Raw genomic sequence first — 72,089 nt, forward strand, 5'->3', positions numbered from 1 at the left:
ATTTCTGTAATTTACTTCTTCTGCACTTTAAGATTTTGTCAATTTACCCTCTCCCTTTTATTTTCTTGCAATTTTACTTCTGTTAATCAAGTTTCACTCAAATTATCAAATATTCTCTTAACTAAATTCATCACCTAACTAAAGTTGCTCAATCCATCAATCCCTGTGGGATCGAGCTCACTCTGGTGAGTTATTACTACTTGATGTGATCTGGTACACTTGCCGGTGAGTTTGTGTGGAAATTTATTTTTCACCCATCAAGTTTTTGGCACCGTTGCCAGGGATTGATATAGATTGACAATGATTAAGTAGGGTGATAATCTAGATTAAGCATTTTTCTTTAGTTTTGTCAAGCACACTAACTGTTTGAGTTTTTGTTTAAGTTAACATTAACCTCACTCTAGCAGTAGAGTGAATTGCTTTTGGTTTCTGGTTTTGTGTGTGTCTTATGTTAGGAGAAAGAGGAGGTGAATCTACATCTTTTGATTCTGAACCGGAGAGAACATTACTGAGAAGAAGAAGAGAAGCAAGAGTAAAGGAAATTATTGGAGAAGAAGCATCAGAAGAAGAGGATCAAGAGATGGAGGATAACATCCCAAATCACCCTGAGGGTGTGGCTAATAACAATGGCCAGCCTCAAAGGAGAGGTCTAGCTTCCTACACCTTCCCCAATGCAAGAAACTGTGGGAGTAGCATACTCACTCCAAATGTTCATGCAAAAAACTTTGAGTTGAAACCTCAACTCATCACTTTGGTGCAGAACAACTGTTCTTATGGAGGAGGTCCTTTGGAAGATTCAAATCAGCACTTAGCCATCTTTCTAAGGTTATGTGACACAGTTAAGACAAATGGTGTACATCCAGACATCTATAAGTTGCTGCTATTCCTATTTTCATTAAGGGACAAAGCTGCCCAATGGTTGAAGCATTTCCAAAAGAAAGCATCAACAATTGGGAGGATCTAGTGAGCAAATTTCTAGCTAAATTCTACCCACCTCAGAAGATCATAAGATTGAAGACGAAGGTACAAACCTTCACCCAAATAGATGGAGAGTCACTTTATGAGGCCTGGGAGAGATACAAAGCCTTGATCAGAAAGTGTCCACCGGAGATGTTCAATGAATGGGATAAACTCCGAAATTTCTATGAAGGATTGACACTGAGAGCTCAAGAAGCCCTTGATTATTCAGCAGGAGGTTCATTACAACTCATGAAGACAGCTGAAGAAGCTCAGAACCTCATAGACACTGTGGCAAATAACCAATACTTCTATTCTCATCAAAGGTAACGCCAACCAGCTCAAAGGAAGGGTGTATTGGAGCTGGAAGGTGTGGATACCATTTTGGCACAAAACAAGGTGATGCACCAACAGATTCAACAACAAATGGAGATGATGGCCAAGAGGATTGATGGTCTTCAAGTAGCTACAGTGAACACTACAAATCAACCACCAGCTGGGTGGGGGCAAAATGAGGAAAACTATGAAGAGCAGCAGCAAGAGCAAGTTAACTATATGCACAATCAAGGTGCTGGTCAGAATGAATTTCATGGAGATACCTACAACTCATCCTGGAGGAACCACCCCAATTTGAGGTGGGAAGACAACCAAAACCAGCAGCCTTGGCAGAAAAACTCAAACCAGAACAATTCCAAAAACACAACCATCAAAACTATCAAAACACTAACCAAAACCAGTACAGAAAACCACAAAACAATCAACCCCAACCCAACTACTATCTACCCAACAACCCTTCCACTAACCAAAATAACTATCATCCACCCTCAACATCCTATAATCAACCACAACCACCCCAAGAATCTCAAAGGCTCTCCAACTTGGAGATAATGATGGAAAAGATGATCAAGCATCAAGAATTGGCCCATAAGAACCATGAAGCTTTACTACGGAATCTAGAGAGGCAAATTGGCCAATTGTCCAAGCAAATAGTAGCTAAAAGAGCACCCAATGCATTACCAAATGACACCATTCCCAATCCCAAAGAAGGATGCAAAGCAATCCAATTAAGGAGTGGAAGAACCTTGGTAAATGACAAGGAAACTAACAAGAGGCCAGCTGAGAATGATGAGGCTAGCAGCAAGGAAGAAGTGACACTTAAGGAGAAGGACCAAGAAAAGCTCAGGGAGAAAGAAGAACAGCCACAAGCTTTAAAGAAGGGAAAGCAAGTCATGGAGGAGCAATCACAAGAACAGAGGAAGATAGTGAAGACTTACACCCCTCCTTTGCTATACACTCAAAGATTACATAAAGAGCTCAAGGACCAACAATTTCCCAAGTTCTTAGAGGTTTTCAAGAAGCTGGAAATTAATATTCCTCTTGCTGAAGCGTTGGAGCAGATGCCTCTGTATGCAAAATTCCTAAATGAGCTTATCAACAAGAAGAGGAGCTGGAATAAAAAAGAGACGGTAATCTTGACCCAAGAATGCAGTGCTGTCATCCAAAGAGGTCTTCCACCAAAGCTCAAAGATCCAGGAAGCTTCATCCTATCTTGCACTATAGGCAACAAAACATTGGACAAAGCCCTCTGTGATCTAGGAGCCAGCATCAACTTGGTGCCTCTCTCATTAATGAAGCAGTTTGCAATAGAGGAACTCAGGCCAACTAGAATGTCACTTCAAATGGCTGACAGATCGCTCAAAATACCTAATGGAGTTGTGGAGAATTTGTTGGTGAAAGTAGAAAAATTCATATTTTCTGCTGACTTCGTCATTTTAGACATGGAGGAAGAAAGACACAACTCAATCATCTTGGGGAGGCCCTTTCTAGCCATAGCAAGGGCTATAATTGATGTAGAGAAAGGTGAAATGACACTCAGAGTGCATGATAAAAAGATGATCATCAATGTCTTTAAATCCATGCAATACCCCCCTGAGAAAGAAAAGCATATGAGAGTGGAAATGGTGGAAGAAGTAGAGAGGGGGTTACTTGAGAACAACAACCAAGAGGAACAAGAAGTGGAAACAGAAGTGGAACAAGATTTCATAGAAGAGGAAGTAGTAAAAATCTCCTCTGAAGTCAAGACAGAGGAGAAGCCAAAACAAGAGTTAAAGCCTCTTCCCCCTCATCTCAAGTATGTATTTCTTGGAGAAGCAGAGGCCCTGCCAGTGATCATAAATTCTTCCTTGAATATAGAAGAAGAAACAAAGCTGATTGAAGTGTTGAAAGCTCACAAGACAGCCTTGGGTTGGACGATTGATGATATCAAGGGCATAAGCCCTACCATTTGTATGCATAAAATTCTATTGGAGGAAGATTCAAGGCCTATAGTTCAACCCCAAAGAAGGCTTAACCCAACCATGAAGGAGGTGGTTCAAAAAGAAGTGATGAAGCTATGGAATGCTGGAATCATATACCCAATCTCTAACAACTCTTGGGTGAGCCCAGTACAAGTAGTGCCAAAGAAAGGTGGCATGACTGTCATCTTCAATGAGAAGAATGAACTCATTCTCATAGGGACAGTGACAGGGTGGAGAATGTGCATCGATTATAGAAGATTGAATGATGCTACAAGGAAAGATAATTTTCCTCTCCCATTCATCGACCAGATGCTGGAAAGATTGGCTGGCCATGCATACTATTGCTTCCTGGACGGGTACTCTGGATACAATCAAATAGTGGTGGATCCCAAGGATCAAGAAAAGACTTCCTTCACCTGTCTATTTGGAGTCTTTGCTTACAGAAGGATGCCCTTTGGGCGCAATGCCCCTGCAACTTTTCAAAGGTGTATGCTTTCTATATTTTCTGACATGGTGGAAAAATTTTTAGAAGTCTTCATGGAAGATTTTTCTGTCTTTGGCAATTCATTTAACACTTGCTTGCATCATTTAACTCTTGTTTTGAAAAGATGTCAAGAAACTAATCTGGTATTGAATTGGAAGAAATGCCATTTCATGGTTCCTGAAGGGATAGTTCTTGGGTATAAGGTTTCAAGCAAAGGTATAGAAGTTGACAAAGTGATGAGCGGATAATTTATACGCTTTTTGGCATTGTTTTTAGTATGTTTTTAGTATGATTTAGTTAGTTTTTATTATATTTTTATTAGTTTTTAAATAAAAATCATATTTCTGGACTTCACTGTGAGTTTGTGTGTTTTTCTGTAATTTCAGGTATTTTCTGGCTGAAATTGAGGGAGCTGAGCAAAAATCTGATTCAGGATGAAAAAGAACTGCAGATGCTGTTGGATTCTGACCTCCCTGCACTCGAAATGGATTTTCTGGAGCTACAGAAGTCCAAATGGCACGCTCTCAATTGCGTTGGAAGGTAGACATCCAGGGCTTTCCAGCAATATATAATAGTTCATACTTTTCTCAAGGATAAATGATGTAAACTGGTGTTCAACGCCAGTTCCATGTTGCAGTCTGGCGTCAAACGCCAGAAACAGGTTACAAATTGGAGTTGAACGCCAGAAACAGGTTACAACCTGGCGTTCAACTCCAGAAACAGCCTAGGCACGTGAGAAGCTTAAGTCTCAGCCCCAGCACACACCAAGTGGGCCCTAGAAGTGGATTTCTGCACCAATTATCTTAGTTTATTCATTTTCTGTAAACCTAGGTTACTAGTTTAGTATTTAAACAACTTTTAGAGATTTATTTTGTACCTCATGACATTTTTTAGATCTGAACTTTGTACTCTTTGACGGCATGAGTCTCTAAACTCCATTGTTGGGGGTGAGGAGCTCTGCTGTGTCTCGATGAATTAATGCAATTATTTCTGTTTTCTATTCAAACATGCTTGTTTCTATCTAAGATGTTTATTCGCACTTCAATATGATGGATGTGATGATCCATGACACTCATCATCATCCTCAACCTATGAACGCGTGCCTAAAAACCACCTCCGTTCTACCTTCGATTGAATGAATATCTCTTGGATTCCTTAATCAGAATCTTCGTGGTATAAGCTAGAATCCATTGGCAGCATTCTTGAGAATCCGGAAAGTCTAAACCTTGTCTGTGGTATTCCGAGTAGGATTCAGGGATTGAATGACTGTGACGAGCTTCAAACTCACAAGGGCTGGGCGTAGTGACAAACGCAAAAGGATCAATGGATCCTATTCCAGCATGAGTGGGAACCGACAGATGATTAGCCGTGCGGTGACAGTGCACCTGGACCTTTTTCACTGAGAGGACGGATGGTAGCCATTGACAATGGTGATCCACCAACACACAGCTTGCCATAGGAGGAACCTTGCGTGCGTGAAGAAGAAGACAGGGAGAAAACAGAGATTCAGAAGACAAAGCATCTCCAAAACTCCAACATATTCTCCATTACTGCAGAACAAGTATTTAATTCATGCTCTTTTATTCTTCGCAATTCATACTGATAATTATAATTGATTTCCTAACTAAGATTTACAAGATAACCATAGATTGCTTCAAACCAACAATCTCCGTGGGATCGACCCTTACTCACGTAAGGTATTACTTGGACGACCCAGTGCACTTGCTGGTTAGTTTTGCGAATTTGTGAGAAATAGTAATATTGACATTGAAAGAAGAGGCTAAAACAGTAACTGCTGAACTCAGTCCTGCAGAACAAATTATTGAATTCAATCAGCAATTAGACTTTCTAACAAAACAGTTGGCCGAATTCAAGGAGATACTACAAGACACAAGAATGGCTAATATAAATATGGAGGTACAGTTGAAGCAAACAGAACAACAGTTATCAAAACAAATAACAGAAGAGTGCCAAGCAGTTCAATTAAGAAGTGGGAAAATATTAAATACCTCACTTCAAGGCAGCAGGTAGCCAAGAAAAGAACAAACTGCTATCCAAAATTCCTCTGAGGACAGTAAGAGCCCAGAGAGGAATAATTGTGGTGTTCAAATGCCAGAAACAAGCAAGGATTTGGCATCAAACGCCCAATGAAAGCTCAGTTCTGGCGTTCAAACGCCAGGAACAAGTAAGGAGTTGGCGTCCAACGCCACTCCAGCTTCTAACCCTGGCATTCAAATGCCAGTGAGGGATTAGACACTTACAAGTGCTGATAACAACCCCTCTAAAAAGGCTTCTCCAACCACCTCTGTAGGAAATAAACCTGCAGCAACTAAGGTTGAGGAATATAAAGCCAAGATACCTTATCCTCAAAAACTCTGCCAAGAGGAGCAGGATAAGCAATTTGCTCGCTTTGCAGATTATCTCAGGACTCTTGAAATAAAGATTCCATTTGCAGAGGCACTTTAGCAAATACCTTCTTATTCCAAGTTCATGAAGGAGATCTTGAGTCATAAGAAGGATTGGAGAGAAACTGAAAGAGTTCTCCTCACTGAAGAATGCAGTGCAGTCATTCTGAAAAGCTTTCCAGAAAAGCTTAAAGATCCTGGGAGCTTTCTGATACCATGCATATTAGAGGGTAATTGCACCAAGACAGCTTTATGTGATCTTGGGGCAAGCATCAACTTAATACCTGCATCCACTATCAGAAAGCTTGGTTTAACTGAAGAAGTTAAACCAACCCGGATATGTCTCCAACTTGCTGATGGCTCCATTAAATACCCATCAAGCGTGATTGAGGACATAATTGTCAGGGTTGGGCCATTCGCCTTTCCCACTGACTTTGTAGTGCTGGAAATGGATGAGCACAAGAGTGATACTCTCATTCTAGGAAGACCTTTCCTAGCAACTGGACGAACTCTCATTGATGTCCAAATGGGGGAAGTAACCCTGAGAGTCAATGAGGATGAGTTTAAGTTGAACGCTGTCAAGGCCATGCAGCATCCAGACACACGAAAAGACTGCATGAAAGTTGATCTCATTGACTCTTTGGTAGAGGAGGTCAACATGGCTGAGAGTCTTGAATCAGAGCTGGAAGACATATTTAAAGATGTTCAGCCTGATTTGGAGGGTTCAGAGGAACTGAAAGAGCCTCTGAGATTTTCTCAGGAAGAGGAGAAACCTCCTAAACCCGAGCTCAAGCCATTACCACCATCCCTGAAATATGCATTTCTGGGAGAAGGTGACACTTTTCTAGTGATCATAAGCTCTGTTTTAAACCCACTGGAAGAGGAAGCACTAATTCAAGTGCTAAGGACACACAAGACAGCTCTTGGGTGGTCCATAAGTGACCTTAATTGCATAAGCCCAGCTAGATGCATGCGCAAAATCCTATTGGAGGATGATGCTAAACCAGTGGTTCAACCACAGAGGCGGCTAAATCCAGCCATGAAGGAAGTGGTGCAGAAAGAGGTCACCAAATTACTGGAGGCTGGGATTATTTATCCGATTTCTGATAGCCCCTGGGTGAGCCCTGTTCAAGTTGTTCCCAAGAAGGGAGGCATGACAGTGGTTCATAATGAAAAAAATAAACTGGTTCCTACAAGAACAGTTACAGGGTGGCGCATGTGTATTGACTACAGAAGGCTCAATACAGCCACCAGAAAGGATCATTTTCCTTTACCATTCATAGACCAGATGCTAGAGAGACTAGCAGGTCATGAATATTACTACTTTTTGGATGGCTATTCAGGTTACAACCAAATTGTAGTAGATCCTCAGGACCAAGAGAAAACAACATTCACATGTCCTTCTGGAGTATTTGCTTACAGAAGAATGCCTTTTGGTCTGTGTAATGCACCTGCAACCTTTCAGAGGTGCATGCTCTCTATCTTCTATGATATGGTAGAGAAATTTCTAGAAGTCTTCATGGATGACTTTTCAGTATTTGGAGACTCATTCAGCTCCTGCCTTGACCATTTAGCACTTGTTCTGAAAAGATGCCAAGAGACCAACCTAGTTTTAAACTGGGAAAAATGTCACTTTATGGTGACTGAAGGAATTGTCCTTGGGCATAAAATTTCAAACAAAGGGATAGAGGTGGATCAAGCTAAAGTGGAAGTAATTGAAAAATTACCACCACCTGCTAATGTTAAGGCAATCAAAAGCTTTCTGGGGCATGCAGGATTCTACAGGAGGTTTATAAATGATTTTTCAAAAATTGCAAAACCCCTGAGCAATCTGCTAGCTGCTGACACGCCATTTGTGTTTGACACAGAGTGTCTGCAAGCGTTTGGGACTCTGAAAGCTAAGCTGGTCACAGCACCAGTTATTTCTGCACCAGACTGGACTTTACCATTTGAATTAATGTGTGATGCCAGTGACCACGCCATTGGTGCAGTACTGGGGCAGAGGCGTGACATGCTTCTGCATGTCATTTATTATGCTAGTCGTGTTCTAAATGATGCCCAGAAAAATTACACTACCACAGAAAAAGAATTGCTTGCAGTGGTTTATGCCATTGACAAGTTTAGATCATACTTAGTAGGATCAAAAGTGATTGTGTACACTGACCATGCTGCTCTTAAATATCTACTCACAAAGCAGGATTCAAAACCCAGGCTCATAAGATGGGTGTTGCTTCTGCAAGAGTTTGATATAGAAATAAGAGACAGAAAAGGGACAGAGAACCAAGTGGCTGATCATCTGTCCCGGATAGAACCAGTAGAAGGGGAGTTTCCCCCCTCTATTGAGATCTCTGAGACCTTTCCGGATGAGCATTTGTTTGCCATTCAGGAAACACCATGGTTTGCAGATATTGCAAACTATAAAGCTGCAAGGTTCATACCCAAGGAGTACAGCAGGCAACAAAAGAAAAAATTAATTACTGATGCAAAGTACTACTTGTCGGATGAACCCTATCTCTTTAAGAGATGTGCAGACGGAATAATCCGTAGGTGTGTGCCTAGAGAAGAAGCACAGAGGATCTTATGGCATTGTCATGGATTACAATATGGAGGCCATTTCGGAGGTGAGCGAACAGCCACCAAGGTCCTCCAATGTGGCTTCTACTGGTCTACACTCTATAGGGATTCCCAAGAGTTTGTACGTAACTGTGACAGTTGCCAAAGAGCTGGTAATCTGTCTCATGGTTACGCCATGCCTCAACAGGGAATCTTGGAGATTGAGTTGTTTGATGGATGGGGAATTGACTTCATGGGACCTTTCCCACCATCATACTCAAATACTTATATTCTGGTGGCAGTCGACTATGTATCAAAATGGGTAGAGGCCGTTGCCACACCCACCAATGATACTAAAACAGTGCTGAAGTTCCTCCAGAAACATATCTTCAGTAGGTTTGGTGTCCCTAGAGTACTAATCAGTGATGGGGGCACTCACTTCTGCAACAAATAGATTTACTCTGTCATTGTCCGGTATGGGATTTGCCACAAGGTGGCGACTCCATATCATCCACAGACAAATGGGCAAGCTGAAGTTTCTAACAAAGAACAAAAAAGAATCCTGGAACGGACTGTAAGTACCCGTAGAAAGGATTGGGCAAGAAGCTTGGATGATGCTCTGTGGGCTTACAGAACAGCATTCAAGACTCCTATAGGGACCTCTCCATACCAGCTTGTGTATGGTAAGGCCTGTCATCTGCCCGTGGAACTGGAACATAAGGCCTACTGGGCAACCAGATTCCTAAACTTTGATGCCAAATTAGCTGGAGAAAAAAGATTTCTCCAGCTGAATGAGCTAGAGGAATTCAGATTCACTGCTTTCGAAAATGCCAAGCTTTACAAAGAGAAAGCAAAAAGATGGCATGACAGAAAGTTGTCATCTAGAGTCTTTGAACCAGGACAGAAAGTTCTGTTGTTTAACTCTAGGCTCAGGCTATTCCCCGGGAAACTGAAATCCCGTGGAGGGGACCATATGTGATTATAAGTGTGTCACCATATGGCTATGTGGAGCTTCAAGACATTGATTCTGATAAGAAGTTCATTGTTAATGGAAAAAGAATCAAGCATTATCTTGAAGGCAATGTTGAGCAAGAGTGCTCAAGGCTGAGGCTAGATTAAAAGCTCAGCAAAGTCCAGCTAAAGACAAATAAAGAAGCGCTTATTGGGAGGCAACCCAATGTTATTTAATTATATCTCTTTATTTTTTATTGCTATTTTATGTTTTCCTTAGGTTGATGATCATGTGAAGTCACAAAAATAACTGAAAAATCAAAAACAGAATGAAAAACAGCATTAGAAACAGCACACCCTGGAGGAGGAATAGTCTGGCGTTTAAACGCCAGAAACAAGCATCTGTCTGGCGTTTAACGCCAGAAACAGGCACCAAGCTGGCGTTTAACACCAGAAGCAAGCATCTACCTGGCGTTAAACGCTAGAAACAAGCTACATTTTGGCATTTAACGCCAGAAACAGGCAGCAGTCTGGCGTTAAACGCCAGGATTGCACAGCAAGGGCGTTTTACACGCCTAATTGGAGCAGGGATGTTAAGTCCTTAACCCCACTGGATCTGTGGATCCCACAGGATCCCCACCTCTTCTTCTCTCCTTATTACACCTTTCCATAACACTCTTCCCCAAATTAACCTCCACCAATCACCTCCATTACTCCTCCAAAACCATCATACAACCCACCTACACCCACCCACTCAAATTCAAACCACTCACACCTCTCCATCTCATCTATTTTCTTCTTCTTCTACTACTTTCTTTCTTTTGCTCGAGGACGAGCAAACATTTTAAGTTTGGTGTGGAAAAAGCAGTGCTTTTTTTTTTGTTTTTCCATAACCACTAATGCCTCAAGGGATGCACTTCCCTCCACAAAATTATTAGGAGTAAATCAACACTTTCCTAGGAGAATTAAGTTCCAACATGGGACAACTAAGGGTGGAGCACCAAGAGCACTCCATCATCCTCCATGAAACTAGAGAAGATCAAAGAGCTATTGGGGAGGAGCAACAAAGACAAGGAAGAGACATAGAGGAGCTCAAGAGCACCATTGGTTCTTCAAGAAGAGGAAGACGCCACCCTCACTAAGGTGGACTCATTCCTTAATCTCCTTGTTCTTATTTTTCTATTTTTCATTTACTGTGCTTTTTGTTTATGTTTGTATCTTGTTACATGATCATTAGTGTCTAAGTGTCTATGCCTTAAAGTTATGAATATGAATCCATCACCTTTCTTAAATGAAAAATGTTTTTAATTGAAAAAGAAAAAGAAGTGCATGAATTTTGAATTTTAAAACAGTTTAATTATTTTAATGTGGTGGCAATACCTCTGTCTTTCTGAATGAATGCTTGAACAGTGCATATTTTTGATATTGTTGATTCATGAATGTTAAAATTGTTGGCTCTTGAAGAATGATGAAAAAGGAGAAATATTATTTGATAATCTGAAAAATCATAAAAATAATTCTTGAAGCAAGAAAAAGCAGTGAATACAAAAGCTTGCAAAAAAAATAGCGAAAATGAAAAAAAAGAAGAAGAAAAAGCAAGCAGAAAAAGCCAATAGCCCTTAAAACCAAAAGGCAAGGGTAATAAAAAAGATCCAAGGCTTTGAGCATCAGTGGATAGGAGGGGCTAAAGGAATAAAATCCTGGCCTAACCGGCTAAACCAAGCTGTCCCTAACCATGTGCTTGTGGCGTGAAGGTGTCAAGTGAAAACTTGAGACTGAGCGGTTAAAGTCGAGATCCAAAGCAAAAAGAAGAGTGTGCTTAAGAACCCTGGACACCTCTAATTGGGGACTCTAGCAAAGCTGAGTCACAATCTGAAAAGGTTCACCAAGTCATGTGTCTGTGGCATTTATGTATCCGGTGGTAACACTGGAAAACAAAGTGCTTAGGGCCACGGCCAAGACTCATAAAGTAGCTGTGTTTAAGAATCAACATACTGAACTAGGAAAATCAATAACACTATCTGAATTCTAAGTTCCTATAGATGCCAATCATTCTGAACTTCAAAGGATGAAGTGAGATACTAAAACTGTTCAGAAGCAAAAAGCTAATAGCCCCGCACAGATGTTTTTGGAATTCATTGTATATTCTCTTCTTTTTATCCTATTTGATTTTTAGTTGCTTGGGGACAAGCAACAATTTAAGTTTGGTGTTGTGATGAGCGGATAATTTATACGCTTTTTGGCATTGTTTTTAGTATGTTTTTAGTATGATTTAGTTAGTTTTTATTATATTTTTATTAGTTTTTAAATAAAAATTATATTTCTGGACTTCACTATGAGTTTCTGTGTTTTTCTGTAATTTCAGGTATTTTCTGGCTGAAATTGAGGGAGCTGAGCAAAAATCTGATTCAGGCTGAAAAAGGACTGCAAATGCTGTTGGATTCTGACCTCCCTGCACTCGAAATAGATTTTCTTGAGCTACAGGCGTCCAAATGGCACGCTCTCGATTGCGTTGGAAATTAGACATCCAAGGCTTTCCAGAAATATATAATAGTCCATACTTTGCTCAAGGATAAACAACATAAACTGGTGTTCAACGCCAGTTCTATGTTGCAGTCTGGCGTCAAACGCCAGAAACAGGTTACAAATTGGAGTTGAACGCCAGAAACAGGTTACAACCTGGCGTTCAACTCTAGAAACAGCCTAGGCACGTGAGAAGCTTAAGTCTCAGCCCCAGCACACACCAAGTGGGCCCCAGAAGTGGATTTCTGCACCAATTATCTTAGTTTATTCATTTTCTGTAAACCTAGGTTACTAGTTTAGTATTTAAACAACTTTTAGAGATTTATTTTGTACCTCATGACATTTTTTAGATCTGAACTTTGTACTCTTTAACGGCATAAGTCTCTAAACTCCATTGTTGGGGGTGAGGAGCTCTGCTGTGTCTCGATGAATTAATGCAATTATTTCTTTTTTCTATTCAAACACGCTTGTTTCTATCTAAGATGTTTATTCGCACTTTAAAATGATGGATGTGATGATCCATGACACTCATCATCATCCTCAACCTATGAACGTGTGCCTGACAACCACCTCCGTTCTACCTTCGATTGAATGAATATCTCTTGGATTCCTTAATCAGAATCTTCGTGGTATAAGCTAGAATCCATTGGCAGCATTCTTGAGAATCCGGAAAGTCTAAACCTTGTCTGTGGTATTCCGAGTAGGATTCAGGGATTGAATGACTGTGACGAGCTTCAAACTCACAAGGGCTGGGCATAGTGACAAACGCAAAAGGATCAATGGATCCTATTCCAGCATGAGTGTGAACCGACAGATGATTAGCCGTGCGGTGACAGCGCACCTGGACCTTTTTCACTGAGAGGACGGATGGTAGCCATTGACAACGGTGGTCCACCAACACACAGCTTGCCATAGGAGGAACCTTGCGTGCGTGAAGAAGAAGACAGGGAGAAAATAGAGATTCAGAAGACAAAGCATCTCCAAAACTCCAACATATTCTCCATTACTGCAGAACATGTATTTAATTCATGCTCTTTTATTCTTCGCAATTCATACTGATAATTATAATTGATTTCCTGACTAAGATTTACAAGATAACCATAGATTGCTTCAAACCAACAATCTCCGTGGGATCGACCCTTACTCACGTAAGGTATTACTTGGACGACCCAGTGCACTTGCTGGTTAGTTGTGCGAATTTGTGAGAAATAGTAATATTGACATTGACATACACAATTTCGTGCACCACAAAGCAAAAATAGAAATCATTGAAAAGCTTCCTATACCTGTTAATGTGAAAACAGTAAGAAGTTTCCTTGGACATGCTGGTTTTTACAGGAGATTCATCAAAGATTTTTCAAAAATAGCAAAACCACTAAGCAATTTGCTAGTGATTGATATTCCTTTCATCTTTGATGACAATTGCAAGCATGCCTTTGAAACTTTAAAAAGAAAACCCACTACAGCACCAATCATCACACCCCCAGATTGGGAATTGCCTTTTGAACTTATGTGTGATGCAAGTGACTTTGCAATTGGTGCTGTATTGGGGCAAAAGAAAGACAAGCTGCATCATGTTATATACTATGCTAGCAAGGTGTTGAATGAAGCACATAAAAATTATACCACCACCAAGAAAGAGCTCTTGGCAATTGTATATGCATTTAATAAATTTAGACAATACTTGATTGGTTCAAAGGTAATAGTATATACTGATCATGCTACTCTCAAATATCTCATGTCTAAACAGGATTCGAAGCCCAGGCTTATTAGGTGAGTATTGCTGCTACAAGAATTTGACATTGAAGTGAGAGATAGGAAAGGGAATGAGAACCAAGTGGCAGACCATTTGTCAAGACTATCTCAAGAAACTAACCAAGATACACCACAACCAGTGAATGAAAAATTCCCAGATGAATACCTTCTTCAAATCCAGCAGGCACCTTGGTTTGATGACATTGCAAACTACAAGGTTGGAAGGAAGATTTCCCAAGAATTCACCAAGCAACAAGTGAAGAAACTGCTCAATGAGGCCAAGAAATTCTTATGGGATGAACCATTCTTATTCAGGAGGTGTCCAGATAGAATGATTAGGAAATGTGTTCCTGAGAGTGAGATGAGAGACATACTATAGCATTGTCATGGTTCAGCTTTTGGTGGACATTTTGGGCCAGAAAGAACAGTAGCCAAAGTACTTCAAAGTGGATTTTATTGGCCAACCATACTCAAGGATGCTAGAGAGTTTGTTCATCAATGCAATGAGTGCCAAAGAACTGGAGGATTAACAAGAAGGAATGAGATGCCTCAGAACTACATCTTAGAGGTAGAACTCTTTGATCTTTGGGGCATAGATTTTATGGGCCCTTTTCCACCTTTATATTCTTTCAAATACATACTTGTGGCAGTAGAGTATGTCTCAAAGTGGGTGGAAGCCATAGCAACAACCACATGTGATGCACAAATTGTCCTTCAATTCCTTAAGAAGCACATTTTCACTAGATATGGAGTGCCTAAGGGTCTTGTTAGTGATGGTGGTAGTCATTTTTGCAACAAACAGATGGAGAAACTACTTCACAAATACGGGGTGATGCATAAAGTAGCCACACCATATCATCCATAGACCAATGGCCAAGCAGAGCTTGCAAATAGGGAGTTGCAGAGGATTTTGGAGAAAACAGTGGGGAACACAAGGAAGGGTTGGGCCAGAAAATTAGAAGATGATCTCTGGGCATATAGAACAGCATTCAAAACTCCTATTGGAAAGTCTCTTTTTCAATTATTATATGGCAAGTCTTGTCACCTCCCTGTAGAGCTTGAGCATAAAGCCTTCTGGGCCACTAAACTCCTCAACCTTGATTCTCAAGCAGCAGGAGAGAAGAGGCTATTGCAACTAAATGAGTTGGATGAGTTTAGACTGGAAGCCTATGAAAATGCTAGGATATACAAGGAAAAAGCTAAGAGATGGCATGACAAAAGGATATCAAAGAAGGAGTTCAAACCAGGACAGTAAGTACTCTTGTATAACTCCAGACTCAAAGTTTTCCCTGGCAAACTCAAGTCCAAATGGACTGGCCCCTACTTGGTGACAAAGGTTTTCCCTTATGGAAGCCTTGAACTCCTAGATGAAGCAACAAAGAACAATTTCACAGCAAACGGTCACAGGGCAAAGCATTATTTGGGAGGCCCTTGGGACAAAGAGAAGGAGATTCAGAAATTAAGTTGAGCAAGAATGAAGGATGTCAAGCTAGTGACATTAAAAGAGTGCTTGTTGGGAGGCAACCCAACCAGAGGTAGTTTTTTTTCTCCTAAACTATTTCAATAAAAAGGTTAAGTAGACTTATCTGTATTGCAAGGAGCTAAGTTTGGTGTTGCACACCAAAATAATTTAAGGGTGAATGAAGGATGCTAAGTTTGGTGTTCCACCAAAAATCTCATTTAAAAACAAATTTCAACCCTCTGCATAAATGGTTACTAGCTCCAAGCAATCAGGAAAATCACTAAACCATTGTCTGTTTTCTAGTTTTTAGTTTTATTACTTTTAGCAAAAGCACAAGGTTTCATGTAACTGATGCATCATAGACAGTAGCAAGGGACTAAGTTTGGTGTTCCCTCACCAAAGTAAGTTCAAGAACCTACAATAATTCATGCATGCTAATCATCTGCCTAAGTGCTTGGAAAAACAAGCAACTTCCAATAATTGTGCAGAAAAGACAGTCAGCCTCTTAAAGGAATCATCACCAAGGGAAATGCAAAAGTAAAAGATGATGATGACAAAAGGAAAGCTGCAAGACACTCCTGAGAGGTTGTATTGTCACAAAATTGACTATGCTTCGAAATATTCTGAATGAGAAGCTGATGTTTACCTTGATACTTAGTGCAAATAGTGCAAATTTTGATGTCTGTTAAATGCACTAGTTGAAATGCTTGTTATCACTCATCTGCATTAAATTCTGTCTTGTTTCCTTTTGCATCAATAAGGAAAAATGTTTGAAATAGAAAGTGATTGTCCAATGTAGTAGAAATTAGAATAAAGACTTGTGGTGGTAATTGCTTGATTGGATGATAAGCTCAATAATAAAAGCTACAGAATAGAATGTTCTTTGTAGTGTGAACTCATTTGCTATTATAAAACCTTCAATTAATGAACATCCCTAGAAAATGAGGAAAAGTAAGAAGGAAAAAGAAAAGAAAAGCCAATGATTAGCAACAAAAATGAAAGAAACAAATAATAAGGCTAGACACCAATAGCTTAGACCTTAGGACATATGTCTGTGATGCTTTTTGTACTAGGATCTGCTTGGACAATTAGGTTCTGAGGAGTCTTTTAAAACTTGATAACTTGGATTAACTAATCCGAGATTACCAACCGAAAGTCCATTATCAAGAGCAACCTAGTTACAAAGTATTTAGTAACCCAAAGAGGTGCTGGGCATCAATGTTCCTAAGAAGAATTGTGAGCCAAGTGTCTGTAGTGAAGAGGTGTTGAGAAAAATTGAGCCAAAAGACTGCTGCAACACTTGACACTGAGCTATCATTGAGAAATAATTTTCTAAGCAAAAGAAAGAAGGAAAAAGCTAACAGGGATCAATCAAAGAACAAAGGATTATAGCAGTAACTCCAGTGAATCCTCAACGAGACATTTCATATCTGTCAGCTAAGAATAATTGAGCTGCATCTTGTCTGCATAAAACCCCAGAGCCCAAATTCTATTACCTGCTAAATAAGGACATATATACTTCTCTGTTTTATTTCATTTCTTCTCATGTTTAGTGCTTGCTTGGGGACAAGCAAGGTTTAAGTTTGGTGTTGTGATGACAAGTCATCTTATGTTAGTTTTACAAGTTTTTTTTTCACTTGTTTCATTAGGTTTTATGCGCTTTCTTGCACAATAAGTAAGTGATTGGAGTGGATTTTCATGGTTATTTTGAATCAATCAAACATCATTTATTTTACACAAAATCATAAGGTTTATGCTAGAATTAATTGATTTTATGAATGATGCAAAGACCTTGTCATTTTGGTGAGACTTTGATTGCTTGTTTGGTTGCTTGTAGGTGAAGAAATGAAGAAAGGAGGAGGCAAAACAGTAAAGCGTTACGTTCAAAAAGGAAGCGTCACGCTCACTTTTCCACCTTTTTCGGGCTTTTCAAGTTGGGACGCAAGCTTGGGCCATCCTGCTCACTAAGCAGTGCTCAAAATTAGAGCGTAGCGCTCAATAAAAGAACGCCAAGGAAGGGTGCGCACCAGAGAAGCACCAAAGAGCCAGCGCTCAAATAGTGAGCAAAGCGCTCATTAGGGGAGCGATAAGGGAGCCAACATGCGCACCAAAAGGGGCACACTAAGGGAGAGCGCTCAATGAGTGAGCGCAGTGCTCAGTAAGGGAGCACTAGTAGGAGGCAACATGCGCACCAAAGGAGAAGTGAGCACAGCGCTCAATTTGTGCACGGAACGCTCTACTGGAGGGAGCAAGCATGCACCCTGACCCAAGCCACCAAGCACCTCAAGCCCACTTTCATTCAAGGCCAACCCAAAAGCCCATTCTAATTGCTCGATGACTGAAAATAGAAAATGTATAAATAGGAACAAACTTGATTTGAGAAGGACCTTTTTGCTCTCTTTAAAATTTTCCTTTTAGAATTTTAGAGTCGGGGATTAGATCTAAGTTTTCTTTCTGTTTGTTCTTTCTTCTGCAACTTCTATTTTCTGTTTTGGGTTTTGAACTCAGATTGAAGAACTCCACTGAAATTCTTCATCTGAGAATCATCTTTTACTTTTCCTTGTTATAGCTCTAAGAATTGGAAATTGGATCTCAATCTTCTTTTCTGTTTTCATTTAATTTCTTCTGCAATTTCTTCTTTACTTTTTGGTCAAAAGAGTAATTGAGATCTAGAATTTTTTTCTGTTTTTGTTACTTCACTGAATTTATCAATTTTTCTTTAGGATTTCAGAATTGATTTAAGTTTCCTTGCTGTTTTGAATTCATCTGCAATTTGCTATTTCTGTTTTTCTATTGAGACCCTGGTCTGAATCTCTTCATCTTATAGTTCTCTGATTTACTTCAATTTACATTTTCTAGCTCAATTTTGAATCCCAGTACCCAAATCCCCTTACTCTTAATGTAATTTAAGTTTCCTGTCAATTTAGATTCAGCAATTTACATTTCTTGCACTTTAAGTTTCAGTCATTTACCTTTCTTGCAGTTGAAGTTTCAGCTTGTTTATTTTCTTGCACTTTAAGTTTCTGCAATTTACTTCTTCTGTACTTTAAGATTTTGTCAATTTACTCTCTCCCTTTTATTTTCTTGCAATTTTACTTCTGTTAATCAAGTTTCACTTAAATTATCAAATATTCGCTTAACTAAATTCATCACCTAACTAAAGTTGCTCAATCCATCAATCCCTGTGGGCTCGACCTCACTCTGGTGAGTTATTACTACTTGATGCGACCCGGTACACTTGCCGGTGAGTTTGTGTGGAATCTATTTTTCACCCATCAATATCATGAGCCAATAGGATAGACATTCATCATATGCATCTTTTATGTACTCGTTTGCTTTGATTATTTGGGTTTCCCTAATTGTATAATATACCTACTTGCTTCTTGAATTAATTGCTATATATTTGAATATTACTTGTGTTTTTCCTTGCTTGTATTATTTGTGTTTGTCTGGATTTTTTAGGAGGTTAGGTAGGTAGTGGCGATAGGGCCGCATGGAAAGTTAGGTTGGAGAAGGATGTGGGACAGCGGTGTTTGGTTAGAATAGAAATCCCCTAAGATAGATTACCCGGTTTATTTATGTTAAGGTTTATATAATCATACTTTATTGTTTTAGTTATGCCTTAAGTTTGAATCTTGTGATGGACATGGAGCTTAGGATTGCCTTTAGCGTCCCGGGGTCTTATATCCTACATCACTGGACACTGTTACCATACTGAGAACCTCCGGTTCTCATACCATATTTCGGTTGTATTTTTCAGATGCAGGTCGCAACCCACCTCGGTGAGTTGTTGGATGGTAGCAGAAGCGGAGAATCATGATACCTTTTGGGAGTCTTTTGTTTATTTGTTTATACATCTCTCACTTTTGTATTTGTTTTAGCCTAGAGGCGTGTAATGAGAGAACAAAACTTGTATAAGCTGTTTTTACTGTCAGGTTCTGTATATCTGTATATGGCTAGCCGGCTTAAACTCCGCAAGTCGTGGCTAGATTCCTATGATACCATACTATTATATTTTGATATATTTGTATCTAATTCTTGTGCTTTAAGTAGTAGCTTCGTTAGTACGTTTGCGCTTTGTAAATCCTATTTTTGGGCTATATCCTTCATCGGCCTTCTAGATTATAATAATTCTTTCTATATACTATACGTATGAGCTTAGAACTGTCGTAATCTCGGATTAACCTTTGCTTTACGACACGAGATAAAGCTTAGACTAATTAGGGTGTTACAATCATAATGGAGTCTAAATCTAATTCAATATTTCTCCTATTTTTACAACTCTCCAATAGACTAGAACCAGCCCTCAACATCAATCAACGCCAACATGAGGAACCTCTCAAGTGTGCAATCACAAGTAATACACAAGTAGATTTAGGTAAAGCAATTAGCATATAGTCATATAGCATATACAATTAGGCAAATCGAAAAAAAATAAGTAAACCCAAACAATTCAAACATATGCAAATGATGTATGTTTGCCCTATGACCTACGAGTCTCATTTGTCGGTTATCAAGCCAACTCGACATGTCCGGTAGCGAACCCTGGACAGTCCCTAAGCGCGCATCCCCAAGAACCAGTGGGGGCGAACCACTGCATCTACCTCGGGAGGCTTAAACCCAAACCCGGAGCAAGTGGGACAACACCACTGCATCTAGCTAAGCAGGTATATTTTAATCAGAATCATTCTCATTATCAATTTTATTATCAATATCATCATAAATCTTATTATCAATCTCATTAATAATCTCCCCATCGATCTCATCTCAATTTATATTCAATAGTAATTAAACTCATTCATCATCAACCTTCATCATAATCACCTACCATTCATCATCACATTATTCCTCATCATACACCAACTTCACAATTTGTTCATCTCTTATCAATTCACTAACACATTTTATTAACTCCATTGTATAACTCCTCTATTCTTAATTACACTGGCTCCCAATTCTTATCGGGGTTTATAAAGATTTAGAAGGCTCGAAGAATGGTTGAGAACTTAAAAATTCACTTTTTAGAAAAACAAGAGTGGTCACGTACGCATGCACATATTCGCGTACGTATCAGTGTAAATTTTCAAAACTTGCGCACGCAGACCATCTTTGCATATGCGGAAGGTTTGGGCAGTGGGTCTTGCTTGCGTATGCATTGGTGTTGACAGAGACCGACTCCCACATACGCACGATGAGTTCTGCGTGTGGCGCACATCACGCATACACGTCAGTCACGCATACGCGTCGATGGTCCTCTTCCCGTGTCACGCGTACGCGTCAGGTATGCGTACGTGTCTCTGTGAAAGGCTTCAAGTCATGCGCACGCGTGAGCCATGCGTGAGCATCGATCCTCGCTGGTTATCTCCTTTATTTCTTGTGTTCCTTCCATTTTTGCAAGCTTTCTCTCCATCCTTTAAGCCATTCCTACCCTATATAGCCTGAAAATACTTAACACACAGATCACGGTATTGAATGGTATAAAGGAGAATTAAAAGTACACAATTTAAAAGCTTAGGAAGCAAGTTTTCAACCATAGAACAAAATTGGGAAGGAATTGTAATATCATGCAAATTGTATGAATAAGTGTGCAAAGACTTGATAAAAACCACTCAATTTAGTATAAGATAAACCATAAAATAGTGGTTTATCAATCTCCCAACACTTAAACATTAGCATGTCCTCATGCTAAGCTCAAGGAGATCAAAAGAATAAATTGGGAAAAGTAAGACTCATGCAATGTAACCTATGTATATGAATGTAATTATATGTTAAGATGTTTTTGCTTACTTGGTTAGAAGTAAACAAGTTCTCAAAGACAAACATAAATAAGATTTCACTAATTTAAATCACACAATAAAAGACAAGTAAACTTATAGGAAGGTAGCTCATGAAAGCAAGGAACATAGAATCAAGCATTGAACCCTCACTGGAAGTGTATATGCACTATAATCTCTCAGGTGTCTAGGGTTAATCCACTCTACTCTTCTCTAGTCATGCTTTCTAAAACCTTGTTCTTCATCTAACTAATCAACAAATATTTAGTGTACAAATGCAAACATCATGAGGTCTTTTTAAGGTTGTAATGGGGCTAAGGTAAGGGTGAGGATATATGTATAGCCAAGTGAGCTATAATATGAATCTTTGACTAACCTAAGTTCTCACCTAACATACACACACTCTATATAATTCTAAAATCATGCCTAGCTACCCATAATCTCACTTTTGTATACTTCACATACTCATGTATCAAATTTTCTTTAATTTCACCACCTATGCATTGTTCTTTTATTAAACTTAACATTGGGGTAATTTTGTCCCCTATTTATTTATTTATTTATATTGTAATATTTTTTTATTATTTTTTTATGAACATGAAAGCAAACATAACATGTCAATGCATATGCTTTTTCTAGTTTCACATGAGTATGCACCCAAATTCCCAATATTTTTGTCAATAAAACACAGCACATTCTCATCAACCCAAGTTCCCACAATTCTCCACACTTAGTTGACACACAATCTCTATCTTAAGCTAACCAAAGATTCAAATGGGATAGTTAATTGTTTTTCCGCTTAAGGCTAGTGATGTGGTAATATAAAGAACAGATGGGGATTAAAGGCTCAAAGTGGCAAACAAGTGTAATTGAAATAGTAGGCTATTTGGGATAAGTGAGCTAATAACAATTAATGGCCTCAATCATATGTATGCATGCAAATACACTAAACAATGGACATATAGAATGAAACAAACCATATATTGCAATCATAGAGAAGAAAACACACAAGAATAAAAATCATGGTTAAATAATGTAACCATATAATTAAACTAAAAATCTCACAGGTTGTGTGTTCTTAGCTCAAAAACCATGTTCCAAATTACAATCTTCAAACAAGTTTAACACAAAAATTTTTAATTTGAAGTAGTGAAAGATTATAAAATGGGGTCTTGAAAAGAAACTCATTACTTTTACTAAGCAAAACATACATGCAAACAATTATTATCATGCAATCTATCCTATCTAACAAAAGAAATCTAAAGTGTTGGTGTTAAGAGAGAGATTACCTCCGGAAGTTAGGGACTGACCTCTCCACACTTAAGGCTTGGCACGGTCCTCCGTGCCATCAATAAGGAGCAAGGTAGGGCTGGAAGCATCGCCTCCGCTGTCTGGCTCGCCATGGCTCCCTGTGCTACTAGGTGAAGGGGAGTCCAGGGTGTCCTTCTATTTCAGAGGTGGGTGAGTACCAACAATGAGCTCCTTCAGATAGTTGTATCGGCGCTTGTTGCGGTGCTCCAATTGCTCCATCTGCCGGTCTTGCTGGTCGAACCTCTCAAGGATCTGAAGGAACATCTGATGGATGGATGGTGCTTGTGGTGTGGATGATGGTGGAGTAGAAGAAGGAGGAGTGTCCAAGGTTGGGCCTAGAGGCCGGCTCGCAGAAGAAACTGGTGGTCTGATGTATTTTCCATTCGAGATATGCTGATTTGCCCTAGGGATCATGACCTTTGTGTCTCCAGCCCTATAGGAAACACTTGCTGTTGAGACTAAATCTGAAACCAATGTGGGAAAAGGCAGGTTACCCGTAACCTACATGTGTCCCATGTCCTGCTGGATGTGTCGGGGCAGGTTGAGAGGTTGCTCTGTCAGGATGCACTAGATGAGAACAGCCATGTCTGCTGTGAAGGTCGACTTGTGAGTGCTCGGAAAAATATAGTGGGACATGATCTGTGCCCACACGCGAGCCTCCAAGGTAAGTGATTGGGCTGAGATGCTCTTGGGTTTTGACCGATGCTGCCCATAGATCCAGGTGCTGCCCGGTTGATAACTCCAAGGATGCTATCCCAGTCGAACTGATACATCTGGTGCTTAAAAGAGGTCTCTTGATAAGCATCCAATCCCTCTGGGCTAGGTGGAAGATCCAATGCTCTCTGTATGCACTCTCGGAGACAGGGCCTTGCTGCTAATGAACATAGACAGTCTGCAGGGTAGGCGAGTAGAAGTTGGAGTAGAATTCAACTACCCATGATAGATTGGCCTCCCATGGTTGCCTCCTCAAAAATTCCCAATGTCTCCTCTCGATGCGAGGCTCTACAAAATCAACAAAATGGGTTGGGACAATAAGTAGATGCTCATTATTGTAGTTCCTCTCGGCTAGGATAGGGAACATCTGCTCGCAATAACGATTAGTGAACCGTATGAAGTCCCGTGCGGGAAAGACTTTCTCTGCTTCATCAACTTTAATGATCCTCTTTACCCGCTTTGTTGGAAGCTTGACGCTGGTAGATGGTGGCACCTTAGCCGGAGCTCTCTTGGTTCCTCTCCTTGCCGGTGGCTTTTCAGAAGCCTTCTCTTTTCCTCTTTTAGCGGCCATCCTGAGGAAGGAAGAAAGATTATTAAATTCAAATATAGAGTGCTAACAATTGGAAGGAGGGAATCCAAGTAATAATGAATGCCAAAGTAATAATGATGTCCTATACATGGTAGCTACAACATGCATGGAAGACATTAAGTAAAATTCATAAAGGCAATTCATAACAATTAGATGCAAGAGGGTTAAAAGCATGCAAGTGATAGGCATGAGAAGCATAAACTCAAGCATCAATTATTTAATGTACCAAATTAAAGAGCATGTGTATGATGACAATTGTGAATGATAATCCCAATACATTTGGATTACAAGTGTTGTGAAAAAGAGAGGCATTAAAGTGTAAGAGTAAAGTAGAAAAGAGTTCAAAATGCCATGAGAACTTTTTCACAAACACTTGGTGTGCAAGTTAAAATAGGAATTAAATTAATGGATCCGAATGTATATGAGAGCTAAAATTAAATGTCAATTGTCAAATCACTCCTCATAATATCCACAACCTCAATGATAATAAAGTAATATCCAAATAAAGTTCCAACACTAACATAAAAATGCATGATAAAAGAATGAAAAAAAAGAAACCATAAATAACTAAGCTAATATAATATTTAAGAAGAAAGAAAAATAAATAAATGTAATAATTGAAAGAAGAATGAAAGAGCAGAGGGGATGGAGAAAAGAAACCTGAGGGAGAAGATGGAGAAGGGAAGAAAGTAGTAGGAAGTAAGAAGTAAGAGGGAGGAGAGAAGGAAGAAGAAGGAAGGAAGAATTAGGAGTGAAAGAGAATTAGGATTGGAGGAGGGAATAATTGAATTCTGGGCGGCGGACTGATTAAGTGATGCGTCGCATGCGATGCGCACGCGTACGCATGGGTCGCGCAAAGTTGAGGTTGACGAATAAGCGTCTGGCATGCATACGCGTGACCATGATTGTGCTAATCGCGTGAAACCAACCCCGTGCACGCACAACTCTCTGTTCATTCTGGGTTGGGGTAAAAAAGTGCACACAATGCGTGCGCGTCAAGCACGCGCACGCGTGGATGGCCATCAAGTGAAAGGACGCGCACGCATCAGAGACGCGTACGTGTGATGAAAATTGTGCCTCTAGTACAGCACCTGCGCCAGACCATCACAACTCTCTATTCAACATGCTAATTACGCCGATTTCCTTATCCACGCGTGTGCGTGCGTGACGCGTATGCGTGGACTGCCAAGGTTGCAAATGACGCGCAAGCGTGAGGTACGCGTACGCGTGGGCTTGATTGTGCACAAAGCATGCTTCCTTCGCCCCTCCCGCGCAACTCTCTATTCAAAACCAATGTGTTTTGCATTCACGTATGACGCGTACGCATAATAGACGCTTGCGCGTCAAATGCTCTTTTTTTATATGCAGAATGCAGGTGATTATGCAGAAATTATGAATGAACACTGATAAAAAGAAAAGAAAATAAAACTAGGAATGAAAATGAACGATCATACCATAGTGGGTTGTCTCCCACCTAGCACTTTGCTTTTACGTCCTTAAGTTGGACAGTCCACAAGCTCAGTCTTCTTCTGTTGGTGGATCCTCCAAGAGGAAGACCTCCAGCTCCTTATTGTTCTTCATTTTCTCACCATGATACAGCTTCAAGCGGTGGCCATTGACTTTGATGAATTTGGAGCTTGAAGGATGACTCAGGTGAAAGACTCCGTATGGCTCTGCCTTCTCTACTCTATAGGGTCCTTCCCACCTTGATCTCAGCTTGCCTGGCATGAGCCTCAACCTTTAGTTGTAAATAGCCTGGAGTTATCATATGCTTCAAGTCGAAGGTTCTCTAGTTCTGCTAGTTGCAGCTTCCTTTCAGCACCGGCTTGCTCAAATCCCATGTTGCATTCCCTTACCGCCCAGAAAGCTTTGTGCTCCACCTCCACTGAAAAATGACAAGCCTTTCCGTATACTAGGCGGAAGGGACTCATTCCGATTGGTGTCTTGTATGCTGTCCGATAAGCCCAAAGCTCATCTACAAGTCTGGTGCTCCAGTCTTTTCTATGAGGCTTGACAATCTTCTCCAGTATGCGCTTTATCTCCCTGTTAGACACCTCGGCTTGCCCATTGGTCTGGGGATGGTAAGCCGTTGCTACCTTGTGAACAATGCCATGTTTCTTCAGTAGACCTGTCAATCTCCTATTACAAAAATGGGTGCCTTGATCACTCACGATTGCTCGTGGTGATCCAAAGTGACAGATAATATGATATCTAACAAAGGAGACAACAACGTTAGCATCATCAGTACGGGTAGGAATCGCTTCCACCTATTTAGAGACATAATCAACAGCTAACAATATGTATAAGAAACCACTAGAGTTTGGAAATGGACCCATGAAGTCAATGCTCCAAACATAAAAAATTTCACAGAACAACATAAGTTGTTGGGACATCTCATTCCTCTGGATATATTCCCAAACCTTTGGCATGGAGAGCAAGATTTACAGAAGGCAGTAGCATCCTTAAAAAGAGTGGGCCACCAGAATCTACAGTCTAAAATTTTTCTAGCTGTTCTTTGAGGACCAAAATGTCCACCACTCTCAGAGGAGTGGCAGGCCTCTAAAATTAACTACAATTATGATTGAGGCATACACCGTCTAATTATCTGGTCAGCACCATACCTCCATAAATATGGGTCATCCCATATATAATATTTGGATTCGCTTTTAAGCTTGTCCCTTTGATGCTTAGTAAAATTAGGAGGGAAGGTATGACTAACCAGATAATTAGCTATAGGTGCATACCAAGGAGTTACCTCAGATATTGTGTGCAAGCTATCAAATGGAAAAGCATCATTGATAGGAGTGGAGTCACTCTTAATGTGCTCTAGGCCACTCAAGTGGTCTACTACTAAATTATGGGAACCACTCCTATCTTTGATTTCTAAATCAAATTCTTGCAGCAACAATATCCAACGTATTAACCTTGGTTTAGACTCTTTTTTAGCTAACAAATATTTTAGAGCTGCGTGGTCTGAGTATACTACCACCTTAGTACCAAGTAAGTAGGCTCGAAATTTATCTAGAGCAAAAACAATAGCTAGAAGCTCTTTTTCAGTGGTAGTATAATTATACTGAGCAGCGTCTAAGGTCTTAAAAGCATAAGCAATTATAAAAGGGTCCTTACCTTTGCGCTGAGCCAGTGCCACTCCTATCGCATGGTTGGAGGCATCACACATAATCTCAAATGGCTGACTCCAGTCGGGCCCTCTCACTATCAGAGCTTGAGTCAAGGCAATCTTCAGCTTATCAAACGTGTCCATGCAATCCTCACTCAGCTCAAACTCCACATCCTTCTGCAGCAGTCGAGATAAAGGCAATGCTACCTTACTGAAGTCCTTGATAAATCTCTGGTAGAAACCTGCATGACCAAGGAACGAACGGACTTTCCTCACAGAGGAGGGGTAAGGTAAACTAGCTGGAGTCTCTGTGGTGGTGGTCGGTGGATCTGCCTGCTGCAGAGGAGGTGTGGACTGGATAGGGGTCTCAGGATCTACAGCCTGAATCTGAGGCGGAGCCTCCTGATGTGATGTGGCCTCCTCTGTGCCTGCCTGCGTAGCCTCGCTCTATGGATGGGTCTCTGCCTCGTGATCATCCGCCTCCTCCTCAGATGCCTCGGATGGTGTGTCAGGCTCGGAAGGGATGTCGCCAGATCGTATCATCAGCTTCAGGTGCTCATAGCATCGCTTGTTGCGACGCTCCATCTGGTTAAGCCGTCGAAATAGGCGGTGCACTAGATGATAGACGGGCTCTGGGGCAGGTGGAGGTGCAGTGGTGGTAGCAGGGGTAGCTGTGGAAGAAGAGGGGCCAGCAGATGGTGTGGCTGTCTCAGCAGTAGCAGTGAGGAATGGAGGTCTGTAGCCCAAAGCCAGAAAGTTCCTGCTGTGAGAGATAATCTTCTTGCATTCTGCAGCAGGTGGCTTCTCATCAGCATCCTCCCAAGGCACGTCAGCTCGACGGCGTAGCTGTGTAATCAGATAAGGAAAGGGAAGAGTGCCTCGGACGTGGACCCTGGCCATATAGTACCGGATAAAGCGTGGCAGGTACAGGTCCTTACCCTCCATCACACACCATAGGAGGGTGATCATAGCGGCTGGTATCTCAGTCTCGTGAGTACTCGGCATAATGAAGTTGCTAAGTATCTGATGCCATAGCCGAGCCTCATCATTCAAGTAAATCCGCTTGATTCCCTTTTGCATGGTAGTGTTCTGACCCATAATCCAAGGAATGGTCGGGTCAAGGGCTATCCTAGCCTTGAATGTATCCCAATCAAACTTCATGAAGCGCATATCCTCCTTAGCTTTTTGATAACCATCTAGCTGATCAGATTTAGGCAGAAGTTTCAGAACATTCTCTATGGCCTCTTCAGTGACCAGAATCTGCTTCCCTCTTAGGTTCACTGTATCTAGGGAAGTTTTGAAGTAATTGTAGTAGAATTCCCTAACCCAAGATGCGTTGACCTCAGTGAGGTTTCTCTCCAAGAAGAACCAGCCTCTTTGTTTGATCTGATCAGAGGTGTATTGCTGGAGTTCTTCTGGGATCTTCAAAGTCCTCTCCAGGTATAGGTTCCTGGAGGTTGCAAACACCGGATACTTCAGCTCACAGTATCGGTTTGCAAACTTTACTGGATCAGTAGCAGGGAGTAGCTGGTCGGCCTTCTCCTGCGGGGTAAAGTTTTTCTCCCTCCAGGAGTCATCGTGCATGATATCGATGATGGACATAGCGGATTCTCCTCTTTTACATTTGTCAGTAGTTGCCTTTGTTTTTCCCTTTCTCTGGGTGGCAGAAATCCTGAAAAACAGAAAACCAGGATATAATAAAAACAGGAAAACAAGTAGGCAAATAGTCAAAGGAAACACAAAGTGGCAAAGGAGCAATAAGATAAGGAAAATGAGTTAAGTAAATGTGCATTAAGGATTGTATAGGAGTTAAAAGTCTGAAAAGAAGAATTCACAATCCAAAATGTAATAGAAGGCATGTTAATTAGGAAAAATTATCAGTATGCCATGGTTAGAAGGTTAAAGAGAAAGTGAAAAACCAAGAAGAGGGAGTATGAAAGGTTAGGTTGGTTAGAATTGAAAAAGAGTTTAAGAAGTTAAAATTAGTGAGTTAGGAAAAAGTGGGTTAATGTAAGTGGCATAATGATAAGTTTCTAAGTAACAAGCATTCACAATTAAAGGTTACAGGTAACTCATAACCAAACAAGGAAAACAGGTTGATGATGATTCAGATAGATATAGAAATACCAAAAATTGGAATCTAAACATCAAAAATGCAATTTATGAACCAGGAAATCAAAGAGAATGAGAAAGCTTGCCCTGGCATTCATGAATTGGTTTGGTTAAATCTAAGGAAAGCACAGTTGAAAATGTCAAAACCAAGACATGAATGGAAACATTTTACAGAAATTTGGGTAGCATTCCAGCTAAAATTGGATTGTCCCGGAAAATAAACAGCAACAGAACAGTGCATATGAATCAAAATTAAAGCTGCAATTAAATATTATGAATAAGAAAGAGCATAGCAGCATGAACTTGAAGAGCAGCATATGAACATTACTAACTTCACAACAACAGCAGAATTGCGAAAATAATGAAACAAGAAACACGAACAGCACAATTAAACAGACCTAAATCCACTAACCACATCCTAGGCTACCTAACAACCTAGAATCCACTACAACATGCATATCTAACTAGCCTAAAGATGAACATAAACAGAAGAATATGAATTAACTACGAATTGATAGAAGGGTGGCATTTGTCGAAACCTGGTAGGCCAAATTAAGGAGAGTGGGGCAGAGAGGTGGCTGGGGATGGTGGCGGTGGTGTCTGGCACGGCGGAGGAGGGCAGGGGCGGCGGCGGTGTGGTGGTGGTGATCGCGGAGGAGGGCAGTGGCGGCGGAGGGAGGAAGAAGAAGAAAGAGGGGGGGAGAAAGGAAGGGGGGTGGGTGGCGGCAGGGTCTGGGTGGTCGGCTGGGTGGCGGTCAGTCGGTGATGGTGGCTGGGTGGTGGTGGTGTGAGTGGAGAAGAAGAGAGGGAGGAGAGGGGTTGGGGGGGCGCGAATGTTAGGGTTCGCGTGACTAGGGGTTATAAATTTGAATCCACGCGATCGCGTGGGGTACGCGGTCGCGTGATTGGGCTGAGATGGTGGTTGACGCGATCGCGTGGGGCACGCGATCGCATGGAATAGCTAAAAGAGTGAATGACGCGATCGCCTGGGGCATGCGATCGCGTCGCTGGAAATTGTGCTAAACGCACAAATCCAGCGTCGTTTCAGCGCAACTCTCTGTCTCCTTTTGGGGTGTTGTGTAATCTATGCGACGCGATCGCGTCGCTCATGCTATCGTGTGGGATTGATGTTGTGCAAGGGACGCGATCGCGTCAGGGACGCGATCGCGTGGGCATTTTGTGCAAAACGCACAATGGCCGCACGATTACAGCCTAACTTTCTGGACGTTGGATGTTTACGCTGATCTCCAGATCACGCGGCCGCGTGAATGACGCGGTCGCGTGGGTAGTGTTTTTCGCAATTTGACGCGATCACATGAGTGATGCGGTCGCGTCTCACACCTTTTTTTTATGCAGTATGCAGAATGCAATGATTAACATGAATGCGATGCAAAACTCCAGGTTCAATATAATAAAATGAAATAAGACTTGAAAACAAATAAAACTAAATAAAAAAATTGAAAAAGGAACGATCATACCATAGTGGGTTGTCTCCCACCTAGCACTTTTAGTTAAAGTCCTTAAGTTGGACATTGGATGAGCTTCCTGTTATGGCGGCTTATGCTTAAATTCATCCAGAAATCTCCACCAATGCTTGGAATGCCAATAGACTCCGGGGTCCCAAACTAGGCATGTAAAGCTTCCGAGCAGCTTCAAACAGATTGTCAGGCTCCCGGGGTGACGAATGTCAGAATAGATTCCAGGATCCCAAACTTTGCTTTTAAATCCGCCTTCATCTTTATCTATACTTTTCCATCTGGGAGGTTTAAAAATTGGATTCCCACTGAGATGACCAAACGCTTTCCAAGATCCTTTTGATTGAATATGAAACCAATCCTTACACTTCGAGTTGAAACGTGGAACCTTATTGAACCTTGTGCACCAGCTCTGAGTACGAGCCATGTCCCGCTTACTCTTAAAGCCACAGAGAGCTCTAAGCTGGCCATCTGTTTCAAGCAAACCATATTCAAATAGAAAAATACAGTTAAAGGTTAAGGATTGTACCCACTTGAAGCTTGTATTGGGTGGTAATGGCCTTGGGATAGGTGGTTCCAGTGGTTCTGTGAGTTCTACTCCCTTGTGCTCTTCTGTGAATTTCTCCACTTCTTTGCAAGATTCTTCAAACATATCCATGTCCTGATCAAAGCCATCTATGTCTTCCTCATCACTTAAGTCATAGATTGGAGGTTGAGAGAAATCTACCTCCGTATCATCTTTGTAGTCACTTGGGGAAGATCCTTCAATCTCAGAGAATTCACTTGCGGATGCAAGTTCATTACTAGAAGAATTTGACTTGAGATTATCATCATCAAGGAAACTTGCTTCTTGGGTTATTCTGTCTAGTTCTTCTTGAAGGACTTGCTCTGGGGATTGCGCACAATCCTCCTTAGCATCAATTGTAACATCCTTGACAGAATGCTCCACAACTCTGGATTCCCATGGAAGTTCAGCGTCTCCTAAGTCTTTAACCAACTCTTCTTCTTTAATAATGATAGCTTCCTCTACTTGTTCCAGGACGAAGCCATGCTCTGTCATATCCACTGGAGTTTCTAGTATCTCCTTCATGCTCCGCTCTTCGTTAGATTGTCCACACGAGGCTGTGGGAGGTCCTTGAATGTTCGAACGTCTAGAAGATAATAGACTTACTGCTTGCTCCAGTTGATGAAGGGTTGTTTGAAGTTGATCTACTATTTTCTTGAGATGAACTTCTGATTCTCGGGGTGATAGAATTGGATATGGTACATGGAGAAGTGGTGATGTTTGGGAGTAATTTGACTGGAATCGGGGTAGATGAGGATCATACGGTGGTGAATGGTGAAAAGGAGCTTGTGAGTGTGGTGGTTCGAAGTTATGTTAAGAGGATGGTCTATAAGTACATGGTGGGGCTTGTGGGTAATTGCAAGGTTGTCCACCATGTCTATTGGCTTGGTATGCATTGTAGAATGGTCTTTGTCCATGATATCTTGGAGGGTGTTGTTGCCTAAAGGATTGATCAGATCCTCTTGGCTCCATCCATCTTTGATTGTTCTGACCTTGATGCATGTTCCTGTTATAACTTCCATTCCTTTCAATAACATTAGAACCAAACTCAAAGCGAAAGGGGTGAGAATTCATAGTAGCTAATAGAAATAAAAAGGGGAAAATAAAGATAAATAAACAAGTAAAAGAAAAATATTTACAATAACCAATAATAAGGCACACGATTGCAGCTCCCCAGCAATGGCGCCATTTTGACGTTGGGGTTTTTTGCTAGTAAAGAATTTTATAAAAATAGTCGCGTTGTAGATATAGATTCTAAACCAAGAGAAATCCCTTCGTACAAACGTTTTGGTTGTCACAAGTAACAAACCCCTAAATAAATTGATAACCGAAGTATTCAAACCTCGGGTCGTCTTCTCAAGGAACTGTAGGGAAGTATGTTCTTATTATTGGTTATGGAGATTGTAAATTGGGGTTTTGAGAATGAGAAGTGAATAGTCTAATTAGCAAATAAAGTAAATGAAGAACAAGTAATTTAAATGGCAAGTAAAATAAATAAATGACTGCAAATAAACTTTTGGCAAGGTATGAGAAATTGGAGGTCCTATCCTAGTTATCCTTATCAATGATGATGAGAATTGAATCTTAATTTCACTTTGTTAACCTTTACTAAGATAAAGGAAGGTCAAGGGATTAATTGGTTTGATCTTCGAATCCTATTTATTTCCTAAGAAAAGATTGGGATTATTGAAGTTCAATTTAATTAACAAAGATAACAATTATCAATCATGTTTGAGTTTGATAACTCCTGAGTTACTGATTTCTTAACCAAGACCAAAAGGAGAAAAGTAAATCTACTGGAATAAAAATGTCTTCAGATGGGAATAACATAAATAAAAGAAAGCAATATTAAACTGAAATACCTCAAATAACATTAATTCAAAAGAGTAATCTGTAACATGGGAGAATTCATAAATTAAATTGCAAAAGTAAATAAAAGGGAATATTGAACCTGATAAAGAGATAATCCTGAAAGCGAATAAAATCCTAATTCTAAATCCTAATCCTAAAGAGAGGAAAGAGAGGAGAGAACCTCTCTCTAAACTAAATCTAAATCATGAAAACTAACTAAAGTGGAGACTCTCCTTGAATGGATGCATTCCTCCACTTCATAACCTCTGGTCTATGCCTTCTGGACTTGGATTTGGGCCAAAAAGGGCCTCAGAAATCGCTATGAGCGTTTTCTGCAATTTCTGGTGCGTGGCCTCTGTCACGCGTCTGCGTGGGTCACACGGTCACGTCATTCGGAGTTTTCCTTGGCATGCGGTCACGTCAGTCATGCGACTGTGTCATATGTGTTTTGCTCGAGGCGCGCGATAGCGTCAGTCACGCGTTCACATCGCACTGGCATGCGGCCGTGTCGTCCATGCGATCGCGTGGCTGCCAGTTTCTTCATAAACTCCGTTTTATGCTTTCCTTCCATTTTTGTATGTTTCCTTTCCATCCTTTGAGTCATTCCTGCCTTAGAAGATCTGAAACTACTCAACACACTAATCACGGCATCGAATGGAAATAAAGGTAATTAAAATAATTAATTTTAAAGCATAGGAAACATGTTTTTCACATACATCACATAATAAGGAAGGGAAAGTAAAACCATGCAGTTAATATGAATAAGTGGGTGAAGGATTGAATAAATCACTCAGATTAAGCACAAAATATATCATAAAATATGGGTTTATCAATGGATGATGGTCTTCCTGAGTCATTAGGGGGCATCTTCAAGATGTAGAAGTCAATAGGGAATGTTAGCCCTTTAATGCTCACCAGCACGTCCTCAGCAATTCCAACCACCGAGATTATACTTTTATCTGGCAAAATAAAACGTGCTGCCGATCTTTTTAAGGGAGGGAGCCTCAAGGCATCATATACAGATAATGGCATAATACTCACACACGCACCTAAATCACACATGCAGTAAAAAAATTGCACACCCTCTATAGTAATAGTAACTATGCATGGACCCGGATCACTACATTTTTCTGGTATATCACCCATTAAAGCAAAAATAGAGCCACCTGGAGCAGTAGTTTCTAAATAATGTATTTTATCTTTTTTCATGCATAAATCTTTTAGAAACTTAGCATACTTAGGTACCTGGCGAATAGCATCAAAAAGGGGAATGGTTACCTTAACCTTTTTTAAGATCTCTACCATCTTGGGGTTGAGCTCCATCTGCTTTCTGGGTTTCCTAGCAAGGTGTGGAAAGGGAATGGGAATGGCTTCTCTTGTAACTGCATCTTCCTTTGGTGCTCCATTCCCTGGTTGAGTTGCTTCTTCTTCAACCATGTCTTCTACTTCATCCTCCTCTTCAACATCCTCTACCTCAACAATGTCTTCAACTTGAATGTCTTCCTTTGAGCTTGGCTCCTCATGACTCCTCTCTTGCAGTATGGTTCCGGACCTCAAAGTAATGGCATTGATTTCACCTTTGGGGTTGGGTAAAGGTTGAGAAGGAAGTGCACTGGAGCTTGAAGGTTGATTGTTGGGGGTAGTTAATGATTCCATCCGGGAGATGAGAGCTTGTATGGTGGAGCTAAGACCATTTATGGAAGAGTTAATTGTATTCTGAATGTCTTATTATCCTTGCGCAATAGAGCGAAGCATATCATCATTAGAGGGAGAAGGGGGTAAGTAATTTGAGGGGCATGCTCTTGGTTGTTCTGAGGCACTTGTGACTGCCTTTGGTGAAGTGCTCGGTAAGGCTGATTTTGGTTCTGCTGTTTGTTATTGTTGTTCCACCTCTGATTTCCACCGTTGTCTCTGCCTTCTCAGTTGTAGTTGTCCCTCCATCCTTGGTTGGAATTATCTCCCCACCCTTAGTTGGAGTTGTCTCTCCACCCTTGGTTGGAATTATCTCTCTATCCCTGGTTGGAGTTATCTTGCCAACCTTGATTGTAGTTCCCACCTTGATTATAATTACCGCCTTGTTGATAGTATTTTTGATTCGGACGGTTGTAATAGTTGCTAGTAGCTGCCAAGGTGTTGTCTTCTTGTTGGAGTTGGGGACATTCATCAGTGTTATGGGAATAGTAGGCATATATTCCGCACACTCTATGAGGAACCAACTGTTGACACTGTTGTTGTGGGGGAGGTTGAGGTTGTTGTTGATTCAACTGTAGCTGCTTCAGTATGTTGGTCATCTCTCCCAGGGTCTGTGTGAGAGCAGAAGTCTCACTTCTAGAGGAAACCTCCGTAATAGCCTTGGGATGGTTGTTTCTGTGCCTTGCATTCTGGGTAGACTCAGCTAGATCGTTGATCAGTTGCCACGCTTCTGTCGCCGTCTTGTACTTAGTCAGAGAGCCATTACTCGCAGCATCTAATATAGTCTTGTCTTGAGGCTTTATGCCTTGTGTGAAATAGCTAATCAACACCAACTGGTCAATCTTGTGGTGGGGACATGAGTCTAGGAGATTCCTGAAGTCTTTCCAATACTCATAAAGAGTCTCTGATTCACCTTGGATAATGCACGAAATTTCTTTCCTCAGTCTATCTGTAACTTCAGCCGAAAAGTATTTGTCCAGGAATTTCCTTCTGAGCAGATCCCAATTAGTAACAACTTCTTCAGGTTGAGTGTAGAACCACTCCCCTGCCTTTCCTTCAAGAGAAAATGGGAAGGCATATAGCCAAATAGTAGTCTCATCTGCACCATGACGCCTAGTAGTTGAGCAGGCTATCTGAAAATCTCTAAGGTGCTTGATAGGCTCTTAAGCAGGTAAGCCATGAAACTTAGGTATTAGGTTGATTAGCGCAATCTTTAGTTCAAAATCTGCAGACAGATTTGGATGACGCGCTTGATACGGTTGCAGTGTAAAGTCCGGAGCTCCTACTTCCTGGAGAGTAATCCTTCTATGCTCCGCCATATTACTTGCGCGTAAATTGACAGAATCAGTAGAAGAGGAGCTTATTTCTTCCTTGAATGGCGCTTCAGATTCGCCCTCAGATGAGACTGGTGAATTGGTAGTAACCACTTCACAACCCTCAGAGGCTAATTGATGCCGAGCTCGCCTAATACGTGAAATAGTTCTTTCGATTTCAGGATCAAACGTGGCTAAGCTCGGATCAGGTAGTGAACGCGTCATTCAATGAAAGAAGCATACAACTCATGGTAATAAAATAAAATAAATTGCAAATATGTAAAATTAAAAATATTTACACCAACCAAAAATTTAGCACACTGTTACAACTCTCCGGCAACGGTGCCAAAAATTGACGGGCGAAAAATTGCCGATTAAGAATTTATAATAACAACATTGTTGCAAGTATAGTTCTTAACCGACGAAAATTCCGCTTATCAATTTAAAAAGAGTTGTGGTGCACGAAATTTTGATCATCAATGGCGCCAACAACTTGGTACACACAATTTTACTCTCAACTCTTTGTCACAACTCCGCACAACTAACCAGCAAGTGTACTGGGTCGTCCAAGTAATAAACCTTACGTGAGTAAGGGTTGATCCCACGGAGATTGTCGGCTTGAAGCAAGCTATGGTCATCTTGTAAATCTCAATCAGGCGGATTCAAATGGTTATGGAGAATTGATAATTAAAAGATAAATAAAACATAAAATAAGATAGAGATACTTATGTAATTTATTGGTGAGAATTTCAGATAAGCGTATGAAGATGCTTTGTTCCTTCTAAACCTCTGCTTTCCTATTGCCTTCATCCAATCATTCATACTCCTTTCCATGGCAAGCTTTATGTTGGGTTTCACTGTTGTCAATGGCTACCTCCCGTCCTCTCAGTGAAAATAGTCCAAAACGCTGTCACTGCACGGCTAATCATCTGTCGATTCTCGATCATGTTGGAATAGGATCCATTGATCCTTTTGCGTCTGTCACTACGCCCAACACTTGCGAGTTTGAAGCTCGTCACAGTCATCCCTTCCCAGATCCTACTCAGAATACCACAGACAAGGTTTAGACTTTCTGAATCTCAGGAATGGCCGCCAATAATTCTCGCCTATACCACGAAGACTCTAATCTCATGGAATGGAAGGCTCGGTTGTCAGGCGAGGCAACCATGCATCATGAACAAGGAGGCTAAGAGATACACACTTAATCTAAGGTAGAACGGAGGTGGTTGTCAGGCACGCGTTCATAGGTTGAGAATGGTGATGAGTGTCACGGATCATCAAATTCATCAAGTTGAAGTGCGAATGAATATCTTGGAATAAGAATAAGCTTGAATTGAATAGAAAAACAATAGTACTTTGCATTAATTCATGAAGAATAGCAGAGCTCCACACCTTAATCTATGGTGTGTAGAAACTCCACCGTTGAAAATACAAAAGTGATAATGGTGGTCATTGGCTTCGGCCCCAGAGAGGGAACCAGAAGAACCAAGATGAAAATACAATAGCAAAAGGTCCTATTTATAGAGAACTAGTAGCCTAGGGTTACAGAAATAAGTAATTAATGCAGAAATATTCTTCCGGGTCCACTTGGTGTGTGCTTGGGCTGAGCATTGAAGCTTTCACATGTAGAGACTTTTCTTGGAGTTAAACGCCAGCTTTTGTGCCAGTTTGGGCGTTTAACTCCAGCTTTTATGCCTGTTCTGGCGTTTTGACACCAGAATTTTTATGCTGACTTAGAACGCCGATTTGGGCCATCAAATCTCGGGCAAAGTATAGACTATTATATATTTCTGGAAAGCTCAGGATGTCTAATTTCTAACGCAATTAAGAGCGTGCCAATTAGGCTTTTCTAGCTCTGGAAAATCTACTTCGAGTGCAGGGAGGTCAGAATCCAACAGCATCTGCAGTCCTTTTTCAGCCTCTGAATCAGATTTTTTCTCAGGTCCTTCAATTTCAGCTAGAAAATACCTGAAATCATAGAAAAATACACAAATTCATAGTAAAGTCCAGAAATGTGATTTTTATTTAAAAACTAATAAAAATATAATAAAAACTAACTAAAACATACTAAAAACTACCTAAAAACAATGCCAAAAAGCGTATAAATTATCCGCTCATCACAACACCAAACTTAAATTGTTGCTTGTCCCCAAGCAACTAAAAACAAAGTAGGATAAAAAGACGAGTATATACAATGAATTCCAAAAACATCTATGAAGATCAGTCTTAATTAGATGAGCGGGGCTATTAGCTTCTTGCTTCTGAACAGTTTTGGCATCTCACTTTATCCTTTGAAGTTTAGAATGATTGGCATCTATAGGAACTCAGAATTCAGATAGTGTTATTGATTCTCCTAGTTCAGTATGTTGATTCTTGAACACAGCTACTTTATGAGTCTTGGCCGTGACCCTAAACATTTTGTTTTCCAGTATTACCACCGGATACATAAATGCCACAAACATATAACTGGGTGAACCTTTTCAGATTGTGACTCAGCTTTGCTAGAGTCCCCAATTAGAGGTGTCCAGAACTCTTAAGCACACTCTTTTTGCTTTGGACCACAACTTTAACCGCTCAGTCTCAAGCTTTTCACTTGACACCTTCACGCCACAAGCACATGGTTAGGGACAGCTTGGTTTAGCCGCTTAGGCCAGGATTTTATTCCTGTGGGCCCTCCTATCCACTGATGCTCAAAGCCTTGGATCCTTTTTATTTTACCCTTGCCTTTTGGTTTAAAGGGCTATTAGCTTTTTCTGCTTGCTTTTTCTTTTTCTTTCTTTTTTTTCTTTTTTTCGCCATTTTTTTCACAAGCTTTTCACTGCTTTTTCTTGCTTCATGAATCAATTTTATGATTTTTTAGATTATCAAATAACATTTCTCCTTTTTCATCATTCTTTCAAGAGCCAACAATTTTAACATTCATAAACAACAAATTAAATATGCAATGTTTAAGCATTCATTCAGAAAAATAAAAAGTATTGCCACCATATCAAAATAATTAAACTATTTTAAAATTCGAAATTCATGTACTTCTTTTTCTTTTTCAATTAAAAACATTTTTCATTTAAGAAAGGTGATGGATTCATAGGACATTCATAGCTTTAAGGCATAGACACTAAGACACTAATGATCATGTAGTAAAGAAACAAACATAGATAAACATAAAGCATAAAAATTCGAAAAACAGAAAAATAAAGAACAAGGAAATTAAAGAACGGGTCCACCTTAGTGATGGCGGCTTGTTCTTCCTCTTGAAGATCTTATGGAGTGCTTGAGCTCCTCAATGTCTCTTCCTTGCCTTTGTTACTCATCCCTCATGACTCTTTGGTCTTCTCTAATTTCATGGAGGCTGATGGAATGCTCTTGGTGCTCCACCCTTAGTTGTCCCATATTGGAACTTAATTCTCCTAGGGAGGTGTTGATTTGCTCCCAATAGTTTTGTGGAGGAAAATGCATCCCTTGAGGCATCTCATGGATTTCAGGATGAGGAATTTCCTCATGCTCTTGTCCATGAGTGGAATCTCTTGTTTGCTCCATCCTTTTCTTAGTGATGGGATTGTCCTCATAAATGAGGATGTCTTCCTCTATGTCAATTCTAGCTGAATTACAGAGGTGACAAATGAGATGAGGGAAGGCTAACCTTGCCAAAGTAGAGTACTTGTCCGCCACCTTGTAGAGTTCTAGGGTTATAACCTCATGAACTTCTACTTCCTCTCCAATCATGATGCTATGGATTATGATAGCCCGGTCTATAGTAACTTCAGATCGGTTGCTAGTGGGAATGATTGAGCATTGGATGAATTCCAACCATCCCCTAGCCACAGGCTTGAGGTCATGCCTTCTTAGTTGAACCGGCTTCCCTCTTGAATCTCTCTTCCATTGAGCGCCCTCTTCACAAATGTCTATGAGGACTTGGTCCAACCTTTGATCAAAGTTGACCATTCTAGTGTAGGGGTGTGCATCTCCTTGCATCATGGGCAAGTTGAATGCTAACCTTACATTTTCCAGACTGAAATCTAAGTATTTTGCCCGAACCATTGTGAGCCAGTTCTTAGGGTCTGGGTTCACACTTTGATCATGGTTCTTGGTGATCCATGCATTGCCATAAAATTCTTGAACCATTAAGATTTTGACTTGTTGAATGGGGTTGGTGAGAACTTTCCAACCTCTTCTTCGAATCTCATGTCGGATCTCCGGATATTCACCCTTTTTGAGTTTGAAAGGGACCTCAGGGATCACCTTCTTCTTGGCCACAACTTCATAGAAGTGGTCTTGATGCACCCTTGAGATGAATCTCTCCATCTTCCATGACTCAGAGGTGGAAGCTTTTGCCTTCCCTTTCCTCTTTCTAGAGGTTTCTCCAGCTTTTGGTGCCATAAATAGTTATGGAAAAACAAAAAGCTTTAGCTTTTACCACACCAAACTTAGAAGGTTTGCTCATCCTCAAGCAAAAGAAGAAAGAAGAGAGTAGAGAAAGAAGAAATAGAGGAGATGGAAAGGGTTAGTGTTTCGGCCAAGGGGGTGAGTAGGGTGTATGATGTGTGAAAATGAAGGAGTGAAGATTGGTTTATATAGGAGTGGAGAGAGGGGTAGGGTTCGGCCATGTTTGGGTGGGTTTGGGAGGGAAAGTGGTTTGAATTTGAATGGTGAGGTAGGTGGGGTTTATGATGGATGGATGTGGATTGGTGAAGAGTTTATGGAGAAGAGGGTAGGATTTGATAGGTGAGGGGTATTTGGGGAAGAGGTATTGAGGTGATAGGTGAAGGGTATTTGGGGAAGGGTGTTATGGAAAGGTGTGAAGAAGAGAGAGAGATGAGGTAGGTGGGGATCCTGTGGGATCCACAGATCCTGAGGTGCCAAGGATTTCTCATCCCTGCACCATGTGGCATGTAAACGCCCCTTCCTGTGCCAATCCTGGCGTTAAACGCCAGGTTGCGTTAAATGCCAGGTTGCTGCCCATTTCTGGCGTTTAAACGCCAGCTCTGTGCCCATTTTTGGCGTTAAACGCCAGTTCTGTGCCCCCTTTCTGGCGTTAAACGCCCAGAATGGTGCCAGACTGGGCGTTTAACGTCCATTCTGCTACCCTTACTGGCGTTTAAACGCCAGTAAGCTTCTCCTCCAGGGTGTGCTATTTTTAATACTGTTTTTCATTCTATTTTTGCTTTTTCAGTTGTTTTTGTGACTTCACATGATTATCAACCTACAGAAAATATAAAATAACAATGGAAAATAAATAGATATGATTAAATAAAATTAGGTTGCCTCCCAACAAGCGCTTCTTTAATGTCAGTAGCTTGACAGTGAGCTCTTATGGAGCCTCACAGATAGTCAGAGCAGGTTGATGGCCTCCGAACACCAAACTTAGAGTTTGAATGTAGGGGCTCTATTTGACTCTGCATTGAGAGAAGCTTTTTATACTTCCTCTCCATGGTTATAGAGGGAGATCCTTGAGTTTTAAACACAAGGGAGTCCTCATTCACTTGAAGGACCAATTCTCCTCTATCAACATCAATCACAGCTTTTGCTGTGGCTAGGAAGGGTCTGCCAAGGATGATGGATTCATCCATACACTTTCCAGTGTCTAAGATTATGAAATCAGCAGGGATGTAGTGGCCTTCAACCTTTACCAAGACATCCTCTACAAGTCCATAGGCCTGTTTTCTTGAATTGTCTGCCATCTTTAGTGAGATTCTTGCAGCTTGTACCTCAAGGATCCCTAGCTTCTCCATTACAGAGAGAGGCATGAGGTTTATGCTTGACCCTAGGTCACATAGAGCCTTCTCAAAGGTCATGGTACCGATGGTACAAGGTATTGAGAACTTTCCAGGATCCTGTCTCTTCTGAGGTAATCTCTGCCTAGTCAAGTCATCCAGTTCTTTGGTGAGCAAGGGAGGTTCATCCTCCCAAGTCTCATCACCAAATAACTTGGTATTCAGTTTCATGATTGCTCCAAGGTACTTAGAAACTTACTTTTCTGTAACATCTTCATCCTCTTCAGAGGAAGAATACTCATTAGAGCTCATGAATGGCAGAAGTAAATTTAATGAAATCTCTATGGTCTCAGTATGAGCCTCAGATTCCCATGGTTCCTCCTCATTAGAGAACTCCTTGGAGGCTAGTGGACGTCCATTGAGGTCTTCCTCAGTGGAGATCACTGCCTCTTCCTCCTCTTCAGGTTCGGCCGTGTGGGTTATGTTGATGGCCTTGCACTCTCTTTTTGGATTCTCTTCTGTATTGCTTGGGAGAGTACTAGGAGGAAGTTCAGTAACTTTCTTACTCATCTGACCCACTTGTGCCTCCAAATTTCTAATGGAGGATCTTGTTTCAGTCATGAAACTTTGAGTGGTTTTAATTAGATCAGAGACTACATTTGCTAAGTCAGAGTGGCTCTGCTTAGAATTCTCTGTCTGTTGCTGAGAAGATGATGGAAAAGGCTTGCTATTGCTAAACCTATTTCTTCCACCATTACTGTTGTTGAAGCCTTGTTGAGGCCTCTGTTGGTCCTTCCATGAGAGATTTGGATGATTTCTCCATGAAGGATTATAGGAGTTTCCATAGGGTTCTCCCATGTATTTCACCTCTTCCATTGCTGGATTCTCAGGATCATAAGCTTCTTCTTCAGATGAAGCTTCTTTGGTACTGCCTGTTGCTGCTTGCATGCCAAACAGACTCTGAGAAATCATATTGACTTGCGGAGTCAATATTTTGTTCTGAGTCAATATGGCATTCAGAGTATCAATCTCAAGAACTCCTTTCTTCTGATTTGTCCCATTATTCACAGGATTCCTTTCAGAAGTGTACATGAATTGGTTATTTTCAACCATTTCAATAAGTTCCTGAGCTTCTGCAGGCGTCTTCTTCAGATGAAGAGATCCTCCAGTAGAGCTGTCCAATGACATCTTGGATAGTTTAGATAGACCATCATAAAAGATACCTATGATGCTCCATTTAGAAAGCATGTCAGAAGGACACCTTCTGATCAATTGCTTGTATCTTTCCCAAGCTTTATAGAGGGATTCACCTTCCTTCTGTCTGAAGGTCTGGACCTCCACTCTTAGCTTACACAATTTTTGAGGTGGAAAGAATTTTGCCAAGAAGGCATTGACTAGCTTTTCCCAAGAGTTCAGGCTTTCTTTAGGTTGTGAGTCCAACCATGTCCTATCTCTGTCTCTTACAGCAAAAGGGAAGAGCATAAGTCTGTAGACCTCGGGATCAACCCATTGGTCTTGATAGTGTCACAGATTTGCGAGAATTCAGCCAAGAACTGATGAGGATCTTCCAATAAAAGTCCATGAAACTTGCAATTCTGTTGCATCAGAGAAACTAATTGAGGCTTAAGCTCAAAGTTGTTTGCTCCAATGGCAGGGATAGAGATGCTTCTCCCATAGAAGTCGGGAGTAGGTGCAGTAAAGTCACCAAGCACCTTCCTTGCATTGTTGGCATTGTTGTTGTTTTCGGCTGCCATGGCTTCTTCTTGTTTAAAAATTTCTATTAGGTCCTCTCCAGAGAGTTATGCTTTAGCTTCTTTTAGCTTTCTCTTCAAGGTCCTTTCAGGTTCAGGATCAGCTTCAACAAGAATGCCTTTGTCCTTGCTCCTGCTCATATGAAAGAGAGGAGAAGAAAGTATGGAATCCTCTATGTCACAGTATAGAGATTCCTTGAGGTGTCAGAGGAAAAGTTGAATGAAAGGAGGAGGTAGAGAGGAGAGAGTTCAAACTTATCAAGAGGGATAGGGTTCGAATTGCACATTGAGGAGGAGTGTTGGTCTTTTAAATAGAGAATGTTAGAAGGGGGAAGAATTTTCGAAAATAATAAAAAAAATTTTGAAATAATTAAGAGAAATTTTGAAAAAATTGATTGGTAATTTTCGAAAATTAAAATTGAGAAAGTAGTTATGTGATTTTGAAAAAGATTTTGAAATCAGAAATAAAATAGATATGATTGAAAATCATTTTTGAAAAAGATGTGGTTGAAAAGATATGATTGAGAAAATCTGGTTTTAAAATGATATGATTGACAAACAATTAAAAAGATTTGATTTTTAAAATTAATGCCTTGGCTAACAAGAAATTTGAAAGATATGATTCTAACATTCAATTATTGAACCTTTCTTAACAAGGAAGAAATTTTTGAATCACATCTCTAATTGTTAGCAAGGATTTTTGAAAATAGTAAAAAAATAAAAAAATGGAAAGAAATTTATTTTGGAAAGATATGATTGAAAAGATATGATTTGAAAAAGATTTGATTTTGAAAAATTATGAAAATTTGAAAAAGATTTGAATTAAAAACAAAATCTTCCCTCTTGTGCCATCCTGGCGTTAAACGCCCAGAATGGTATCCATTCTACCATTCTGGCGTTTAACGCCCAAAATACTACCCTTTTGGGCATTTAACACCTAGCCAGGTACCCTGGCTGGCGTTTAAACGCCTGTTTTCCTTCCTCACTGGGCGTTTTGAACGCCCAACTTTTTCTGTGGAATTCCTCTGCTGAATATTCTGAATCTTCAATTCTCTGTATTATTGACTTGAAAAGACATAGTTTTTAAAATTTTTTTTTGAATTTTTTAATGATGAGAAACAACAAAATGAAACTAATCATGGAAAACTAAGATCAAATAAACAATGCATGCAAGACACCAAACTTAGAAATTTTCATATTAGAGATACTAACAAATTTAGAATACATATGAGAAACAACAAAACACACAAAGCAAGAGAATTTAAAGATCAGAGCAAGGAAATCATCAAGAACAACTTGAAGATGAATGAAGAACATAATGTATATATTCGAAAAATGCAAGAAGAATAAAGACATGCAATTGACACCAAACTTAAAAATTGACACTAGACTCAAACAAGAAACACAAAATATTTTTGGTTTTAAGGTTTTATTAATTTTTTTGTATTTTTTTCGAAAATTAAAGAGAAAATAATTAAACTCAAAATTTTTAATCAGAATTCCAAGAATCATGCAATGTTAGTCTAAAACTCCGGTCCAGGAATTAGACATGGCTTACTAGCCAGCCAAGCTTTCAGTGAAAGCTTCGGTCCAAAACACTAGACATGGCCAATGGCCAGCCAAGTTTTAGCAGATCATTACTTTCAATAGCAAAATTGATAGAAATCAACAAGCTCTTGTGATGATAAGTTGAAATCTCGGTCCAAAAGTTTAGACATGGTTTCACAACCAGCCAGACTTCAACAAATCATCATGAAACTCTAGAATTCATTCTTAAAAACTCCGAAGAACAGAATATTATTTTTTTTCGAAAATAAAAATTAAAAAGCTTTATCATAAAATAAAATTACCTAATCTGAGCAACAAGATGAACCGTCAGTTGTCTAAACTCGAACAATCCCCAGCAACGGTGCCAGAAACTTGGTGCACGAAATTGTGATCATCGATGGCGCCAACAACTTGGTACGCACAATTGTAATCTCAACTCTTTGTCACAACTCCGCACAACTAACCAGCAAGTGTACTGGGTCGTCCAAGTAATAAACCTTACGTGAGTAAGGGTCGATCCCACGGAGATTGTCGGCTTGAAGCAAGCTATGGTCATCTTGTAAATCTCAGTCAGGCGGATTCAAATGGTTATGGAGAATTGATAATTAAAAGATAAATAAAACATAAAATAAGATAGAGATACTTATGTAATTTATTGGTGAGAATTTCAGATAAGCGTATGAAGATGCTTTGTTCCTTCTGAACCTCTGCTTTCCTATTGCCTTCATCCAATCATTCATACTCCTTTCCATGGCAAGCTTTATGTTGGGTTTCACCATTGTCAATGGCTACCTCCCGTCCTCTCAGTGAAAATGGTCCAAATGCACTGTTACCGCACGGCTAATCATCTGTCGATTCTCGATCATGTTGGAATAGGATCCATTGATCCTTTTGCGTCTGTCACTACGCCCAACACTCGCGAGTTTGAAGCTCGTCACAGTCATCCCTTCCCAGATCCTACTCAGAATACCATAGAAAAGGTTTAGACTTTCTGGATCTCAGGAATGGCCGCCAATAATTCTCTCTTATACCACGAAGACTCTGATCTCATGGAATGGAAGGCTCGATTGTCAGGTGAGGCAACCATGCATCATGAACCAGGAGGCTAAGAGATACACACTCAATCTAAGGTAGAACGGAGGTGGTTGTCAGGCACGCGTTCATAGGTTGAGAATGGTGATGAGTGTCACGGATCATCACATTCATCAAGTTGAAGTGCGAATGAATATCTTGGAATAAGAATAAGCTTTAATTGAATAGAAAAACAATAGTGCTTTGCATTAATTCATGAAGAACAGCAGAGCTCCAAACCATAATCTATGGTGTGTAGAAAATCCACCGTTGAAAATACATAAGTGATAATGGTGGTCATTGGTTTTGGCCTCAGAGAGGGAACCAGAAGAACCAAGATGAAAATACAATAGCAAAAGGTCCTATTTATAGAGAACTAGTAGCCTAGGGTTACAGAAATAAGTAATTAATGCAAAAATCTTCTTCCGGGCCCACTTGGTGTGTGCTTGGGCTGAGAATTGAAGCTTTCACATGTAGAGACTTTTCTTGGAGTTAAACGCCAGCTTTTGTGCCAGTTTAGGCGTTTAACTCCAGCTTTTATGCCAGTTCTGGCGTTTTGATGCCAAAATTTTTATGCTGACTTGGAACGCCGGTTTGGGCCATCAAATCTCGGGTAAAGTATGAACTATTATATATTTCTGGAAAGTCCAGGATGTCTACTTTCCAACGCAATTGAGAGCGCGCCAATTAGGCTTCTGTAGCTCCAGAAAATCCACTTCGAGTGCAAGGAGGTCAGAATCCAACAGCATCTGCAGTCCTTTTTTAGCCTTTGAATCAGATTTTTGCTCAGGTCCCTCAATTTCAGCCAGAAAATACCTGAAATCACAGAAAAATACACAAACTCATAGTAAAGTCCAGAAATGTTATTTTTATTTAAAAACTAATAAAAATATAATAAAAACTAACTAAAACTTACTAAAAACAATGCCAAAAAGCATATAAATTATCCGCTCATCAAGTTGTCACAATTTAAGAATAAAATACTGGGAGTAGAATTCCCAGGTCGTCTCTCAACGAGTTGACAAAAGAGCGCAATTTATTGGTCAGAAATTTTTCGAGAAATTTTAGAGTTGGAGAACAGAAAAATAATTGATTATAAATTAAAGCAGTGAAAATTAACAAGAGGTTTTGTGTAATTGAAATAAAGAAACCTTGATCAGGAGAAGATTAATCAGAAGTTCTATTCTTGTTGAATTTTCCCAAGTGTAATAGTAAGAGGTTGTTGTTTTTACTTAGTTAACCTTTACCGAATAAAGGAAAGTCAAGTAATTGAGCCAACTCTAATTCACAAGTCCTAATCCTCTCCTATGGAAGGATTAGCGTTAGTGACTCGAGAATTAGCCAACAACTTCCAATTGCAAATTAACACTTGAGTATTCCAACTCAAGGGTCTCCTATTAATCAACTCCCAAGTCAAGTTGGGAGTCTACTCTATTGACATGGATGCCAATTTCACAGACATGTAAAGGGAATAGAGAAGAGACTTGGTAACTAAAATTAAATTAATAAAAGCTAATTTAGAAATAATAAATTAAGGAAAGATGATACTCAACCAATAATGAAATTAAATGTAAAAATAATTCTTGCATTAATACTTTCCAAAATCAAAGATATACATATGTAACTCTGAACAAAGTAAATGGGCAATAAAAGAGTAAGGAAATAAGGAAACAAACTAGAATGATAGAAACTTCAACGGAGGTAGTAACTCTTCTCAATATCAAAATCAAAAGTATAAAACTAGAAATCTATGAATATGAAGAACTCTAGAGGAAGTAGTATTTTTTCTCTCAAATTCAAAACTAAAACTAAAAACTGTGTAAAAGTGAATGTGGTTGAGTCTCTGCTTGTCCCCTGGCTCTAGTCTGTTTTTCTCGGCCAAAAACTGGGTCCAAACGCAACCCAAAATCGCCCCCAACATCTTCTGCACTTTCTGCACGTGGTGCACGTCACGCGTACGCGTCGATGGTCTTCTTCGCGTGTCACGTGTACACGTCAGTCACGCGCATGCGTCGCTGTGCAATTTTGCTTGTCACGCGTACGCGTCTCTGTGAAAGGCTTCAAGTCACGCGCACGCGTGAGCCATGCGTGAGCGTCAATCCTCGCTGGTTATCTCCTTTATTTATTGTGTTCCTTCCATTTTTGCAAGCTTTCTCTCCATCTTTTAAGCCATTCCTGCCTATAGCCTGAAAATACTTAACACACAGATCACGGCATCGAATGGTATAAAGAAGAATTAAAAATACACAATTTAAAGGCTTAGGAAGCAAGTTTTCAACCATAGAACAAAATTGGGAAGGAATTGTAATAGCATGCAAATTGTATGAATAAGTGTGCAAAGACTTGATAAAAACCACTCAATTTAGCACAAGATAAATCATAAAATAGTAGTTTATCACATGGATGCAAGAAAGGTTTTATGGGTGGCTGTAGACCCTTGGTAGGACTTGATGGGGCTTTTTTGAAGACCTATTATGGAGGTTGGCTGCTGTACGCCATGGGTCAGGACGCGAATAATCATGTGCACCCAATTACATGGGCAATTGTTCATGTTGAGAACAAAGACAACTGGAAGTGGTTCTTGGAGCTCTTGCATGAAAACATTGGAGATCAGATAGAGCATGGTTGGTGCTTCATCTTTGACATGCAGAAGGTAACCTATATGCTTCAATTATAGGCACATTATATGATTTTAAGGATCATTTTGAATTAATGAACACAATTCGAAGGACTATTTTATATTAATAATTGATTCCAAACCAATTCAATTCATTTTAAATTCAGTTCGTTTCAAATAGCATTGTACTAGCTGGTGCGGAATTTATAACCCACAAACTAACTGGCAAGTACACCGGATCATACCAAGTAGTACCTCAAGTGAATGAGGGTCGATCCCATGAGGATTGATGGACTAAGCAACAATGGTTAAGTGATTTACTTAGTTAGACAAACAGAAAATAGTGTTTGAGAGTTCAAAGAGCGTTAAACAGTAAACTCAGAATATCAGAAGACAGGCAATAAATAAGTTGGGAATAATATATGGAGAAACAGTTAAGGCTTCAGAGTTATCTATTTTCTGGATTGACTTTTCTTAATAACTATTTTAATCATGCAAGATTTAATTCATACCAAACCATATGTGACTAAACCCTAATTCCTTAAACCTTTTTAGTCTCCTCAAACTCTCATCAACCGCCAATTCCTTGGTCAATTTATTCCAATTATAGGGTGAGGTTTAATTCTGGTTATTATGCCACAAAAATCCTAATTATCCAAATATAAGAGGATTATATTTCATGTATCCCGTTAAATTCATATAATTAGAAATTTAGAAGAATATGTTTTCAAGCTGTTGTTCAAGTAAAGAGCTTTTTCAAGTTATACAAGAACTCAATTAGAAAGAGGGTCATACTTCCGTTCCACCCAATTTCATAAAATAAAGAACAAAAACAGTTCTTGAATTAAATGAATCAAAACATGAATTAAAATACAAAAATAATAGAATCAATACATACAATAGACAGAGCTCCTAACCTTAACAGTGGAGGTTTAGTTGCTCATGGAAAAGAGTGAAAACTAGGATTCTGGTAAACTGTAAATTGGAATGAGGTGGAATCCCCCATAAGAGAAGTTTCTTTTTTTTTTTGTATCTAATCCTAATTAATTTAAAATCTATTTTCTAAAACTAAAATAATATCTTTTCCTATTTTAAACTAAAAATAAAGTTTAAATCAGAATTAATTAAAGCAATCTGCGCGTCTTCAATTGATGAATGGGGACCACTTGCTTCCTTAATAATCCATGCCTAACTTGGCGTGGGTTGCGCCTTACTTGAGTGGCACAGTGAGGAAGGGCACTTGATGCTCATAGCTTGTGCATCACTTGAATGAAAGGTGCGCCTAACTTGGAGTGCCTTCTCCAATATTGCATGCTTTTGATGTGTCTTGCGCCTTACTTGGAGTCACGCTCATTGTTGCGTGTTGTTGATGAGCACTGCGCCTAACTTGAGATTTCTCAAGTTAGGCGCAGCCTAGGCAGAGCTTCTTAGGCGATCTTCTATCATCCCTGCGCCTAACTTGAGAAATCTCAAGTTAGGCGTGACCTTGGCTGCGCTGGTGGAAAAGAAGTATGGACTATTATATATCGTTGGAAAGATCTGGAAGTTAGCTTTCCAACGCCACTGAAATTACATTCATTGAACCTCTGTAGCTCGAGATATTTAGGTTTGAGTGCAGAGAGGTCAGGGTTGACAACATCATTCGCCTTCTTCTCTTTTTCTGCGAAAACTCCATCAAATCCATCCAAATGCTACCTAAAGTAAACAAAATTGGACACGACTCAAAGTAACATCCATAGTGGCTAAAATATAATTAATTCTTAATTAAAATCAACAAATTAAATGCAAATTCACTAGGAAAAGATAGGAAAGATGCTCACGCATCACAACACCAAACATGAATTGTTGCTTGTCCTCAAGCAACCAAAACTAATACAAGATTAAGATGTGAATTTGCATAAGAAATGAGAGTTCAGTTATGCTTGTGTCTCTTCTTAAAGTGGGATTTATCTATTGCAATTCTGAACAGTTTTGGCATCTCACTCTCCTTTGAATCAGAGGAATGTCAATGTCATGCGGAATTACAATCCGGATCATATTATGAGTTCTCTGATCTTTATACCTCAGTTAAATTCTTAAACACAGAAGATATCCCTTAATTCTCAATTAACTAGGTGCTTTGCACCTTGAGCCTAGCCGTGACTTTAAATGTTTTGTCTCAAGGGTTAATTGACACAAGAACACCACAAGCACTTAACTGGGGAACTCTTTTGAAGTTCTGATTTTTCTTTCAGCTACTCCCAGACAGTGGTGCTCAAAGCCTTTGGCATACTCTACTAATTGCAATTGATCTCGATTCTAAATGTTCTGTCTCAAGGATTACTGATAAACCCCGATTTTGTGGTTTATCTTGTGCTTATTTTAGGGGATTTTACCACCTTTTCCCATATTTATTCAATGAAATAGCATGGTTTTGTAATTCTCCTTTGAATTGTACTTGAGTGTAAAAATATGCTTTTTAGGCCCTAAATTGGTGATTTTGATTCACTTTAATTCCATTCGATACCTTGATGTGTTTGTTGAGTGATTTCAGGTTCATAAAGCAAGTATTGGATGGAAGAAATGAGTAGAAAAGCATACAAAGGGGAGAATACATAAAGAAATAAAGATTGGGAATGCATTAATGGGCGCGCACGCGTACAAGACGCGCACGCGTAGAAGTGGTTTCGCATAGAGATGCGCACGCGTACATGACGCGTCCGCACGGATGAAGAATTTGCCAATCGACGCGCACGCGCACATGGCACGCACGTGCCGATACTCTCACGTGGCCCACTTAAAGGCAAAATGCTGGGGGCAATTTCTAAGCTGCCCAGGCCCAAATCCAACTTGTTTCTGAGTGTATTTCATGCAGAATTGAAGTCCAAGCAAGGGGGAGCAATTAGTTTAGCCAACATGAGCCTTTAGTTAGTTTTCTAGAGAGAGAAGCTCCCTCTTCTCTCTAGAATTAGGTTAGGATTAGGTTAAATTGTCTTAGATCCATGTTTAATTACTTGATCTCATCTTGTTTCCCTTATAATTTCTCATTTCTACACCTTGATTCTCTTAGTTGTAATGTTAATTTCTCTTTCATGTCTCTTTTGTGATGATGAACTCATGTTGGATTTGGTTTACATTTAATGCAATTTGATGTTGATGTTTCTTTTATTGATGAATTGGGTTGTGATCTTACTTTCCTTGCAATTGATAGTTGGTAGATTTTATTATTCTTGCAATTTATGATGTTTATTTCTATTGTATTCTACATGTTTGATGAAATGTTCTCCTTAGTTTTTGAGTAGTTTTGTTGACTCTTGGTCTAAGCTAAGGGAATTGAGTAAACTTGAGTTATTGGATATAATGGATTTGGTGATTTGAGAACCCTTGGTGATCAATTTGACACCCATTGACGCAAACCCACTACTAAGTTAATTAGTAGGTAGGTTGGGACTTAAGGGTTGATGTGATCAAACCTATTTGACGAACTTCAAGCTTAGGAGTAGACATTACGTACTTAAGGCTTTTGGAAAGTAGACTTAATAGGTTGGCCTATCATGATTATCAATATTTGGTTTGTTGACAAGGATGGTGATCTCAATTACCTAAGTCTTAGCCAAGAGTTCTTTATTTTGCTTTCTTTACTTACTTGCTTAATTTACTTTCCTTGCCCTCTTATGAACCAAAATCCCCCCTTACGCCTTTATAGCCAATAATTGAGCACTTCATTGTATCCTAGGGAGACGACCCGGAGTCCAAATACTTTGGTTAATTTTTATTAGGGTTTGTTATTCATGAAAGAACCACAAATTTTTTATTGTGAGGATTGTTTGTCGGTTGGAGCTATGCTCACAACGAAGTAATTCTTCTCTATAAAAAGAAAATCTAGACCGATACGATAAATCTTCGTCCATCAAAATGGCGCCGTTGCCGGAGAAACAATGGTGCTATGTTATTGGCTATTGTATATATTGTGAATAGCTTGAATTTTGGTTTGTTTGCTAGTTTTTGTTAGTTTAGGATTTTATTTTCTTTATTTCTTATTAATATTTGTTTCTATTTTCTCTTTCACTATGAATTCTCATCCTTTTGGCTATGAGTGTAGTTTAAACTATGTTGTAGGAAATGAAAGCTCCAATGAGGATATACATCAAGGATTTGGAAATCAAGGATGGGAGGAACCCCAAGCTTATGAACAACCTTCATGGCAACAACCTCCTCCAGACTCTTATGGGTATAATCCTGATCCTAATGTGTATCAATCCAATGTGTGTGATGATCTTCATTGTGGTTGTCGACCACAATCGTCATATACATATGACCCCATTCCTCAATATAGCCATACACCATACTCACATGCCTCACACCATCATTCAACTCCATATGACCATAACTCATACACACCATACCAACCACCATATGAACCATATCTAGAACAACCACCATCCCAATACCAATACTTCCAAGAACCACAAATTCCACACACACCACCTCAAGAATTCCACCAATATGAACCACCTTCCAACATCAACAATATTCCCTCAAATAATGAACCCTATCTTCCACCACCACCTCTCGATGAAGCCTTCATGTTAGAATTAAGAGACCTTGAATCTCGTATCTTAAGGCGACAAGAGGAGGATGAAACTAAGTTTAAGGAGCTAAGAGCAAGGATGGCCGGCATAGTAGAAGCCGTGAGTCACTTAACATCCCACCTAAGCTCATGTTCCATAAGTACCCCCATTGTTGAATGTGGAGAAACAATCAAGGAGCCTAGTGAGGGAGTGAACTTGAAGCTCCATGGTGAGGGAGAAGAGTTGAAGCAAGAAGTGCAACAAGAGGAGAAGGTAGAGATTAGCGAACAAAAGGAAGTAGTGGGTGGATGTCTGGGATATATTGAGCACATTAATGAATCTTGAGTTAAAGAGCCCTCTTCCAAGGAGTTTGGAAGAGATGTTAAAGAGGAGAGTAAAGTTGCGAAAGTAAACAGAGAGTCGAAGGAAATTGATCAAGAAGTGGACTCCATCACTAATGATTTTTTGCCCACATTGATCAATCCCCTTGACGACCTTGTTGAACCTTCTCTCGGTGGACTAGAATGCAAGGTTGAGGAGGACATGCAACATCCAAGACCTATTGTGAGTGAAGAACTGGAAGAAGTGCTCCAAGCAACAAGTCCTCCTATCTATGATGATTCCGCATCAATATATGATTCTTTCAAGTTTGAAGAGTCCTTCCCAAAATGCTTAGACTTGATTATGAGGTAGACTTCACTAAACCTCCTATCTATAATGAGAGTGATGGGGAAGAGATAGAAGAAATTGGTGAAGAAGAATGTGAACTTGAGGAAGCTTGGCAAGAGGAGAAACTTGAAAAACCTTGCAAAGTGGTGGAAGCCTCTAGAAGAGGATGGACGGGAGTAGAGCATGCTTTATCAAGATCTTTGGGAACTCCTCCACCTAGTTCGCCATCCAATCCTTCGCTTGAGTGGGTAAAACTCCTAACTCTCAGCTTTATTGTCCCACTTGAGTATGGTTTGCTTGAAACGGATGGCCAACTTAGGGCGCTTTGTGGAATTAAGCGAAAGAAGAAGATATTTAGTGGTTGGCATTCTAAATCTAGACTCATTATGGTTGGAAGCTCGAAATTGAAGAGCATGGATTGGTGTAATGCTCAATCAAATGGGTCTAGGAGAATAGTTTGGTGCTTTCATGAGAATTCTGCTTTCTCGTCACTCGGACAGAGCCAAGGCAATCGACTAGAAGACGGGTGTGAAGATAAGATATGGGATCCTGGATCACACTTCGGAAGTCAATTTTGGCAGCTCATATCTTGGAGAGAACCTCACTCAAGCTTGGTTAAAATGGTTGGAACTTCTGACAACCGATCGAAGGACAAGCACTCTTGGAGGTTCAAGAATGGATACAAGCATAAGCCACCTTGACAAGGAGCCTCCCAAATGTCCAACTTAAGGACTTAAACCAAAAGTGCTTGGTGGGAGACACCCCACCATGGTAAACTCTTTCCATTCTCTTGTAGCTATAATGAATGAATGAATTGGGTTCCATTGTATATGATTTCTTTACTTCTTAGCATATTTTGCTTTGCTTGCTAAGGTGATTATACATTCTATGCTTTAATTAGGGATGATTCCCTGAATTTGAGTTTTTGCTTGGATTACAAGTTTCCTCAATTTGTTTGAAAAAAATCCCCAATATTTCAAATGTGCTTAATTTTGCATCTTAGCTAGCTTTAGAGTCTTAGAGGAGATTAGGAGGATATTGAGCTCTTTTTGATGCTCATAAAAAAAATTCACCAGCCACGCGCAATCGCATAGTGCGCGCGCGCGTCGGATGCGAATTTTAGCTTTCTGGGCCAAGGACCAGAGAGTTGCGCTACTTTTGGGCCAACTCTGCGCCCTAACCCACGCGGACGCACGCTGTGCGCGTCCGCGTCCCTTTACGTTTCTTCATCCACGCGTAGGCGCACCTGGCGCCTCCGCACCCTATCACCAGTCAACTCATCCATGCGCAAGCACACAGTGCACGTGCGTCGATGCAGTTTTGCATCACCCAGGTCAAAGGACCCGAGAGTTGTGCCAACTCTAGGCCCCTTTTGTGCCTATGGCCCAGCACACCCGCGCGGACGTGCACCGTACGCATCCGCGCCCATTCCCAATTATCCCCTCTACGCACAAGCGCGAATGGCGCTTCCACGCCGACCCCTAATTGCCTCAACCCACGCGGACGCGCATGGTGTGCGCACGCGTGGATTTAAAAATCTCATTTAACTAGGGACGCGAAAGCCCTAGTGCAGTCGCGCTCCAACCCTCTCTTCCCCTCCAACGTTCCATTTCCTTCTTCTCCCTCCATTTCCAACTTTCATCCTTCAACCTTCCATCTCCAAGCATCCGACCACCGCTGCCGAGCGTCTGTGACCATCGCCACCGACATCGCCTCACCTGTCTTTCTTCTCCCTCTCTCTCTTCTTCCACCCTTCTCACTCCTCTGCCTCCTCCCTTCTCTATCTCTGTTCCCTCTCCCTGCTCCACCGCCATCATCAACCGCGACTCCATTTTCGCCGGCGTGGGCATCGCCGCTGGCAGCACCACCTTGCTGCCCTTTCTGTTCCTTTTCCCAAATTCTTCTGCCCTGCGCCGCCTTTCCCTTCTTCTGTTCCAACTCCCCTGCTTTCAGGTTCCCCTTTTTCTCATTTCATTTTAATTTCGTTGATCAATTTTGTTTAGATTGTTCTGTTTAGCCAGTATAGTTAGATTAGTTAGTTAGTTTAATGTAATTAGGTGGTTAGCGAATCTGGGCTGAGTAGTGGATTTAGGCTTGTTTGAATTTTTGCTGCTATGTGAGATTGCTCTGTTTCATCGATTTGCCATATGCTCATTTGGGCTGATTGATGCTGTTGCATTAACTTTCCTTGGCTTTCTATTATTGAATATTGCTTTGCTCATACCTACTGGTTGCTTGTTTGTTCATAACTGTTTGTTGCTGGCTGAATTGGTCTATATTGCTTATTGTTGTCTATGCTGCTTGTTGGCCTACATGCCTCTTTCATATGAATTCACATCTGCCTTTTGTCTGTGATTGTTAATAAGTTCATATGGAAATTGATTTGACTGTTTGAATTTGGAAAATGGCCAATTTGCTGCTGAAATGCTGCCGGATTTTTTCTAACCATATTTCATGAAATGATATTATTTTGATGGGTGTAACAAACTTCTATTTGATGATTTCTGTGTCAAATAGAATTTTGCTGCCTAAATAGTTTTGGAAAATCCTCAAGAACCTGTTTACAAGTTTTGGTCATACTGGTTATATTCCTTACTTGCTTACAATGTTGATTTACTCATACACATTGCATAGTTGAGTAAACTTTCAGACTGACCGTAAACTTGGTTTTCATTTGAAATTGAGCCCAATTTGCTTGCTTTCACAAGATTGATGATTTCTTCTACCTATGTGGCTAATGTGATTTGTTTTCTCTATGCCCAAATTACCTTTAGTCATATGACGCATAAAATTTTCAACTCTTATCTCAAACTTGTGACATTCATGGCTCATTGAAATTTGGTGTTTGAATTTCATTTATGTGCATTGTTCACTATAATTCTTATTTTACCAATACCAATTGATATAATTCTAGTGATCTTTACATTGATTGATGACTTGTTTTCATATTAATTACTTTTTGGCAATATTATATTTCATCATCAATGACTTGATGCATTTCATGATTGTGAGTGTGCTTACATTCTTACTTTGTACATTCCCTTTTGAATTGAGCCGGTAACCACCATATCACTGATTTTCAAACTGATTTCTAACTTTAATTTGTTTAACCAACTAACTTTTCTCTTGGTTTTTCAACTTAACTCTTGTGATCATTCCTTTGGATATGGTGTTTCTTAGGCTTGATGAACAAGTAATGTGCAAATGTGGTTTGAATTCTTGGTTTGAAACTTGATTTGAATTATGAATTCTGTTGTTTGTATTCCAAGAAATCTCTCTTCTTTATTCACTTCATGAATATATGGTGCACGAAATTGTGATCATCAACAATGGCGCCAAAGACTTGGAGCTCTCAAACGTGAATCACACTTTGTCACAATTCCGCACAACTAACCAGAAAGTGCACTGGGTCGTCCAAGTAATACCTTACGTGAGTAAGGGTCAATCCCACGGAGACTGTCGGCTTGAAGCAAGCTATGGTCATCTTGTAAATCTCAGTCAGGCGGATTCAAATTGTTATGGAGGATTGATAATTAAAAGATGAATAAAACATAAAATAAAGATAGAGATAGAGATACTTATGTAATTCATTGGTAGAAATTTCAGATAAGCGTATGAAGATGCTTTGTTCCTCCTGAACCTCTGCTTTCCTATTGCCTTCTTCCAATCATTCATACTCCTTTCCATGGCAAGCTTTATGTTGGGCATCACCGTTGTCAATGGCTACTTCCCGTCCTCTCAGTGAAAATGTTCTACGCACACTGTCACTGCAAGGCTAATCATATGTCGGTTCTCGATCATGTTGGAATAGGATCCATTGATCCTTTTGCGTCTGTCACACCCCCAACACTCGCGAGTTTGAAGCTCGTCATAGTTATCCCTTCCCAGATCCTACTTAGAATACCACAGACAAGATTTAGACGTTCCGGATCTCAAGAATGCTTCCAATTGATTCTAGCCTATACCACGAAGGTTCTAATCTTAGATTAGAAACCCAAGAGATACACATTCAAGCTTGTTTGCATGTAAAATAGAAGTGGTTGTCAGGCACGCATTCATAGGTGAGAATGGTGATGAGTGTCACATAATCATCACATTCATCATGTTCTTGTGTGCGAATGAATATCTTAGAGAAGAAGTAGGCATGAATTGAATAGGAAAACAGTAGTACTTTGCATTAATTCATGAAGAATAGCTGATGCACGGAAAACTTGTCTCACAACAAATTCCCTTCGGCAAGTGTACCAAATTTTTTGTCAAGTAAAAACTCACAATAGAGTGAGGTCGAATCCCACAAGGATTGATTGATCAAGCAACTTTAATTAGAGGACTGTTCTAGTTGAGCGAATCCAGAATTTGAGTTGAAAATTGCAGAAAATAAAATGGCGGGAAGGTAATTGACAGGAAAGTAAATGCTAGAATTATAGATCTGAAAGTAAATGACGGAAGGTAAATTGCAGAATTGTAAATGGGAATGGGGGAACTGCTCATTAAAGTAAATAACAGAAATTAAAGAGAATGGGTAAGATCAGAAATGGGGAGTTCATTGGGCTTAGGAGATGTTGCATTCTCCGGATCAATTTTATTTTCATCTCTTCCTCAATCAATGCACTCATTGATCTCCTTGGCAATCTTAAGTGATTGAATTACAATTCATAAACTTGATGCACGGAAAACTTGTCTCTCAACAAATTTCCCTTCGGCAAGTGTACCGAATTGTCGTCAAGTAAAACTCACAATAGAGTGAGGTCGAATCTCACAGAGATTAACGGATTAAGCAATCAATGGTTAATTGATTATCCTAGTTAGACGAATCATAATGGAGTGATAAGTAACAAGGAAATATAAATTGACAGAAAAGTAAAGAAAGCAATAAACTGCAGAAAAGTAAAATGACAAGAAAAGTAAATGTAAGAACTAAAAATAAAATGAACATTGGGATCAAGAGATATTGTAATCCTCCGGATCAAGTTCACTCTCATCTCTTCCTCAATCAATGCGTTCATTGATCTCCTTGGCAATCTTAAGTGATCGAATTACAATTTCTTGTAATTCAATCTCTCAAATCTTGATCAATAGCCAATTCCTTGGTCAATTGCTCATGAGAAGAGATGAAGTATGGTCACTGATTATACCACATGCATTTCCCAAATTAAGTGTTGAGAGGATTATAGTCACATATCCATCCAAACACAATTTGGTCCAGCATGAGAAAGCATTTCTAGCATGATCTCTTCATTCCTCTTTCAAGGTTCAGAAGAGATCCAAGTTTGAATAGCCTCTTTTCCAAGATACTACCCAATTGGATGAAGATCGAAAGCTTTCAAGTAAAATCAAGAGAAAAGAAAGAAGAAGAAGAATAAGAACTACAATTAATCCATTGAATCACAATAGAGCTCTCTAACCCAATGTAAAGAGTTAGTTGATCATTGCTCTACAAAAATAGAAAAGAAAGAAAGTGCAAAAAAGTAAAGATGAAGATTAAAACTAAAATTGAAACTTCAAAATTCATAAATGAAAAGTACAAAGAAAAGAAAGAAAAGAAAAAGTGTGTGAGGGGAGGGAGTTCGAAGACCCCTCTCTAATCCCCCATTCCAGGATTTCCCCAATTCCCCGCAAGATTCCTTTCAATGTAAAGACTAAGGCCTTTATATAGGCTCTCCTAAATTACAAAAATGAAATTAAAAGCAAATTACAATAAAATGAAAATTCCTATTCTAGATGCTTCTTGTGGCCTTGATTGGTTGACACTTGTGGGCTTACTTGCTTGAGCTTTGAAGTGGACTTGAGAGAGAAGTGAGTCAAGTTGAGGTTCAGGTGCTAAAGTTGGTGCTAAAGTTAGCCACACTAACGTTACAAGTGTGGCGTTAGTGCTAAAGTTATTGTGGCTAACGTTGCACTTGCTGCCTAGTTGGTGTTTTTGGGGCTTAAAAGATGCCTCTTGTTTGTGCTCCAATTTCATGCCCACTATAGAGTATTATATATCGTTGGAAAGCTCTGAATTTCAGCTTTCTAACGCAACTAGAATCACCTCAATTGGTCCTCTGTAGCTCAAGTTATGCTCCTTTGAAGTGGACATGGTCACTGGCATAGTTGCTAGCGTTAATGAAAAACTTGAGTGCCAATAACGCTAGCGATCATGGCTTCATTATTGCCAGTTTCTGAAGCTCAAACTTAGTGTCCACCTGATACTATTATATATTTTTGGAAAGCCCTGGATGTCTACTTTCCAATGCCTTTGGAAGCGCATCATTTGGAGCTCTACAACTCGAGTTACACTTCTTGGAAGGTGAAGAGGTCAGCTGGCCTTACTACAGGTTGATACCATGTTCATCTTTGCACTTTCGGGGCAGGTTTTCTCCCTCAAATTTAGTGTCAACCATATAGTGCCATATATGCTTGAAAAGCTCTAGAATCCTTCTTTCCAATGCCACTGGAATCACCTTATTTGGAGCTTTGTGGCTCAAGTTATGCGTGTTTGAAGAAGGCATGGTCAGGCTGCCAGGTGGGACTTTTGCCCACGTTAACTTCCACATTAACTAAGTTAACGTGGGAGTTAACGTGGCTCATAGTGGCTTGTGTGGCTCATTCCAACGTTAGTGACAATGTTGGGTGTCACTAACGTTGGCGATCACCTCCCTTCTTCACGTTAGCTTCCACGTTAACTAGGTTAACGTGGAAGTTAACGTGGCTTATTGAGGCTTGTGTGGGTTCCTTCCAACGTTAGTGACAATGTTTGGTGTCACTAACGTTGTCGACCACCTTGTTTCTTCACGTTAGCTTCCACGTTAACTAGGTTAACGTGGGAGTTAACGTGGCTTATTGTGACTTGGCCAACGTTAGTGATAAAGTTGAATGTCACTAACGTTGGCTTTCCCTTTACTTTTTAACGTTAGAGGCCACGTTAACTAAGTTAACGTGGCAACTAACATGGCCACTTATGAGCTTGGTCCAATGTTAGTGATAATGTTAAGTTTCACTAACATTGGCTCCATTTCCTTTCTTCAAAGTTAATGCCACTAACTTTTCTCACTAACGTTGTGGCTTTCCTTTCTTCCACGTTAGTGCCCACGTTAGTGTAACTAACGTAGCTACTAACGTGGCTCTTCTCTTCTTCTTTTGGCTTGAAATCAATCAAACAAAGTGCATCAAAGTCTTGCTCTTAATCATGGGATCATGCATCATCTAATTTATCATATAATTCATGCAAAATTCTCATGAAATCATGTAAAGTACACAATGTATGCTTGAATCAAGATGTAAGTGAATATCTACCCAAAACTAGCTTATTTCCTAAGAAAATGCATGAAACTACCTTAAAAACAGTAAAGAAAAGGTCCGTGAAACTGGCCAAAATGCCCTGGCATCACAACACCAAACTTAAAGCTTGCTTGTCCCTAAGCAAGTACTGGAACAAGAGAATGATGATTGGAATGCCAAGAGAAATGAGTCATTCTTGTAGAAGTCATGTCCCTGGTTTTATGGTGGTTTCATGCATAGCAACTTAGGTTCATTCCTGGCTTTCAGACCTTTATCATGTCCTAGAATACTCACTGTGATTGCATCCCATGATACTTTTATTCATTGATCCTTTTGTTGTCATTTCAGGGCTTATTTTTGTTCTTAAGTTAAGTGCTCTGTAAGGGGGCAACTCTTTAAAATAAGCTTTCAGCCAACACTCCCGAACCAGTTGGTTCAAGGTGCTAGGTGTTAAAGCACCCCTAAGGACTTACTTGCTCAAGTCTCTCCCCCATACATACACACCACAGGCACATAGTTTATTTATTTTCTTTTCTTGAGACCTTGGTGTCCAGCACCTCTTTGGGTTACTAAATGCTCTGTATTGAGGGTTACTCTTGATAGTGGACTTTCAGCTGATAATGCCGAGTTAGTTAACCCAAGTTACTAAGTGATAAGGCACCCCTAAGAGCTTATTCATCCAAGTAGATCTCTCACACAGGAGCACCACATACACATGCCTCGAGATTAAAACCATTGGTGCCCAGCCTTATTGCTTACTCTTTTTCTTTTCTTTTTCAACCTTTATTGTTCTTTCCCTTTTTCTTATTAGGATCTTCTTATTTAGCTAGTCTCATGGGGTGTGTTCAAAGCATAGTATTCATGACAGATAGTTATCCTCCCCACCTTGTGGTTGAACCAACTTAGCTAACTTATGATCACACCATAAACTCATGAACTTACTCCATAGTATGAACTCCACTCTGGTCTTTTGTAAAATACTCATTCTCTTTTTCATTTGATTCAAAGGGACAAGCATACAAGTAAGCAAAGTAAGGATGCAGTAATGACATTCAGACTAGAAAACACAGCCTTAATCAATAAAAAGTTTAAAAGACAGAATTATCATGCTTATTCACAAGGAGAAAGCACACATACATACAAAGAACATAGAAGACAATCATGCAAATTAAAGTGCTGGAAATAAGTAAGAGGAGAAAGGAACTTTACCACCTTGTATTTTATCTTCATTGTTGTTGCCCTTTTCCTTCTATTCTTCCCATTCCCATACCAGACATAGAATGATTGCTTATACTCAGGCAACAATTAAAACAATGGTGACGGGGTCCATGATGAATCATGAATGTCTTAGAATGAAGTGTGAGTATGCATGTGTTTCAGCAAGCAAGGTTAAGGATACAATAAAGACACAAGAGATACAAACAAAGACATTTTGATTGCATTAATAAGTGGTGTTGGCATGGTACTTTGCATGAAAGTTAAGTGGCAACACCAAACTTAGTGTGCCACTGTCAATCTAGAATGTTGCAAGTACCCAGTGAAGATTGAAATTCAAATTGTTGCATGGCAACACCAAACTTAGAGTGCAATCATATGCCAAATTATTGAAACTAAACTAAGCAAAGCAAGGAAATGTTACCTACGGTTGGGTTGCCTCCCAACAAGCGCTCTTTTACTGTCATTAGCTTGACATGTTGTTCATGACTTTCTTCCTCTTCTTCCAGTTTGTTAAGAGGAATGACCTCAAGAGGAAAGAGGAGCCAGTTAATGCCCCTTGTTTTGAGTGCCTCTCCCCAGCAAGCTTTCTTTTGTTGTTAGCTTGTGTAAACTTGCTTGTTGGGGTAGGGTTGGGATGGCTTTTGGTTGACCTTTTCTTCTTCATGAATATTGTCCTTCTTTTCTTTGTCACCATCCTTTTGTTAGTGTTCATGTTGATTGCCTTTACCACCTTGATTTCAGGACTTGGGTATTGTATGATGGTTGGAGCATCCTCTTCATCAAGAACTTCTTGAATTGGTGGTTCAATGAACTCACCCTCTATGCAACTCTCTGTTTCCTTGGAGTGTGGACTCCCTTGATTGACTTCCTCCCTTTCTTCTACATGATGTTGCATTGAGTATTTTGGGAGTGAGTTTGCATGTTCCTTTGTCACCACTAGTAACCTCTATGGGTATGGAGCCTTAGGCTTATATACTCTCATAACCTCCTCCTTCTTCATAGAAATCTCACTTGGTATAGGTGCCTCTTTTTCTTGTTCTTCTGATTCCTCCCTTGGGTTTGCCATGGTATCACTGAGAGAATTGTGGGTAGTGATTTGCTTTGATAGATATCCAACTTGTACCTCAAGCTTCTTAATGGCAACCCACCGGTTCTGCATAATGGTTTTTACTTCCTCTTGGAAAGTCCTTGTGTCCTTAGATTCTTCCAAGAGCATTGCCAGTAGGTTCTCTATCCTTGATAGCTTATCCTCGAGGGGAGGGTGTGCAGCTGGGGTGAAATTTAGAGGTTGAGGGTGGCTACTTTGTGAATGGAATTGGTTGTTTTATGGTTTTATGTTCTGAGAGTGGTATGACTTTTGTGGGTAATGATATGGGTTTTGTGGACTGTAAGAAGAATTTTGTGTGTAATGGAATGCATTGTGTGAGTGGTGAGATGAATTATATGGATGTGGAAAGGAATTTTGTGTTGAGGCATATCCAAGTGGTGAGGGGTTTTGATGCGAAAGGCTCAGAGGTGAGGTTGAATAATTAAAGGATGATGGCTCTTGATGAATGGGGTGTGAATAAGTGAAATTTCTTTGGTTTTGATCTTTCCAGGTACAACTTGAGTAGTGATCAAAGTCATCAAAATATGAACCATTTTGTGACCCTGGGAAGCACCCCATTTCATGTTCTTGATACTCCTATCCACCATGAGCATAGTAATGTAAATCATTCTGTGGTGGTGGAGAGTTTCCCATGAAATATGATTGACTAAAATATGATGGATGCTCCTTTCTTTCCTGCAGAAAGCTCTGTCTCAAACAATAATCACCAAAAGAAATTGGAATCTCCATTGCCATAGATGAGGAAATTCCCAGTGAGGCAATATCACAAACAGTTAGTTAGCAAAAGAAAATAAAGAAACAAAAGAAAACAAAGACAAAGGAAAAGTGTCTAATCTAGTAAATCAATCAACCGGTAGTTTGTTAATCACAATTAATCCCCGGCAACGGCGCCATAAACTTGATACACGGAAAACTTGTCTCTCAACAAATTTCCCTTCGGCAAGTGTACCGAATTGTCGTCAAGTAAAACTCACAATAGAGTGAGGTCGAATCCCACAGAGATTAACAGATTAAGTAATCAATGGTTAATTGATTATCCTAGTTAGACGAATCATAATGGAGTGATAAGTAACAAGGAAATGTAAATTGACAGAAAAGTAAAGAAAGCAATAAACTGCTGAAAAGTAAAATGACAAGAAAAGTAAATGTAAGAACTAAAAATAAAATGAACATTGGGATCAAGAGATATTGCAATCCTCCAGATCAAGTTCACTCTCATCTCTTCCTCAATCAATGCGTTCATTGATCTCCTTGGCAATCTTAAGTGATCGAATTACAATTTCTTGTAATTCAATCTCTCAAATCTTGATCAATAGCCAATTCCTTGGTCAATTGCTCATGAGAAGAGATGAAGTATGGTCACTGATTATACCACATGCATTTCCCAAATTAAGTGTTGAGAGGATTATAGTCACATATCCATCCAAACCCAATTTGGTCCAGCATGAGAAAGCATTTCTAGCATGATCTCTTCATTCCTCTTTCAAGGTTCAGAAGAGATCCAAGTTTGAATAGCCTCTTTTCCAAGATACTACCCAATTGGATGAAGATCGAAAGCTTTCAAGTAAAATCAAGAGAAAAGAAAGAAGAAGAAGAATAAGAACTACAATTAATCCATTGAATCACAATAGAGCTCTCTAACCCAATGTAAAGAGTTAGTTGATCATTGCTCTAAAAAAATAGAAAAGAAAAAAAGTGCAGAAAAGTAAAGATGAAGATTAAAACTAAAATTGAAACTTCAAAATTCATAAATGAAAAGTACAAAGAAAAGAAAGAAAAGGAAAAGTGTGTGAGGGGAGAGAGTCCGAAGACCCCTCTCTAATCCCCCATTCCAGGATTTCCCCAATTCCCCGCAAAATTCCTTTCAATGTAAAGACTAAGGCCTTTATATAGGCTCTCCTAAATTACAAAAATGAAATTAAAAGCAAATTACAATAAAATGAAAATTTCTATTCTAGATGCTTCTTGTGGCCTTGATTGGTTGACACTTGTGGGCTTGCTTGCTTGAGCTTTGAAGTGGACTTGAGAGATAAGTGAGTCAAGTTGAGGTCCAGGTGCTAAAGTTGGTGCTAAAGTTAGCCACACTAACGCTACAAGTGTGGCGTTAGTGCTAAAGTTATTATGGCTAACGTTGCACTTGCTGCCCAGTTGGTGTTTTTGGGGCTTAAAAGATGCCTCTTGTTTGTACTCCAATTTCATGCCCACTATAGATTATTATATATCGTTGGAAATCTCTAAATGTCAGCTTTCTAACGCAACTGGAATCACCTCAATTGGTCCTCTGTAGCTCAAGTTATGCTCCTTTGAAGTGGACATGGTCGCTGACATAGTTGCTAGCGTTAATGAAAAACTTGAGTGCCAATAACGCTAGCGATCATGGCTTAATTATTTCCAGTTTCGGAAGCTCAAACTTAGTGTCCACCCCATACTATTATATATTGTTGGAAAGCCCTGGATGTCTACTTTCTAATTCCTTTGGAAGCGCATCATTTGGAGCTCTACAACTCGAGTTACACTTCTTGGAAGGTGAAGAGGTCAGCTGGCCTTACTACAGGTTGATACCATGTTCATCTTTGCACTTTCGGGGCAGGTTTTCTCCCTCAAATTTAGTGTCAACCATATAGTTCCATATATGCTTGGAAAGCTCTGGAATCCTTCTTTCCAATGCCACTAGAATCACCTCATTTGGTGCTTTGTGGCTCAAGTTATGCATGTTTGAAGAAGGCATGGTCAGGCTGCCAGGTGAGACTTTTGCCCACGTTAACTTCCACATTAACTAAGTTAACGTGGGAGTTAACGTGGCTCATAGTGGCTTGTGTGGCTCATTCCAACGTTAGTGACAATGTTGGGTGTCACTAACATTGGCGATCACCTCCCTTCTTCACGTTAGCTTCCACGTTAACTAGGTTAACGTGGGAGTTAACGTGGCTTATTGGGGCTTGTGTGGGTTCCTTCCAACGTTAGTGACAATGTTTGGTGTCACTAACGTTGTCGACCACCTTGTTTCTTCACGTTAGCTTCCACGTTAACTAGGTTAACGTGGGAGTTAACGTGGCTTATTGTGACTTGGCCAACGTTAGTGATAAAGTTGAATGTCACTAACGTTGGCTTCCCCTTTACTTCTTAACGTTAGAGGCCACGTTAACTAGGTTAACGTGGCAACGAACGTGGCCACTTATGAGCTTGGTCCAACGTTAGTGATTATGTTAAGTGTCACTAACGTTGGCTCCATTTCCTTTCTTCAAAGTTAATGCCACTAACTTTTCTTACTAACGTTGTGGCTTTCCTTCCTTCCACGTTAGTGCCCACGTTAGTGTAACTAACGTAGCTACTAACGTGGCTCTTCTCTTCTTCTTTTGGCCTGAAATCAATCAAACAAAGTGCATCAAAGTCTTGCTCTTAATCATGGGATCATGCATCATCCAATTTATCATATAATTCATGCAAAATTCTCATGAAATCATGTAAAGTGCACAATGTATGCTTGAATCAAGATGTAAGTGAATATCTATCCAAAACTAGCTTATTTCCTAAGAAAATGCATGAAACTACCTTAAAAACAGTAAAGAAAAGGTCAGTGAAACTGGCCAAAATGCCCTGGCATCAACAGCAGAGCTCCACACCTTAATCTTTGGTGTGTAGAAACTCCACCGTTGAAAATACATAAGAACAAGGTCTAGGCATGGATGTGAGGCCAGCCCCCAAACGTGAAAAGGTCTATCCCAGTATATAAATACAATAGCAAAAGGTCCTATTTATAATACTAGTAGCCTAGGGTTTACAGAAATAAGTAATTAATGCAGAAATCTTCTTCTGGGCCCACTTGGTGTATGCTTGGGCTGAGCATTGAAGCTTTCACGTGTAGAGGCTTTTCTTGGAGTTAAACGCCAGCTTTTGTGCCAGTTTGGGCATTTAACTCCAGCTTTTGTGCCAGTTCTGGCGTTTTGACGCCAGAATTCTTAAGCTGACTTGGAATGCCGGTTTGTGCCATCAAATCTTGGGCAAAGTATGAACTATTAAATATTGCTGGAAAGCCCAGGATGTCTGCTTTCCAACGCAATTGAGAGCGCGGCAATTGGTCTTCTGTAGCTCCAGAAAATTCACTTCGAGTGTAGGGAGGTCAGAATCCAACAGCATCTGCAATCCTTTTTCAGCCTCTGAATCAGATTTTTGCTCAGGTCCCTCAATTTCTGCCAGAAAATACCTGAAATCACAGAAAAACACACAAACTCATAGTAAAGTCCAGAAATGTAATTTTTAAATAAAAACTAATAAAAACATAATAAAAACTAACTAAAATATACTAAAAACATACTAAAAACAATGCCAAAAAGCGTATAAATTATCCGCTCATCACAACACCAAACTTAAATTGTTGCTTGTCCCCAAGCAACTGAAAATCATATAGGATAAAAAGAATAGAATGTACAATGAATTCCAAAAACATCTATTAAGATCAGTATTAATTAGATGAGCGGGGCTTTTAGCTTTTTGCTTCTGAACAGTTTTGGCATCTCACTTTATCCCTTGAAGTTCAGAATGATTGGCATCTATAGGAACTCAGAATCTAGATAGTGTTATTGATTCTCCTAGTTAAGTATGTTAATTCTTGAACACAGCTACTTTATGAGTCTTGGCCGTGACCCTAAGCATTTTTTTTTTCAGTATTACCACCGGATACATAAATGCCACAGACACATGACTGGGTGAACCTTTTCAGATTGTGACTCAGCTTTGCTAGAGTCCCTAATTAGAGGTGTCCAGAGCTCTTAAGCACACTCTTTTTGCTTTGGACCACGACTTTAACCGCTCAGTCTCAAGTTTTCACTTGACACCTTCACGCCCCAAGCACATGGATAGGGACAGCTTGGTTTAGCCGCTTAGGCCAGGATTTTATTCCTGTGGGTCCTCCTATCCACTGATACTCAAAGCCTTGGATCCCTTTTTTATTTTACCCTTGCCTTTTGGTTTAAAGGGCTATTGGCTTTTTCCGCTTGCTTTTTTTTTCTTTCTTTCTCTCTTTTTTTTTCGCATATATATATTTTTTTCTGCAAGCTTTTCACTGCTTTTTCTTGCTTCAAGAATCAATTTTATGATTTTTCAGATTATCAAATAACATTTCTCCTTTTCCATCATTCTTTCAAGAGCCAACAATTTTAACATTCATGAACAATCAAATTCAAAAATATGCACTGTTCAAGCATTCATTCAGATAACAAAAAATATTGCCACCACATCAAAATAATTAATCTGTTATAAAATTCGAAATTCATGCACTTCTTTTTCTTTTTCAATTAAAAATATTTTCCATTTAAGAAAGGTGATGGATTCATTTTTATTGCTTTAAGGCATAGACACTTAGACACTAGTGATCATGTAATAAAGACACAAGCATAAATACACATAAAGCATAAAAATTCGAAAAACAGAAAATAAAGAACAAGGAGATTAAAGAACGGGTCCACCTTAGTGATGGCGGCTTGTTCTTCCTCTTGAAGATCTAATGGAGTGCTTGAGCTCCTCAATGTCTCTTCCTTGCCTTTGTTGCTCCTCTCTCATGACTCTTTGGTCTTCTCTAATTTCATGGAGGAGGATGGAATGCTCTTGGTGCTCCACCCTTAGTTGTCCCATGTTGGAACTTAATTGTCCTAGGGAGGTGTTGATTTGCTCCCAATAGTTTTGTGGAGGAAAATGCATCCCTTGAGGCATCTCAGGAATTTCATGATGAGGAATTTCCTCATGTCCATGAGTGGGATCTCTTGTTTGCTCCATCCTTTTCTTAGTGATGGGCTTATCCTCATCAATGAGGATGTCTTCCTCTATGTCAATTCCAGCTGAATTGCAGAGGTAACAAATGAGATGAGGGAAGGATAACCTTGCCAAAGTAGAGGACTTTTCCGCCACCTTGTAGAGTTCTTGGGATATAACTTCATGAACTTCTACTTCCTCCCTAATCATGATGCTATGGATCATGATAGCCTGGTCTATAGTAACTTCAGACCGGTTGCTAGTGGGATTGATTGAGCATTGGATAAACTCCAACCATCCCCTAGCCACGGGCTTGAGGTCATGCCTTCTTAGTTGAACCGACTTCTCTCTTGAATCTCTCTTCCATTGAGCGCCCTCTTCACAAATGTCTATGAGGACTTGGTCCAACCTTTGATCAAAGTTGACCCTTCTAGTGTAGGGGTGTGCATCTCCTTGCATCATGGGCAAGTTGAATGCCAACCTTACATTCTCCGAACTAAAATCTAAGTATTTTCCCCGAACCATTGTAAGCTAATTCTTTGGGTCCAGGTTCACACTTTGATCATGGTTCTTGGTGATCCATGCATTGGCATAGAACTCTTGAACCATTAAGATTCCGACTTGTTGAATGGGGTTGGTGAGAACTTCCCAACTTCTTCTTCGAATCTCATGTCGGATCTCCAGATATTCATTATTTTTTAGCTTAAAAGGGACCTCGGGGATCACCTTCTTCTTGGCCACAACTTCATAGAAGTGGTCTTGATGCACCCTTGAGATAAATCTCTCCATCTCCCATGACTCAGAGGTGGAAGCTTTTGCCTTCCCTTTCCTCTATCTAGAGGTTTCTCCAGCCTTAGGTGCCATAAATGGTTATGGAAAAATAAAAAGCAACGCTTTTACCACACCAAACTTAGAAGGTTTGCTCGTCCTCGAGAAAAAGAAGAAAGAAGAGAGTAGAAGAAGAAGAAATAGAGGAGATGGAGGGGGCGGTATGGTTCGGCCATTATGGGTGGGTTTGGGTGGGAAAGTGGTTTGAATTTGAATGGTGAGGTAGGTAGGGTTTTATGAAGGATGGATGTGAGTAGTGAAGAGAATGGTGGGATTTGATAGGTGAGGGTTTTTTTGGGGAAGAGGTATTAAGGTGATTGGTGAATGGGTAAAGAAGAGTGAGAGAGGTGGGGATCCTGTGGGGTCCACAGATCCTAAGGTGTCAAGAATATCTCATCCCTGCACCAAGTGGCGTGCAAAAATGCCCCTTTCTGCCAATCCTGGCGTTAAACGCCAGGCTGCTGCCCATTTCTGGCATTTAACGCCAGCTTCTTGCCCATTCCTGGCGTTAAACGCCTAGAATGGTGCCAGACTGGGCGTTTAGTGCTCATTCTGCTACCCTTACTAGCGTTTAAACGCCAGTAAGTTTCTCCTCCAGGGTGTTCTGTTTTTAATACTGGTTTTCCTTCTGTTTTTGCTTTTTCAATTGTTTTTTTTTTTTTTGTGACTTCACATGATCATCAACCTGTAGAAAATATAAAATAATAAAAGAAAATAGAAATTTAACATAGATAATTAAAGATTGAGTTGCCTCCCAACAAGTGCTTCTTTAATGTCAATAGCTTGACAGTGGGCTCTCATGGAGCCTCACAAATGTTTAGAGCAATATTGGAACCTCCTAACACCAAACTTAGAGTTTGAATGTGGGGGTTCAACACCAAACTTAAAGTTTGGTTGTGGCCTCCCAACACCAAACTTAGAGTTTGACTATAGGGGCTCTGTCTGACTCTGTATTGAGAGAAGCTCTTCATGCTTCCTCTCCATGGTTACAGAGGGATAGCCTTGAGCTTTAAACACAAGGGAGTATTCATTCACTTGAATGATCAATTCTCCTCTGTCAACATCAATTACAGCTTTTGCTGTGGCTAGGAAGGGTCTGCCAAGGATTATGGATTCATCCATACACTTCCCAGTCTCTAGGATTATGAAATCAGCAGGGATGTAGTGGCCTTCAACCTTTACCAAGACATCCTCTACAAGTCCATAAGCCTGTTTCCTTGAATTGTCTGCCATCTCTAGTGAGATTCTTACAGCATGTACCTCAATGATCCCTAACTTCTCCATTGCAGAGCCTTTTCAAAGGTCATGGTGCCTATGGCGCAAGGTATTGAGAACTTTCCAGGATCTTGTCTCTTCAGAGGTAATCTCTGCCTAGTCAAGTCATCCAGTTCTTTGGTGAGCAAGGGGGTTCATCCTCCCAAGTCTCATTACCAAATAACTTGGCATTTAGTTTCATGATTGCTCCAAGGTACTTAGCAACTTGCTCTTCAGTAACATCTTCATCCTCTTCAGAGGAAGAATACTCATCAGAGCTCATGAATGGCAGAATAAATTCAATGGAGTCTCTATGGTCTCAGTGTGAGCCTCAGATTCCCATGGTTCCGCATGACGGAACTCCTTGGAGGCCAGTGGACGTTTAGTGATGTTTTCCTTAGTGTAGATCACTGCCTCTTCCTCCTCTTCAGGTTCGGCCATGTGAGATGTGTTTATGGCCTTGCACTCTCTCTTTGGATTCTCTTCTGTATTGCTTGGGAGAATACTAGGAGGGAGTTCAATAATTTTCTTACTCAGCTGACCCACTTGTGCCTCCAAATTTCTAATGAAGGACCTTGTTTTAGTCATGAAACTTTGAGTGGTTTTAATTAGATCAGAGACTATAGTTGCTAATTCAGAGTGGCTCTGCTTAGAATCCTCTGTCTGTTGCTGAGAAAATGATGGAAAAGGCTTGCTATTGCTAAACCTGTTTCTTCCACCATTACTGTTGTTGAAACCTTGTTGAGGTCTCTATTGATCCTTGCATGAGAGATTTGGATGATTTTTCCATGAAGGATTATAGGTGTTTCCATAGGGTTCTCCCATGTAATTCACCTCTTCCATTGCTGGGTTCTC

Source organism: Arachis ipaensis, chromosome B5 (assembly GCF_059453495.1).
Source record: "Arachis ipaensis isolate K30076 ecotype BB chromosome B5, ASM5945349v1, whole genome shotgun sequence".
Lineage (NCBI taxonomy): Eukaryota > Viridiplantae > Streptophyta > Magnoliopsida > Fabales > Fabaceae > Arachis > Arachis ipaensis.